Source organism: Leucopleurus acutus (assembly GCF_964270905.1).
Source record: "Leucopleurus acutus genome assembly, chromosome: 1".
In the NCBI taxonomy this organism is placed as follows: Eukaryota; Metazoa; Chordata; class Mammalia; order Artiodactyla; family Delphinidae; genus Leucopleurus; species Leucopleurus acutus.
In genome coordinates this window covers 122,429,009-122,501,097 of record NC_139142.1, presented here as the reverse complement: position 1 = coordinate 122,501,097, position 72,089 = coordinate 122,429,009, and the positions used below count along the sequence as shown (strand labels likewise).

At 46.6% G+C, this 72,089-nt stretch overlaps 1 protein-coding gene across 1 annotated transcript; it reads left to right on the top strand.

Annotated features, from left to right (window-relative positions):
- The first annotated feature begins 16,494 nt into the window (after positions 1–16,494).
- Positions 16,495–56,208, top strand: ONECUT1 (one cut homeobox 1). The gene is made up of 2 exons (XM_082847152.1): positions 16,495–17,782; positions 48,947–56,208. Exons 1-2 carry the CDS (start codon positions 16,675–16,677, stop codon positions 49,237–49,239), a joined length of 1,401 nt encoding a protein of 466 aa, XP_082703278.1. The 5' UTR covers positions 16,495–16,674; the 3' UTR covers positions 49,240–56,208.
- The last annotated feature ends 15,881 nt before the right edge of the window (positions 56,209–72,089 follow it).

Below are 72,089 nucleotides of genomic sequence, written 5' to 3'. Positions count from 1 at the left end.
TGGAAGGCGGCCGAAAAGGGTCAAAACTTCTCGCCGTCTGTGCCGGAAGGCCCATATTCCAGCAACCGGGGGCCCAGAGCGTCGAGGTCTGGGATCCGTGCGGCCTGAGACCGATAGGGCAGCGTCCAAGCCCAAGATGCCCACCCACAGGCTTGCCCATCCGCCTGGGCCGGCGATCGGGCCCGGAAAAGGCCGGATTCCACGCCGTATGCCCTGCCGTACGCGTCCTGCCCTGAGCCACCACGAGCGCCTTCGGGCGAGCGCCATTCCCTGCCTGAGGCCACGCGAGCCACGCTGATGTTCGCACGCTGGGGTCCCGGAACTACCCCATTGCGAGGAGCTTTCAGGGCTCTAGGGTAAAAGATGGGCGCCCCAAAAGGCGACCGGAGGCACCAAGATCCAGCATTGCTATCTCAGCCGCCCGCCCGCGCTCTAGTGTCCTATTTCTTTAAAATAAAAGCTGCGAGCCCTACAATTACTGGGATTACAGTGAGCGGGTATTGATCCGCAGCCGGCATTGTAGGATCAAGCAGGCGGGCGGAGGCAGACGTCGCCGCCCCCACCCCTCGCCGCCGCCTAGTCCTGCAAAGCGCTAGAAAACCGTTTCCAAATGTTTGATTTCAAACGCACCATCAACACCTGCTGCAAAAGAACGACCACCCCCCTCCTCCTCTTTGCCCCCACCTCCTCCCCTCCGCCCGTGGGCCTCCCAGGCCCGAGCCAACTACACAGCCACCTTAAGCCCTTTTTCCCCTTCTTTCTTTCTTTCTTTTCTTCCTTCTTTCCTTCCTTCCTTCCTTCCTTCTTTCTTTCTTTCTTTCTTTTTCTTTCTTTCTGTCTTTCTTCCTCCTTCCTTCCTTCCTTCCTTCCTTCCTTTCTCTCTTTTTTCTTTCTTTCTTTCTTCTCTCTTTCTGTCTTCTTTCTCTCTTTTTTTAAATTACTGAGGGAAATATACACATAAGCAAAAAAAAAAAAAAAAGCCTCCCCGGCAGGCGCGAGCGGGCGTATTGAGGAGGCCGGCGAAGGCGGTAATGCAATCCTAATGCATAGATAGCTGACATCAACTTCCGTCAGGCAGCTCCTGGAGATCGAACCTTTCGATTGTAACTGGGACAATTTGCATAGTGATTCCCTTTCAGTGCTTTCCCGGGTCCGTAACAAGCCCAGGCAGCTATTCAAATGCAAGATGCAACCCCAAATGCAAGACTGGCCCGACCAAAAAGAGCCATACGGCGCCCGGGAGAAGCGAGACCGTTGCTCTGGATCTCATCCTTCTCTCTTCTTCTTTCTTCTCTCTTTCTCTTCTCGGGTTCCTGATTTAGCTGGGAGCTGTTTATTTATGGCTGCAAATGTGTGCGTGCGAGAGAAAGGGGGAATTGATCTTTGCCTGGACTTAAAGATGGAGCCGAAGACGCTGGAGGGAATTTGGGTTTGTGCGCCTAGCTCAGACCCCGGGCGCCGAAGGGGGCCGTTTGGCACGAAGCCCGAGGTCTCTCTTTTCCGCACCCCTCACCTCGCGACCTTGCAGCAATCTGTGGGCCCTGGAGCTGCCTGGCTGACCCACCTGCCCGGGGCCGAGCTGCCGAGAAAGGCTTCATGGAGGGAGCCATCCCGTCCCTGTCTTTAAAATGAGAGCAATAAAAGGTATCACCGGCGACGTGTGCGGATCACTTTTTCTTACTGTGCGTTGGCTGAGGGCGGGGGGAGGGGGGTGGCTGATAGGATACGTGGGAGGGGGAAATTAGGGGACTAGAAATTGGGCTCCCCCGCTTCGTTTCCCGGTTTCTTTCTCATTTGAAATTACGCAGATTGACTCTCGCTTCCCTTCCTCCTAGGGGTCAAATCCTTAAACGCGAACCTGATCACTTGTCACAGAAGCAACTTGCCATGAAATCCGCTAATGCGCAGCGACTCGCCCACCAGGGTAAGCCAGTCTCACAGGCGCGTGCGGGGGTGGGGGTGGGGGGTAGGACGGGGCAGGGGCTCCAGGGTCCCGGTGTCGCTCGTCCTGCTGAGCCTGTAGCCACGCAAACAGGGTGGGAGCCGAGGGAGGAGGGCAGAAGCCGCGTCACGGCCAGCGAGCCGAACGAGGGCGCCCCCCTCCCAGCCTGCCCTCACGGCCTCGGCCGCTAACAAGTCCTCCTGGCAAATTTAAAGCAGTAAATGAGGGCGGGGAGGAGGCCTCCCAAACAGGGTGTAAATAATCCGGGCGTGCCCAGCGTGGTGGCGGGTATGCGAGCGCGCGTCTGCGGTTTGTGCGCGGTTCTCCCGCGAAGCCGCGTGAAGCGGCAGAACCGCACCTGCTGTCGTGCGCGTCGTAGAAGTGCAGCTAGCCAGATTCACTGACCCGAGGAAATCCCCAAATTAGAACTTGTCTACACTTCCCTAGGCCGGTTGCCGCTTTCTAAATCTCCCAGGTTGCTTGGCTGTCTCTCCAAATCCAGCCCAAACCTGCTAAGGATGATCACAGGCCACTGTCCTTGCAGCACTGACCGTTATCTCGATGGCAGAAACAGCTCCTCTGGTCAGACAGCTTAAAGCAGCAGCTAAATTCGTGTCTTTTTTTTTTTTTTTCCTTTAATGACGAAAAGAAGCACAGATTTCCTAATGTTTTTTGTTTATATCGGCTCGGGTGCTGCAAGCTGTCTGACCATGAGCTTTTTTGTTGTGCCTGTTTCATGCAGAGCACTCGGGATGTTTTTTAGTCTTGTATCTTAAAATATATATATAGAGAGAGAATGCTTTCCCGATCGTCTTGCAATAGGTTTCTTAAGAACCAGACATGTAGGGAAGCTTTGGGGACTGGATGGTGAGAAAAGCAGACTGGAATGTACAAATAAACCCAATGCAAATTGAAAACAAATTGAACAGAGGAAATGATTACGAGAGAAGATGAGGGAATTAACTGGTCTGGCAAGAGCAATTTTAAGGTCTGAATTTTTCAGATTTAATGGCCACACATAACAAATTGAAAGGAATTAAATCTATTCTTTTACCTGTGTATTTTTTATTCACAACCAAAGAACACAGGCACTCCTGGGTTTCTTGGTCAAGTGCACATTCTGAGGCATTTCAAAGGACAAGTCAGCTTTGGGGTGCTTTCCTACTTTTTCCATAAACTACAACCAGTTTAATTCTGACGGAAAACAATTTAAGATTTACTTCCGGTTGTAGAAAGGAAGAAAAATTTTTAAATCCTGACAGTTAAACTATTACCAGATTCTAAGGGGTTAATTTGATGTAAATAACCTACTTGCCTGTGAGCGCAGAATCTGGAAGTTAGAGGCCCTGGTGGCAAAAAGACTCTGTCTGGTGGTGACAGAGCTTTGTGCGTCTGAGGGGGTCTGGAGAGGCTCTGAGCCTAGCTTTGGGTTTGTTGCATCCCTCTCACTCTCTTAAAACAGTAACTCAAGATGTAAGTAAAAGTGTTTTCATTTTTTATTGATCCCACTAACATCTTTCATTATCCAGCATGTAGCCACAGCAAATTATTGCTCATTTGATACCGAGAATTCTATTGACCATCGCTTTCGTTGGAGAGAGAATTCTAACTACTCTGGCTTCTCTGTAGTCAGAGCTGAGGCTGAGGACATTCCTCGGCTAAAACCCAAGTAAATTGAGCCCTCAGCCTCCAGGAATTGATGGAGATGTGTTCATTACATTGAGCCACATGAACATGCATAGAGATCTGCTTTTTACTCTGCCTGCCTTGCCCCCACTCATGCAAAAGGTCGGCCCCTTTGGAACAGATCTGCCTTCTTAGGAGGCTGGGCATTCGTTTCCCTCTCCTGGACCCCTTCTGGCAACTTCTTTCTAGCTCTGGCCAGGCTTAAGGCAAGGGAAATGACACAATGAAAGCCTGCTCTTTTGATCAATCCGGTGCTCAAAACCACCCCAATGTGGACACCTGCGGAAATCATTACCCCCGCACCCCCACCAAAAAACTCCTAAAATATCCAGATGAGTGACTTTATAGTCTCGATATAATTTTCTAAATTAAGCTGCCCTCCCCTTCAAGACCCCATGTCATCAAAGAGGGCTAAGTACGGGAGGAGGGAGCTCTGAGTTCAGCGTCTGTTCTCTCTTTAGTTGGCAATGGGCGTCCAGCCCCGAATGATAGCCCGGGCAACTCACGTACTTGGCCAGTGCCTGAACGAGGATGTGCCCTCTCCCACCCCGGCCTGGTGAAGGCCTGACCTTTGACCCTAGGGCTAGCAGCTCCAGGGCACTCAAGGCTGAAGAGGGACGAAGGTAGGAAAAAGAGGCTGGAGACATGGTCCGGGAGAGGAAACGAGAGGCCAGGTTTGTTCCCCAAGAAGTTAGTGGCTGAATCTGCCTTCACGCCGAAAGGAACCCGAAGCTGCCCTACAGCAGGGGCCACCCGACGTCTCAACCCTCGGGCTGCCTTCCGCCTCCCCAGGGTGGCTTCCTCGGACCTGCGTGTCTGGACCCATGCGCCTTCGCGGCCTCCCTTTGGGCGTCTCCATGAAAAAAGACTTGAGGGTGCGCTGACCTGACACTACCGCGGGGAAGAGGGAGACGTCGAGCCCGGCAGCAGGTGGGGCTCAACCACCGCTAGCCCGCCGTCGGCGCCCAGCCAGGCCTGTCACATTTCCCAGTAATACATAATCCACGGCTGCTACCCCATAAGCCCTCGACCCCAAGAGAAGGCAAGGACGACCTTGGAGAAGCCATGCCCGTGTGGACTCGGTGGAGGAGATGATTCGGTTGGGTTTCATTTCCACAACCACCAGGAGATAAGTCCCCTCGGTTCCAGAACAAAAGGAGAACCAATTACCGACTTTAACAAATGAGTCGGCGTGTGCAGCCCACCAAACAGCTCCAACTCCAAAGGTGAAGGCACAATTGGGGCTCTAAGGGATCCGTCTTGGCAGTTATTTTCCTAACGGTGCTAAGTGTGCGTGAAACTGTTCGCACTCTCTCGAGGGCCGCGCTCCATGAACCCTCACGCTTTTGGGAGCTACTTTGTTCTAGAACAAGGTAGTAACGGGGTGGCAGCATGCTCTGCGCACGCTGGACTCTCACCCAAGAGCAGCGGCCTGGAGATGAGAGTAGATTCTAACTCGGCTTGTGGGGATGGGGGGATAGGGGAGGGGTATTTACGCTGAGATTCACACAGTGGAGTTTTAGTTGCTGTTGTTTTTTTCTTTTTGTTTTTAACGTAGATAGATAACCCTGGCGTTGGTGTAACCAGCGCGCGCGCGCACGCGCGCGCGCGCGCAATGCAGTCGTGTTCCTCGAATGCGCGCCCCGCCGGCCACACTTGGAGAATCCAGCCCACAGTGGTTTCGGAAACCCCATTTTCCTGATTGCATCCCAGGCTCTGGAACCCCGCGAGCCTTCCGGGGGAGGGAGCCCCATCCGGGCCAAGTAGTGGGTCAGACACACACACATACACACACACACACACACACACACACACACACACACACACACACACGGAGGCAGTGCTTCGTAGGATCGAAGATCCAGGGTGGCTAGATGGGGGTCTGGGAGGCTACGACTGAGGGAGGCCCTGGCGCTGCCGGAGTTGTGAACCACTAAAGCAGCGCAATCCTGATAATTATTTTGGGAAGAAAGACCTGGGACCTAGGTTTGAGCTAAAGAGGGTTAGGGGCAAGTGACAAATGACCGAGCATTTCTTTGGAATGAGGGGGAACTGAGAACTACCCAGCTGGCCCGGAGTTGCCGCAATCTGGACATTAGGAAATATATTCTCCTCGCACACACAGCAGCACACATCTCTGATGGCAAGCTCACCCCTGCCCAGGGAGCCTCTGGCTCGGCCACTGCACCTCCCAACTGCTTTTTCAGCCTCCTTCAGGTTTTACCAGGCAGATGAAACAAGAAGAACTCGATAGTAAATTATTTTATTCAGACTTCTGTCTTTTTATGAAAATAAAAGGCAACACTTTGTCATTTTTAATCATATAAGCAGACAATAAACCTAATTTCGATATTGATTTTTTCCAGAATCAAGTGATTTTGTGCAGTGTCTGTTGTATTTCCTTTTCGAGGAAGGGCCATTTGCTGGTAGATTGTGCGGCTCTAAGACTTCACTACATATAGTTGATTGTGGACTTTGAAGCCAGGTAGCTGAGAGGGGGCTCGTCCTGGGTGGCAGGAAGTTTGGTTTTTGTCTAATTATCTAGATAATGGTTTCAACTTGGCCTTGCCTGGTGCCCTAGGACAGATTTAAGGCTCAACTGGTGCTTTTCGGAGTTATGGCCTCAGAAATTCACTTTAATTTTTTTCAAAATCAAAATCAAATAAACAAAAATAAAAACAACAACCCCAAAAATCTTGATAATGTCAAGGGCCCAGACAACACCATGAGGAGCATTAGCAAGGGGAGTGCACTCTCCCAGCAGCCCCAAGTTCAGGAAATGGGCATGACCCCGAGCTGGCCAATCTTGGACTGCTGCAAAGGCCCAGCGGAGAAGTGTCAGGGGATGCCAGTTACTGCCAAAGGGCTCAGAGGCATGGATGATTCCTCCAAATTCTGGTGCTCTTTCTTTTTTCAAAAACAATATTATATTTGATGTTGATGCCAAATGGAGTTGGCACCTCTCTTGTGAAAGTCTCGAGGTGCAGAGAGATCAGCCAGGCCTCCACCTAGCTCTAGAAGGAAGAGAGGGAGGGAGGGAATGAGGGGAGAAAGCTGCAGAGAAGAAAAGAGTGAGGTGGAGAGAGGAAGGAAAGAAGAAATCAAGAAAAGAGGTGGAGAGGAAAGAAAAACGGAAGGAAGAGGGGGAAGATAGAAATAAAAGGGAAAAGGAGAAGTGAAAAGGACGATGAAGGAGAGGAAGAAAGGAAAAGAAAAAGGAAAAATAGATTTTAAAAGACCTAATAAAAAATAAAAGTACTCCATCCTTAAGAGGGAAACTGTTTGCTCTGTGGACTACCTGGGACTTTTCCCACAGCTCTGGGTGGTTTCTCCTCCCCACTGGAACACAGAACAAATGACAGTCCCGAGCATAAATTCAAAGACCCTCAACTCCTACTCCAATCCAAAAGGCTGGACTCAGGGCACACGGACCGCTGGGACCCACCTACTAACCCAGCGTCCGCCGATGCCCCCCACACCCCCCGCGGTGAATGGCAAAGGTCACCCTCTCCCCCCTACCCCCCCGACCCCTGCCGCTGCTTCCAAGGGCCTAGGACCCTGGCTCGGGGGAGGGGACCTGGCGGTTCTATGCCTGGCAGAGGGGGATGGAACCTAGGGCCTTCGAGTGACCCTAGGGCTCTGACCTTTTCCGCCGTCCTCCAGGGTCAGTAGTTAACCTTTCGCTCCCCGCCCCCGCCACTCAGTGGCCCTCGGCTAGGGAGAGTGGGTCAATATTTGGGACCAGCATAGGAGCGGGCGGCGCCCAGGCCGAATTGCAAGAGGATGGGGCCCAAACCAGCGTGCTCATTCTGCTCCCCACGCCCAGAAAACCCAGCTTCATGGATCCCTCGCTTGCCCGGCGCTGGATGCCAAGGCCCAGTTAAACCCCGTACCTGGTAAAGAACCCGCTGAGGCACGTAGGAAGAGAGTGGACTTCTTTCCCATTTTTCCTGCCCTGTTTAGAGCAGTTTCTCTTCTTTCAAAGCGTCACGCACCCCTCAGACACCAGCCACCCGTTTGCATTTTGGGGATACGAAGAGCTTTGGTCAGGTGGGAGGCAGTGCAGAGTCAGACTTGTGCCCCCCTCAAGCCCGAAGCATTTAACTCCTCTGTGGGAATAGGTGCCAAGAGAACCAGTGAAGAAATCGAGCCAAAGTCCGTGCTGCCGGGCCCAGCTGATTGCCTCACCATCCCTGCCGGGACAGCAGGAACCAGCCTAGCGCCTGCCCCGTTCCACTAACTTCCGAAAGCGCCTGCGACCGGCGCCCCAGAGGGCTCTCCCGGCGGGGACCGGGGGAAGGTGGGCGGCAAACCGGAGGCTGCAGAGGCTGGCGGAGCACCCCCCGCCCCCAGCTCCCCGCGGCTTGGGGTTTTCGCGGTCTCCCCAGCTGGAGCCGGGGCCGCCAGGAGCCGAGAGCGTTAGGTTCAAATGCATCAAGGCTCTGAAGTCATTCATCCGGTTTCATAAATAATTTTCTTATTACACTTAAGCCCGATTCCTGCCCCCTTCCCGTTTTTATTGCGGGGTTTCAGCGGCTAAAAAGTTTCTAAGTCGGGTGGGCCATTGTTTTCCTTTTTCCATCATTAACATCTTTAATATAAGCTATCAATAACCCTGTCGTTCGGAGCCGAGTTTCACGGTATTGATCCACGCGGCTATTCATCTCTGCCATGCAAGACACGGAATAATTTTCGCATTACAGTAGCTTGGATTTGCTTTTAATTCATATTTAAAGCTGCAGCCGGCTCGGCGGAGCGCTCTGCGAAAGACTAGAGGCGCCTAATTAATAATAAGTTAGAAACGAAGGAAGGCACCGGCGAATAAATAATTAATACAGACATCTATGTCTCTTTGAATATTGCTCCTTTAAAAATTTAGACTTACCAGGACCATACTGTAAGTCTGCAATTTATATTGCAGGGATGATTTAAGAAAGCTTTTTTTTTTCCTTGAAATACAATACTAAATTATTTACAGTGTTTTTGCAAACCTAAGTTCCTTCATTAGCCAGCCCCGCCGGTTTGTTCCTTCCAGGTGGAAAACACTAATTTTAAAAAATAATCATAATAAGAATCATAATAAACTCCCAGGAACCACTGTCTGCAATTAGCGAAGGGTGGCAAGGGTGGGGGCTGATTGGCTGGAAGAGAGGAGTATGGGGTCTTCAGCCCTCCGAGGGGCTGAGAGCTGCCCCGTAGTGGTGGGTGGGGGTGGGGGGTTGTTAGGAAGAGAAAACAACAAAATCCAAAATCATTGGGCAGTGACTTTGGGCATTCGATGGTTGCAGAAGAAACAAAGTTTTAGGTAAACTCAGAGTCCTCAAGGGGACTCCAAGCGGGAGGAGGCTATGATTGGGAGGGTCCCAAGTCCTTCCCCCTACACCCCATGGAGGAAAAAAATAGAATTTTTAGAGAAAAGCTATTCAAAGCCAGGTCTGGATTCCAGGCTATCCAGGAGCTGCCAGTGGGCTAGAAGAGATAACAAAATTCAAGTGGGTCAGAGTGACTGAAGATCTGACGATCGGACGAGGTTTTGTGTGAGAGAGACTAGGATTTGTTTGCCATATTGTTAGCAATATTGATTTTTTTTGTTACTTGGATTAATGTATGTTAAACAGGGAAATGCAGGCATTAGTCAAGTACATTGTAATCATCTATTGTTGAGACCGACCTTTCTCAGGTGAGTGCTGGAGGCTCAGGACTATGAGGCACTTCCAGGGGCTGAAGACCATCCAGGCCCAGGTAAGGGCATCCGAGATCCCCCAGGGTCTGGCAGTGTAGGGAGAAGACAACCTCAACTCCAGCTCGCTCTCCCTCCCCCCTCCTTTTAGAATTACAGGTTTATTTAACCAACCCACTACCCCGGTATGTCGGGCTCAATCTGTTGCTGGGTTAAATGATGATTAGAGAAATTGAGAGGTGGAGGCATTCTTGACACCCAAAGTTCCTCACGTCTCCCCCACGCATCTTCCCCCACAGCCTCCTAGCCCCGCCTCCAGGTCTATTGGCCCTGGTGACCATCCCATCAACCCCCTTGGGTCTCGACCAAGAGTCCCCAGGGCTGGGGACTCGCACATGCCAGTCAGTGGCCTGAGGCTTGCAGGGGAGCACAGCCCCTGCGCCTACACAAGTACATCAAGTACACGCATAACATGCATCTACACCCTTAGGCCTGAAAAAAAGATAAGAGGTGGGGAGGGAGACGCCTGGAGACCCTCCCGGCCTGACTCAGGACTTTGGGTGCTGGCCCGGCCCTGAGAAGCGTGCTCAGAGACAACGCCCCTCCCCCCATATCGGTCCCCAGGGTCGTCTTCCCTCACCCAATCCCAGCCCCCGCCCTCCACCCCCGCAGGCTTTGCCGCCTCACCCTGCCATTGGGGGAGAGGGGTTCTAAGGTCACACACTCTGCTTTTCTTCCCAACCCCCCTCCCGCGCCCTGGGTCACCGCATTTATGGGGCAAGATACCTTCACGCACGAAGGTCCTGCCGCATCAAGGTGAAGGTCTTTTCCGAGCTCCACCGACCCTGAAGGGCTTGCACAGAATCCCTTGGGCCTTGGACGGTTCAGAAGGGGGCAAGAGGGTGAGCTTCAGGGTTAAAGGGCGGGGATGGGGGTGGGGGAGAGACTTCTGGGCGCCTGACGACTCCATAATCCTTCGCCGGAATGGCGCTCGGGCAGGCGCTCGCCCAGAGCCGGAGGGTCCCACAGCCACAGGCTGCATCTCGTGCCAGCCACGAGGGTGAAGGGATGAGGAGACCGAGACATGCAAGGCGGACAGGGCCGGATGGGCAAGAAAAGAAGGAAACGTGTGGAAAGTGTGAAGGGGAAAGGAGAGACGAAGGTTGGGAGGGAAAAAGGAGGCTCGGTCTGGAGAAAACACAAGGCCCGGCGCAGCCCGGGAGGGAGGCACAAACAAGGGATGGGGAGCCCAGAACACCGGCGTTTCATTTTTAAATCTTCTAGGTGTCTGCGGGTCAAATAAAGACAAGGGCCGTAACGATTATTCTGTTAAATCTATGGTACTTGACTTCGCAAACACTAATTGATTAGACACCAAAATGATTTGTTTAAAGAGTTTTCCTTCCCAAGGGCAGCTGCTCTCGGGCCCGGGTCGGCGTTATCCTGCGAGGCTGCGGAAGAGACCGGCCAACGCGCCGCGCGCCAGGCCGCGGAGGCCGCAGTCGGCCCGGGGCTGTCGGCGCGGGTCCACGCCCCTTCAGCCTCAGGCTCCCGGCTGGCCCGCACCCCGCTACCTCCGCCCTTCCTGTCCTCCGGGTCCGGAGCTTGCTCCACCTGGGGACCTTCTTGAGCCCACTGTGCCTTCTGCCCGCCCCCTTTGCTCTGAGTTGTCCACACTTTGAGACGCTTTGATCTGCTCCAGAGAAAGGGCCCCCCTCTCCCTTGCCTCTGGCCTCCCCAGCCTCCAGCCCTGGCATTCTCTACCTCGGCGGCGCGCGGCTAACCCAGAGTAGAGCCCCAGAAGGGAGGCACTGGAAGAGCATTAACCACCTCCCCAAATCTGGTAAATTCTTTGCCCCTACCCTACCCCGCAGCCCGGATAGGTCTCCTTTGTAATATACTTCAACAGTACAAAGATAAGACCAAGAAAGAAAATCCACTGAAGGGTTGGCCAGAGAAGGTCACCTGCCCGGCATCTAGCTGGCTGCGTCCGCAGCGGGGTCCTGAAGCCAGCGTGTCCCACCTGGGAGCCTTGAACCCCACCCGAAGCCCCACGGCATCAGGACACCCCTTTATCCCTTCAGCGCTCTCAGCTGGAGACCTTGAAAAGCCCTCGCCGAAGTGGGCAACCGTTGGAACGAATCTAAGTCCAAGAGAAGCCGCCTCTAGCTTATCGGATGCCCCAAGAATGGAAGTAACCGGAGATGCTCCCAGAGGGGTCTGAGGTCCTAGAAGCGCTGCCCCGACCGCCCTGTGCACCTCCTATAACCTGGAGTCCTCTGGGGTTGGCACCAGCTGTCAAAGAGCTCTTCACCAGAGCGTCTTCTCTGGGATGTGGAGGGTGTGGTTAGGAGATGGAACAAAGGAGAGTGCAAAACACAGAATAAAAAAAATATTGTTATGAGCAAAAACCGTAATTTACATTAAAAAGGAACAAAGGAAACCGAACAGATGAATAAAAAGTATATGAAGGTCAAAGGTTGATGAAGAGGGTTAGAATAATTGATTACCGCTTCCTTCGGCCCCCATAAAGTGGAGAGAAGCCATTGACTAATTTTTTTTAACTGTTGTCAATAATGAATCATCAGGCCACCCTCTTCTGAATTTTTTGGCGTTCCATTGTAAGCCAATAGCAATTTTCTGGGGGAAAAACAAAAATCTGCTGAGGTGGGAAGAAGACAGGAGAACCTGGCCAGAAGCACCCAGGACCAAATCCTTCACCCACAGTTATCAAGTGCCCTCCTGTGCCAGACACCAAAAAAATGGTTCCTCACCGAGAGTTTAATTCTAGACTTGCTACAGGCATCAGAAATTCTGGTGAGCGGACTTCCCTGGTGGCGCAGTGGTTAAGAATCCGCCTACCAATGCAGGGGACACGGGTTTGAGCCCTGGCCCAGGAAGATCCCACATGCCGTGGAGCAACTAAGCCCGTGCGCCACAGCTACTGAGCCTGTACTCTGAAGCCTGCGAGCCACAACTACTGAGCCCACGTGCCACAACTACTGAAGCCCGTGCGCCTAGAGCCCCTGCTCCGCAAGAAGAGAAGCTACTGCAATGAGAAGCCTGCGCACAGCAACAAAGAGTAGCCCCCGCTCGCTGCAACTAGAGAATGTCCGTGCGCAGCAACAAAGACCCAATGCAGCCAAAAATTAATTAATTATTTTAAAAAGAGAGAGCTTTAAAAGAAAAAAGAAAGAAATACTGGTGAGTTACATTCTGAGGCCCTGGCCAAGGTGTCAGACTCTCCATGGAGCCCTGGGTGAGGGAATCTTCCCTGACACCCAGGTTTGCTGTTTGTGCGGTCAACAAATGGGAAGTTAGCATTTGATGGCTCAGAGGGGCTAGAAACAGTTTTTTGGAATGGTCCTGAAAACTGGGACTGGGCCATATGTTACATCTCTGTTACTCACAAAAAGCACTAAAGCATTAACTCTGAAACTCACGGAGGGTTCTCAAAGAACCTTGTGTGGCCAGCATTTGGAGGAAAGACCTTATTCTCATTCTCTTTTCTAAGCCTAGTGGGGTCACCTGGCAAGCTCTAGCCCACCCAGCATAGGAAGGATTGCACCTGTCTCACCACCACCAGCAGCACCCCAACGTCTACAAAATAAGTAGTCTAAAATATTTGTTTCCACACTGAAAACATTGCCAGCTACAAGCATCCAGCCCATAGTCTTATTTCCCTTTTTCTTAAATATATACATGTATGAAATGGGGTGATGACTGACATTATTTTTTTCTTTAAGTTCCCTGCAGCTACTCAAAATCTAACCAGCTGACAATGAGCCCTCCCCTCAGGCTTCTCGGCTGTGATAAAGAACTGTACAGTATCCTGTAATCACATACACTAGACCCACTAAGTAATTTCAAGAGACCCCTCCCTGGCCTCTTTAATCCTCCATAGTGCACCTGATGTTATGCTGGGCAGTGGAAGAGGGAAGGGAAGAGAGGGACAAAATGACAAAAAGCTATCCTAGCCCTATCCTGTCCTTCCCCCCCACCCCGCCACACACACACACACACACACACACATGCACACACACACACACACACGCATACATGTGCATTCACCCTAACTAGGCCTAAGAGCATCCATCCCGCCCATCATACATTCTTAGTATAGGAAAGTTTTCCAAGACATTGAATAAGAATAAAATGTGGGCTTCCCTGGTGGCGCAGTTGTTGAGAGTCCGCCTGTCGGTGCAGGGGACCCGGGTTCGTGCCCCGGTCCGGGAAGGTCCCACATGCCGCGGAGCGGCTGGGCCCGTGGGCCATGGCCGCTGGGCCTGCGCGTCCGGAGCCTGTGCTCCGCAACGGGAGGGGCCACAGCGGTGAGAGGCCCGCGTACCGCAAAAAAAAAAAAAAAAAAAAAGAATAAAATGTTTCTGAGAAATTACTGCAATTCAGTCAACTACAAGAAAACAAAGGTTAAATGAAAGGAATGAACAGCCAAGAAAGATTAGGGAGATTTGCAAACTCCCCAAGCAAGTCCTGCACTCACGTTAGTCCACCATATACAATACTTATCCAGATTTTTACTTTGTCTACTCCTTTAGGGACCAGCACTGAACCAGGCCCCCTTTTCATGGGGGGGTGGGGCTGGGGGGACAGAGGGAGTTAAGCTCACCTGATCCCAGCCCTCTTCAGGTAGACTCCAGGGGCTCAGTCGAGAGCCTCACATGAAGGAGCATTTCCAGGATCAAGTCCCTAATTACTTACACAAATAGAAAACCATGAACAATTTGTGCATTTGGTGGTATTTACTTCTTTCTTTTAACAAACTGCCTTTGGGAAAGAGAGTTGTCATAAGGGCAAATCGATCACTTCAGGGGGATTAAAATATTGGGGGGGCAAACGGTTTAGCTCAAAGTCTGCCTTCTACGTTAACCCATTGTTTGGTCTCATATAAGAGCTACATGCTCTATGTTGTAAGAAATGAGAACAGAAACAATAAGGAGCCAAGAATTCAGCTTCCCACCAACATATTGTGATCCACTAGGCAGAAAATATGTTTTAAGTTTGCGTATATGTACGTATGACTAGAGAGATGTAGATACAAGAGTAACTTTAAATAGAGTAATTTTGTTTTCTGAGTTCCTTTTTGTCACTGTATTTTTCCCAAAGACCTTCTACTCTCTGGAGGTTTTAAATTCCTAAATATTCATTGTGCAAGCAGATGCTAAGTCCACTGAGATGGACCCCCATCTCCAGGACCTCCATAGGCATTGTTTGGACAAAACAGGAATGTCCGTGGTGATGAAACCAACCAGGTTAACCGATCTCAGGACATGACCACTTTCAAGGAAGGCAGGTAGAGTAACCCACTGGCCTTGACCTACCTTTATCTTGATGTTGCCCAGGCGGTGGTAGGGACCTGGGCAGAGATTGGCCTGCTCATGCCTTAGCTGGTGAGAAGTTTCCCCCAAGGATAGACTGGCCCAAGCTTTTGCCTAAGGGACTCAGCCACCACTACTACTACCATTCCACCACCCTGACCTCTCCTAGAGTCTGGGAACATTCCCAGCAGAGACACCGGTGGTGGGCTCCGACCCGGTGCCCCAGGAAAGGAACATACAATCTGACTTTGGCCACACTCATTTTGTTCCATATCCGAACCCATATACCCAGGTTCTGAGAAGCTGTCCCCCATTGTCACCACCACTCGCCCGGGGCTGAGGCTCGGCGCTGACCGGGTCATAACTGCCAAGGGCTGGACAATGGGCACATCTGTCCTTTCTCTGAGGGATGAAAGCACCTAAGCAGACACGCTCTGCCTTTTGTTATGGTTTGTTTTCCCCTTTCTTTTGTAAATGAAAGAAAGCCGCGGCATGTGGCGGCCGGGTATACGTCCCACACTGGGGGCCTCCCCACGCGTCCCCACCAGGCCCAAGGACCAGGTTCGATTCCGGATTGGACCGTGATTGTGGGAAGCGAACAACTACGCCCGAAGCTGAATTGATTTTCAAATCTGGAGGCTTCTCGCAGGGACGCCGGGAAGAGGGCGTCCCTACGGGCCAAGAAGAGACCGGAGCGCCTGGTCCACCCTGCCGGCGTCAGTCCTTCCCGCAAGCAGCGGCCTCTTGGTGTTTTACCAGGAGGGCCATGAAGAAACCGCAGGAACAGCCCGAGCCTCGGCGGCCCCACCAGAACCCACGAGTTAACATAGGAACCCACCAGGGCGCGCGCGCGCACACACACACACACACACACACACACACACGCCGAGTCATTCACGAAGCGGCGCGCCGCCTTAATTATCAGCTGAGCCGGAGAAGGACCCAGGCGGAGGAGGACAGCGAGGTATGGCCGGGGCTGGGACTCTTGGCACTAAGCTCACCTCTTCGCAGAGCATGGAAGAGTCAGGGTGGGCAGAGAATTATCAGGGAGGACAGAGGTTGTCGGGTCAACAGCCACCAGGTTGACCAAGGCCTTTAAAATATTTGCTCCCCTCCCCCTCAAAAGGCCAAGCACCTGAAGATGGGGACAGCGTGGACTCCCAGAGGCCCTCCCGGGAAACAAGCCAGGGTGGAAGGAGTGATGACACCAGCTGAGGCTCCCCGGGAAACCTGCACAGGGAGGCAGCAACTGGAGAGAGGGGCGATGGCTCTCCAGGCATACTGCGCCACCCGGGAGGCGAGCCCAGCAAGTGTGGCCGAAGGCTGGGAAGGGAGCCCACCCGAGCCAGGGAGCCGAGAGGGGCCCAAGTTTCCCAGGGTTGCGGTAGCAGCCCCAGATCGCGCTCTACGTTAGACACTCGCACGTGCGCACCGCTCCCCCGCAGCCCAGCGCCTTACGAGCGGCGCTGGGACCCCCACCTTCATTTGTACGGGGACGTCACCGGCCGCGCGCGCGGGGACTGAGGGGGCGGGGCTGATCCGCGCGCCTGCGCGCTGCGCCCGGCGGGCGTGAGGGCGGGCCGCGGCGGCGGCGGCGGAACAGCGGCCACAGAGTCTGCAACAGTAACCGAGCCATGGCTGGAGCTGGCCAGCGGCGCGGGCAGGCAGCAGCCGCGGAAGGCGCAAGGGGTGCGTCAGAGGAGCCGGGGGCCTCACAATTCTAGGAAGGAGAGGGACGTGAGGGGGCCGGGGGCGGGCGGGCTGGGGGCACCGCGCTCGCCCAACGGCGCGGATCCTTTCTGGAAATTAATATTTAAAAAAAAAAAAAGCCGAGGACGCAGAGGGGAAGGTGGGGGCAAGAGGGAAGGCGAGACACACTGAGAGGGAGACAGAGCCCCACAGTGAGAGGAAGGAAGGAAGGAAGGCAGCAGTCGCCAGCAGCCGATGTGAAGACCGGACTGCGTGCGCCCTTCGCCGCCTCTGCCCGGCCTCATCGATGTTGTGTCCGCCGTCCGCTCGCCCAGATCACGATGAACGCGCAGCTGACCATGGAGGCGATCGGGGAGCTGCACGGCGTGAGCCATGAGCCGGTGCCTGCCCCTGCTGACTTGCTGGGCGGTAGCCCCCACGCGCGAAGCTCCGTGGCGCACCGCGGCAGCCACCTGCCCCCTGCGCACCCGCGCTCGATGGGCATGGCGTCCTTGCTGGACGGCGGCAGCGGCAGCGGCGATTACCACCACCACCACCGGGCCCCCGAGCACAGCCTGGCCGGCCCCCTGCACCCCACCATGACCATGGCCTGCGAGACTCCCCCAGGTATGAGCATGCCCACCACCTACACCACCTTAACCCCTCTGCAGCCGCTGCCGCCCATCTCCACCGTCTCGGACAAGTTCCCCCACCATCACCACCACCACCACCACCACCACCACCACCCGCACCACCACCAGCGCCTGGCAGGCAACGTGAGCGGTAGCTTCACGCTCATGCGGGACGAGCGCGGGCTGGCCTCCATGAATAACCTCTACACCCCCTATCACAAGGACGTGGCCGGCATGGGCCAGAGCCTCTCTCCCCTCTCCGGCTCCGGTCTGGGCGGCATCCACAACTCCCAGCAAGGGCTCCCCCACTATGCCCACCCGGGCGCCGCCATGCCCACCGACAAGATGCTCACCCCCAATGGCTTCGAAGCCCACCACCCGGCCATGCTCGGCCGTCACGGGGAGCAGCACCTCACGCCCACCTCGGCCGGCATGGTTCCCATCAACGGCCTTCCTCCACACCACCCACACGCCCACCTGAACGCCCAGGGCCACGGGCAACTCCTGGGCACGGCCCGGGAGCCCAACCCTTCGGTAACCGGTGCGCAGGTCAGCAATGGAAGTAATTCAGGGCAGATGGAAGAGATCAATACCAAAGAGGTGGCGCAGCGTATCACCACCGAGCTTAAGCGCTACAGCATACCACAGGCCATCTTCGCGCAGAGGGTGCTCTGTCGCTCCCAAGGGACCCTCTCGGACCTGCTGCGCAACCCCAAACCCTGGAGCAAACTCAAATCCGGCCGGGAGACCTTCCGGAGGATGTGGAAGTGGCTGCAGGAGCCGGAGTTCCAGCGCATGTCTGCGCTCCGCTTAGCAGGTGAGCGGGCCAAGGAGCTGGGCGCGCGGGGAGATAAGGTATTGGGGAAGCTGAAGGGACCCAAGGAGGCAGGGAAGGAGAGAGCTCTGTGCACGCTTCATCCCGTCCTCCTTTCACCGAGAGGGGGGTCCCTAGGCCTGGAAGAGCCAGAGCGTGGCTCCCGGGAGCAGACAGCCTCTTCCAGGACTCAGTGCATTGGGCTGTGGAAGGCTCCGGGAACTGAGCAGCGCGGCCTGGGTGATTGCAGAGGAGCATTTGTGCTGGGAGACAGCGCAGGAAGCTCGCACGACCGTAGGAGGAAAGAAATCCCAGCACCTGGCTGGATACGGTCTGTGTATCGCTTCTGGGTTTGGCACTCCAGGTTTGTGGGGCGAGAGAGGCGACGCGTGCGTGGAACTGCGCGCAGGTGCTGCCAGCCAGTATCCCTGGCACATACCCGGGCGCTGTGCTGGAGCGTGCGGGAGCTGCCCGCCAATGTTTAGCTGAACTCGCTGCGGTGACCCCGCTCCCGCGCTCACTTTAGTGGCGCGGGGCGGGGTGGGGGGCTGGAGGGTGGGGAGCGCACTCTGGGAGTTCCAGCAAAGGTTCCGAAGCCGCGCGGCGGTGGGTGTGTGGCGCAGACGCTCCGTTAAGGTTTAGGACGCACTCTGCGCTTGTGACCGGCTGTAGAGAGGGAGGCAGATCGTGCCAAGGTCCAGGTGAGGGCGGCCGAGCAACAAGGGAGCTTCTAGCTTAGCCCAGAGACCGATTTCGCTGCCGACTCGCTTAGAGCTTCGCATTTTGTTTTATTCCTCTGCATGAATTTTCGTCTGAATCCCATGCAGGGGGTGGGAGTGTGAGGGAAAAAAACAAGTCTTCGAGCAGAGGTCTCCGGGCCCAAACACCCCGAGGGCCTGGTGTTTCCGAGTTGAGCGGGAAGGTCTTGGCGACGCTGCGTAGACACTGCGCCCAGTTCCCCCTGCCTCTCTAAGCCAAGGTAAGGGGAAGGCTCTGGCCGGCCCACCGGCGGAGGGGACAGCTGACCCCAGCCTGAATCACACGGGGGATTTCAAGCAGATTCAGCGACCCCCTAGGGCGGAGGACAAGCGGAGAGGTATAGCCAAGGGCAGCTGAGGGTGGACTCGGTTTGATGAGACCCGGGCTGAGTTGATTGACTCCTGGGGTACATGCTGCCACACCCCCACCCAATCTCAGCCCGGCGACCTAGCCTGAGTCCTGGCGAAGAAAAAGGTAAAAGCCGGAATGAGGGTTTGTTAATTAACTGATCGTTCTCCATTAATTCGTCCCTGGAGAACGAGAGACCGTCAATCCGCGCAGAGCCGTGGGCACTGAGCCGTTTCACAGTCTAAAATCAAAGCAAGAGGCCAGGGCCCCCTCCCCCACATCGTGCGGGCCAATGAGAAGCTAGAGGGAAGCGGGTGCCGGCGTCCCCGCGAGCCTGCGACTCCAGCCGGATGCGACCCAAAGCAGTCCTGGGGTCTGGGTTCTTGTGGCCTCCCTGCTGGAGCTCCGCACCGTCTGAGCCTCTGCCCCGCCAGGTTTTCCAGTCCAACCCCGCGCTCGTTGGCTCCAAAGTCCCCACGAGGACTCTTGCAGCCTGAACCCAGAAGCCAGGAGAGGCTGGGGTAAGGGGACGGGAGGGGGAAGAAAGAGGTTGACAGGGTACCCTCTGGGGCTCCCGCAATTCCACTCTCTAGCTTTGTGTGCAGCCACCAGATCGCCCCCATCCCATGGGTAGACCGAGACCCGAGGGCAGCTGAAGTTCTGGAAGGGACGGCCGAAAACGCTATTCCTCTCCCAGACTGATATGCCTATGCCGGCGTCCAAGGTAGTGCCTTTTCACACGCACACGCCAGCCTCAAGCCCGGCTTCAGGACTTTTTACCGAGGCAGTGCACACACAGGCAGGTTAGTGGGGCTGGGGGAATGGAGGGAGGGGATGCAAATGGAGAGCCGTTCCCCCCCACCCCCAGGGAAGCTCGTTCCAAACACCCCACCTCCTGAAGGCGCTTGCTCAGGACTTAAATGACTCTCCTTCCCCACTGCCTCCTATTGTCCCCTGGAAAGACAGACTGATAAATTAGGTTCAGGGACGACCCCGGAGCCCTGGATACCCGCCTTAGCGCCCTGCCCTGTACGAGCGCCCTCTCACCTCCTCGCATGGGCAGCCCTAGTACTGCTACCTGCACACGGGAAGTGCGGTGGACGTACCCGCCCGGCCTCACGGGACCCAGGAAGTTATCGAAGGGGCCGCTGCCTGGCACCCAGCAGCGCGTAGAAAGTCCTGCCCAGCCTTTGGACGGAGGCGCGTGGCCTTTTCCTCGAGAAAAAAAAAAAAGAAAAGGAAAATCGGAGACCCTGGTGGGACGTGAGTTTGGCGCCAAACCCCCAGCGAACTCGTTATCCTAAGACCCGGATGCGGGGTTGTCTCTCCCATTTTCCTTTCTTTAACTTCATTAAAGGGGTGGGGCGGGCTGGGATGAGCGCGCGTGCGGAGCCAGCCGGGATCAATCCCATTACGCAGCAAGAGCCAAGACTTGTTTTTAAGTCACCGAAGAACGACAAGACCTCCCGTTAACATTTTAATTTGGTGGTGGGGGCGGGGGCGGGCGGAACGAGGCCGTTTCCTGAACCGTTCAAATGATCTCTGGTAGGCCCTGACTGCAGGTGACTAAAAACGGATTGCAGGGCATGTTGGACGCAGCTGTGAGACATTGCCCCCTCCTCCCCACTGCCAGCTCCCGTGCACGGAGGGAGGTGCCACTTGCAGCTCTTGCTCGCCGTTGCACTCAAAGACCCCTTAAACTCGTTTCTACCCCATGCGAGGCAAGGCCCATCGAGGTCGGCTCCTTCGCTGGGTAGCGGGAGAGTGGCTTCTTCATGCCCTCCTGGTACCCCGGGTTCCGTACAGCCTGGTGTGGAGGGTCAAAACCCTCCGCCCGCCCGCGGCAGCGTGTTTGGAGAGGCGCTTTCTCTTCACGAAATTACATCGGCTGGCGGACGACGGGAGACAGGAGGAAATTCTCACCAAATTAACTACCTTTAAAAAATCAATATATGTTCCCTCAATGTAACACTTGCTGCTTCCCCATTAAAGTGCAGCGCAACCAGGCTCACGCTGCGTCTCATCCCGGGTGGGGGGGGGGCTGGGCTGTGCCGGTGGGTGGGTGCCCCGCCTCTGACGTGGGCGCCTATTAAGACGCGGGGAGATTAGCTTCCAATTAAAGATTCCAGAAGGCTCCGGCCTCAGTAGGGGAGCTGCCGGCGCAGGAAGAGGCTGCCACTGCACACCCACCAACGGGTGCTGCAGAGACCCAGCAGGCGAGGCCCGGGGTCGGGCAGGGGTGGGTGGTGCGCCGCTTCGACCCTGCGGTACCTGGAGGCGAAGAAACCTCCCAACAGCGGCGCCAGGGAGCCAGACGGGTCTCCAGCACCCGGGACTGCTCCTGTTTCCTGGACGGGATTTGCCCCAGGACCACCCGGGGACCGGGGGGCGTGGGGGGGGGCAGTCTGACCAGGAGGTGGCCATGAGAAAGTCTCGCCCGGACCAACATGGGCCATGTTTGCCATAAGTGGCCTTGCTGCCTGGTTGATTGATAACTAACTGGCTCCCGCACAAGTCCATTTGCTTTTTGTTAATATTTATACCAACGGGCGACGTTTCAACTGTCCCCTCCCTTCTCTGGGCCATGGGAGCCAAGCAGAAGGAGTTCGATGCTGGGCCCTGGGAACTCCACTTCTCCAGTCCTCGAAGACTCTGGGCCGGGAGAAAAGCCACAACTGGGCGTGTGGAATGCAGGAACTGGAAGGGTTCCTGGGCCCAAGAGTCGGAGGAGAAGGTGCCAAGTGGACTGGTTCCCCGCCACGCCCGGCGTCTCTGCGGGGCGGTTCTCGGGCAGTGCAGCTGCTCTCAGCCGGCTGCGGCCCGAACAAAGGGCCCGCGGGGCGCTGCCGACTGCGTCCGCCTAGCAGCCTGGGGGCCATGGGGGCTGGCTGCCCCGGACGAGAGCCACCTCCGAAGCTTTATGCTAGACTCCTCCCAGCGTGGCCTGGGGGCCAGCCAGTCGTCAGGCGGAGGCCGAGGAGTTCCAGAGTCCCCTCACCAACTCAGGCCTAAGGGTCGCCCATGCTCCCGGAGAGTTGGCTAGGGACCCCCGCCCACACATACATACATACACACACACACACACACACACACACACACACACACACACACACACGCCAGCCGAACAGGTCTGGCTGTTGGGGACAATCCCCAGAAGGCTCTGCGTGGGCCTTTCTCACAGCCCATGTCTGACCCCTGGAGGGTGTGGAACAATAGTTCTCTCTTGCGGCCCCCACTGGGGAGCACAAACCCCAGGGAGGAGAGGAGGGGGCGCATGGAGTTAAGAAGTGTGCATGTGGTGAAGGTTGGAGCGGAGAGTTTGACTAGAGTGGAGGAGACCTGCTGCTGTGGCTTGAGGAGGCCTGATGGTTATTTTGTGGTGACCTGGTGTCAGAGCATCGAGCATGGCTGCCTGAGACAATAAACCCTGCGGCCTGTTCCGAGGGTGGTTGGCTCTCCCGCCAGCGGGTGCAGCCCCAGGCCCTTTGGAAGCACCCAGTGGGCAATCGGGGTCAGTAGAGACCCAGTCCTGCCGTCGCTGTTTTGCAGCTGGCACTTGGGACAGTCTGTGCCAACAATAGCACCGTTGTGTTGTAGCAGCAAAGCAACTCAAAGCCCAGGCTGCATCTTTCTTTATCTTCAAGCGCTCAGTGCACCACAGGAAGCTAAGCTCGTGCCCTCACTGATGCCCTCCTTGTGGACTCATCTTCCCCAGTAGCTGCGCATGCCCCCTGCGGGCCGCGAGGCCAGGCACCCAGAGAGCCTCTGTGGTTCAACCCGCTGCGGAGAGGAGAGGCTTTGTTTTTAGAACATTGATGTCTTAGTGATTTTCAAAATGAGAACTATTTTGACAGGTAGAGAGTGTAGTGGAGGGAGAAAAGGATACCTAGCGGATCTGTCTTGCTCCTAAACAATTCCTGGGTATTACCCCACTGATGAGACAAAATTGCCATCCCCCCAAATTATACCCCAACTCTAACCTCTCAAGATGCATGTTTGGAAATTATATCCAAATTATACTTTTGCTGGCATGTTTTAGTTTGAGACTATCAGGGTCACAGTAGAGAAAGTGACCCTGGCAGTCTGAAATGGGAGGTTGGGGCTCGGGGTGTAGTGAAGGGAGGGTGGATTAGCGATCCCTTTGTTGTTTCCCCTTCCAGCTAACTGGTGGGAGTTAGAAGCCTGCCCTGAGGCTTTGAGCTTGAAGGTCTTTGTTTGCTGTCTGGTGGGCTGGGTGAAGTGCTCTGGGAGGCCTAGCGGCCTGGAGCCCTGGTGCGGAGTCAGGACCCTGGACAGGGCCTAGCCAGGCCTGTTGCCAGGGTTTCTCTTGCCCCTGGTGGGTGGCTAGGATGGCTTTGAACAGTTGTGATGAGGAAACAAAAACTAACAGCTAATATTTCGAAGTTTATGAGAAATCGTGAGGCCCCACCAGTAGTACACACGGGCACGGTCAAGTAATGGAAAAGATCAGACCTATCCTCGTCGATCAGGTGGTTGATCTTTTTCCTCCCTCTCCAGCAGCTTTCTGTGTGCGTCTGAGTCCATGGGCACACCTGCTTATACAATCGGAATTCGAGTCCCTATGGGTGTGACAGGGGTTGGATCATTAAGCTAAAACGTTCAATTCAGTCCCTTTGATCCGTGCTGGGGAAAATCTATAGTCATCTCTAATCTACAAGGTCTTTGAGGAGGTTGTTACATGAGCTGTTTTGATGTCATCATTTCCACATTCATGGCAAATTCAGCTAATCAAACAGACGCTGCTACCCAAAGTTCTCAGAAGAAATAGTTCTTACGGTGTATATCGGTAACATTTATTCTTGATTTCCTTGTAAGAAAGAAAATCCTCAAGTCTAATGAAGGTGGGTAATTAAAAAGGAGGTTCTCAGGTGTCTTGCTCCTCAAAATCCATAGTTAGAAGCCTCGCCCTTCAAGTAAGAGTGCTCAGTGTTCTTTGTAAATTCCATATATTGGAAAAGTTAAACACCAATTTACTATTTTAAGCCAACCAAGGAGCCTTGACGGATTGGATGAGAAGTGACTAGTCTCATTTCAGTCCCCTTGAAAACAGCAGTTTCCACACTCTTGGCAAAATTGAATGGTCCCCAACCTAAAGTAGCAACAGAAGGAGGGTCCTATTGAAGTCATAGTAGTTAGAGGATAGATTTCCTATAATCTTAGATAAAGGATTCAACAAGTATTCATTAAATACTATTTTCATTTTGTGTGTATTTAAATAAGATGGGTAAGCACCTTTGGGAGAAGAAAGCCACATTATTTTTACATGAAAAGTGTCAGCCTCACAGAGTTTAGCAAAAAGGAAAAAACTGATTTCTAATGAAATTTTCTAGTGAATGAATTTAGTGCATAATCGTAAATTACTGTCTTCTGTCAACAGATTTGCACAGACTATTATTTTAATACAAGTATGTTAATACTAATGAAGCTTAATTTTCTTCTGAAATTGTAGGATTGGGTTAGATGACCAGACCAATCACAGGGCAATCTTATTATTTTGATACAAACATATAAATTTATGTCTTATCACAGGGTCTTGCTATAGAATCATCCCCATTATGTTCCTCCCAAAAGATGTTACATGATCATAAAGTTGGAACAAATTAGCTTCTAGAAATTTTCTTCTCCTTTAGGTGAGACAATTTGATAAGATAACAGCTGAACAGAACCAGACCTTGAAGTACAACCCTCACATTTGTCTTGGCAAGTGATAAGGAAGGAGTTTGTGTCCATTGTGTACATTTTATTAGTCAGGTACTGTGCTAGGCACATAGATGTTCTCATTTAATACTCACTGTCTGTGCCAGTGGCTCCCAAATCTTGCTATGCATTGGAATCATTTAGGGATCTTTTAAAAAAAAACATTCCTGGCTAAAACCTCAAATATCCTGGCATTAGTAGTATAGGGCATGACCTGGGCACTAGGATATTTAAGAGCTCTGAGGTGATTTTAATGTGCAGCAAAGTGTGGGAGCTGCTAGCTTGCAGGGCAATTACCATTATTTTTCCTGTTTCTCTGTTCAATGAGGTTGAATAACTTACCTATGGTAACAGAGCTGGAAACCACTGAGACCCTGAACTCAGCTTTCCCAGCTCAAAGCTCAGAACACCCTTACCCTCCACCCTGTGCCTCAATTATGGGTGCAAGTCCACTAGGTCAGTGGACCCAGAATGTGGAAATGTCTGATCCACTGTCATAAACACCAATCTGGAAAGTCTCTGCATAATAAGATCTCGAAATTAGAAAATGTGTGTCTTCCCTCTGGGACTCTCAAAGAGAGTTACTTGTGGAAACTTATTTCTTTTTTACTCAAGACTTATAAGAGAGACTTTTTATTGCTCTCTTTTGAGGAAGCAGCCAGAGGGAATGTGAGGCAGTCACAGAGCTAGACGTGGAACCCAAGTCTCTCCATCCATTTGTTCACTTAAACAATTATTCACAGGCAAGACCCATCTCATTAGATGTTTTCTGTGGGTAGGACTGGTCCATTGGGAGCCAGCCTGGAGGAGGGCCCAAAGGCCCAAACCTCCCATTCTTTCAGGCGTTGGTGTTCTGATCTGCACTTGCACAGCAGTTATATTTCTTGGCTTCACATCAGTGCCTGTCTTGCTATTCCAAGCTTGCCTGTTACTCATGTTTTAGGACTCTGCACTAAAAAATAATAAATTGACTTAAACTCTGTATATATGTTGGCAATCATCCAGAGGGCAACTTACAATTTCCCTCAAGCACCGCAAGTTTCCAGTTACCCATGCGTTTCTCATCTCCCTTTGCATATGCCATAGGGTACGCAGAATCGACAGTTTCTGAAATCGCTGCTTTCATTTTGCATCTGGTGATGACCTCGTAGTCCCAAAGAGAGGTTATCAAAGGAACATAATAAACTCTATGCCTTTTGCTTTCTTTCCTGATGTCTTCTAAAACAGATCAATGGGGGAAATTAAATAAATAAACGAGCGAAGCGCGCCACCTAGTGACCCGTCTGCTCACTGCAGGTGAAGTGCGTGAGAGGAGTGGCTAACGCGATTCAAGTATTGATGGAGTCACAAAAATCGTTCATTAAGGCAATTTAATCTTTACTATTAAATGTCCTTTCAATTCATTTAGGGTAATTAAGATGCAGTTAAAGTGATTAAATTCTAATTACTTATGCTAGACAAAGACATATTTGTCACACTAATGCGGTTAACTAAGGACTCAGAAAGAAAGTTAACATTTACTTCAAATGATGCAACTGGAAAAATCAGTTCCTCTTTTCGTCATTAATCCAGTGAGCTGGGTGATTATGTAATGGCACTACAAGCTCATTAAATAGGGGAAGTGCTGATTAAAATGACTGCTGGGAGGAAAACCTGAACCAGGAGTACCTCGGTACAGTTTGGTCAGCATTCCTAGCAAAATTACTTGGTGTCCTTTCCCTCCAAGCCCGCCCCCCGCCCCAAAGCAATAAGCAGCTCCTGAGTCTTATCTTGACATTAAAAGAGGGATGCCGGGTTTCCCTGGTGGCGCAGTGGTTGAGAGCTTGCCTGCCGATGCGGGGAACACGGGTTCGTGCCCTGGTCCGGGAAGATCCCACATGCCGTGGAGCGGCTGGGCCCGTGAGCCATGGCCGCTGAGCCTGCGCGTCTGGAGCCTGTGCTCTGCAACGGGAAAGGCCGCAACAGTGAGAGGCCCGCGTACCGCAAAAAAAAAAAAAAAAAAAAAAAAAAAAAGAGGGATGCCTCTTGGAAAGCTTTTATTGCCACCCTGCCGACATTGTTAAACCAAAGATATTTTCAAATGGTAAATGGATTCTTGGGGTAGAGAGGAGCAAGGCATTTGGACAGGGGAGGTGGAGGGAGGGTTTCCTGTATGAAACAGCTCCAGGATGAAGATTTCCACTGCAGGCTTTCGAAGCCACTCTCCTCCACACAGACACCCTTCCTATTAGGCAGTCTTCCTCCCCTCCCCAGTTGCATTTTTACTGCTTCGTATGTGGGGACAGATTCCTTTGTACACATCATGCTTCTTATGCACACTCTGAAGAGCACTAAGTACCTCAGCTGCAAACTGGTCTCTTTTCAGAGTTTTCCGACATTCACAAGTAAAGGCATCTAAGATTATATACCATCGGATTACTGAGGCTCTTTTGCCATGATATCCACAAACAGTTCCCAGCCTCCTATGATAGGTTAATTTTGAGTACTCAGAAGAGGAGGATGAATTGAAATTTCACTGCATTTGAAGTTGGCCTTCCTCATAAAATGGCTTCTTAAACCCACGCCTATCATTTGCCTGGGGGGATGATCCAAGGATGAGGATGATCCGTCAAAAAATTGGGAATTAATTTCCCCAGGGGATCAGTGTCTTTTAATACTGTTAAATTTGCCCATTGAAAACCATTACTGTGGAGATTGCATCTTTCCCCTATTTATCCCATTGAAATTCAGTATTACTGTTTACTTCACAAGAAGCTAAAGTTATCAAATTCATCAGTCACGGAAGTCAAATAACTACCTTTTAAAGATAAGTTGGCAGTTATTTGAATATTTACGGAGTCATTTTTAATTTACTAGCTTGTGTTATCTTAAATTACTAAACCAAATAAACACATTTAAAAAAAAAAAAACAACCCTAGACTAAGCAATGAGAGCCCCAGAGACAGGTTCTTGTACTAATTAGCTCTGAGACCTTGTCATTTAACCTTTCTGGGTCTCAGTCTCCTTAAATGTAGAATGAAGGATTTGGCAGATCCCACATTCTATGAATGATTGCCTTCTATGATGACTGTGTATCCATGACAGTCTCTCTTCTCAATTTAATGCTCTGTCCCAAAGTCAGGATTCAACAAGGTGTAAGTCCCTGGCACGCCCATCTCTTGGGCAGAGTCTCAGATCAGGCTCTCCTATCAGATGGCCAGTAGGAAAGAGCCTTTCCAGTCAGGAGCACTGCCTTCTGGCACAAAAATATTTCAGCTTGAGGTTACAATACCTGCGTTGGTAAGGATATGGATCATCAGGAATTCATGCACTGCTGGTGGGGATGTAAATTGCCACCGTTGCTTCAAAAGATAATTTGGCTTATAAACCTGAACCCACAGCTGAACGAAGTCTACCCCTTGGTATATACCCTAGATACCCCTTGGTATATACCCTAGATAAGCTCACAGGTGCTCCTGAAGATGAGTACACGGATGGTCTGTAACAGCGTTGCTTCTAAGAACAAATAACCAGAAACATCCCAAATGCCCACTGACGAGGAATGCAGGAATAAACTGTGCTGTATTCATATAATGCAGGAGTATATTGGAGTGATGAAAATGAATGAGCCACAGCTATACACAACAGCATAGTTGAGTCTTAGGAACAGTGTTGAATTTCTTTTTTTTTTTTTTTTAAAAAAAAGAACAAGCTATAGAAAATCACACCAGAACACTACCATTTTTACAAGGCTTAAAAGCAAGAAATGCTAAACAACTTATTGTTTAGAGATACGTAAGTATGTGGAAAAAACAAGTTAATAATAAACTCAAGTTCCTAAGAGTGGTACCTCCAGTAGGGAAAGGCTAGAGATAAAAGGAGAGAACACCCTTGTAGCTTCACAGACAGCAGATGTTCTAGTTCTTTTGTCAGGTGCTGCCTTCACCAGTGTTCATTTAGTTCCTGTGCTTCCTATCTTAAATATACATGTTTTGTAACAGGTAAATATTATTTAATTTTAACTTTGGGGAGGAAAAAGATTGTTTCTGTCTGATTCCCCAACCCGAACAACTTGGACCAAATAAACCCCAGGACATTTCAGTTGTCATTTACACAGTTCTTAGCCCTGTACTAAATGTCAGCTCTCTTAGGAATTATATCTGGCCAACTGTGGACAGGGCATAAGATGTGAAAGAGGAAATTTCATTAGATATGGAAAGAGTGGTTTTTTCTTTATTCATTTGAGTACAGCCATGACAGTGCTGTGCTCAGTACTGCGGATGTACTGAGCACAAACAAATCTTTTGGAGCTCATAGTCTAGGGGGGAAGAGAGACAAATAGCTTGGTTGCTTTTTTGTGCCAAGAAGGAACGGTTTAGGGTGTGATGAAGGAATAGTTTTGAAGCTCTGGAAAAAAAAAAAAAAACAGGACTTGGTCAGAAATGGGGAAAGAGGTTTTCAGGCAGAGGGAACAATAGCATGTGTGGATGCCGTGGGTAAAACCCCTTTGCAGAAGATTTCTTGGATCAGAATTATTGTATAGCTGGAAGCTTGTTTCTTCCCCAGCACGGCTGAGTGAAACGATGCCTTCCCATCAGTAACAAAAGCTTTCTCCAAGGCTGTAGTTTTTTGTAGTGGGAGGGGTGGGCGGAGAGTTTCATATTCCTCAAATCAGGTTGGTGGCAGAGAGGTGGCAAGAAAATATATGCTGATTAAAAAGCCTCCCAGGTGATTCTACTATAACTCCAAGTTGATAATTAGAATATTGATATTGAGCACTACTATGTAAAAATAAACAACAAGGACCTACTGTATAGCACAGAGAACTGTATTCAATATATTGTAATAACCTATAATGGAAAAGAATCTGAAAAACTATATATATATATATATATATATATATATAACTGAATCACTTTGCTGTACACCGGGAACTAACACAACATTGTAAATCAACTATACTTCTATTAAAAAAAGAATATTGATATTGAGAATTTAAGAGCAAATGACTTATATTTTTGCCCCTTTGTTATTTATTTTACCCTTTTTCTGGAATAACCTATAGTTCCATAGTTTTATGTATATTTTTTAATGATATATAATATATATAAATATTATATCATTATATAATATTTTACTTCTTTTATCTCTTTTGAGGTTAAAAGTTCACTCAAAAATTCAATATTCCTAATTACTTAGCCATAAAAAGAAACAAAATTGAGTTATTTGTAGTGAGGTGGATGGACCTAGAGACTGTCATACAGAGTGAAGTAAGTCAGAAAGAGAAAAACAAATACCGTATGCTAACACATATATATGGAATCTAAAAAACAAAAATGGTTCTGAAGAACCTAGGGCCAGGACAGGAATAAAGATGCAGATGTAGAGAATGGACTTGAGGACACGGGGAGGGGGAAGGGTAAGCTGGGGTGAGGAGAGTGGCATGGACATATATACACTACCAAATGTAAGATAGATAGCTAGTGGGAAGCAGCCACATAGCACAGGGAGATCAGCTCAGTGCTTTGTGACCACCTAGAGGGGTGGGATAGGGAGGGTGGGAGGGAGACGCAAGAGGGAGGAGATATGGGGATATATGTATATGTGTAGCTGATTCACTTTGTTATACAGCAGAAACTAACACACCATTGTAAAGCAATTATACTCCAATGAAGATGTTAAAAAAATTCAATATTCCTATAAGAATGATTGTATCCATACTCTCCTCCATCTGAAAAACTCTTACTGTTCTCTGGGTCCTTACTACTCAGTGTGGTCCCCAGACCAGCAGCAGAACATTAGGAAATGCAGTCTCTCAGGTTCCACCCCAGACCTACTGAATCTGAACCTGCACCTTGACAAGATCCCTAGGAGATTCATGTGCACATTCAAGTCACTGAGGGTCATATTACATCATTCAAAAGGTCCATTTTCCTTCATTTGCCCTCAGGCTGATGGAGTACCTCCTATGTGAAGGGTGCTGGGCCAAGTACTGGGGCTCAAAAGAGGCACAACGTGCCGTATCCTGGAGGAGCTCACGGGAGGACGTGTGCGGGGAAACAAATACTTACAATGTCCTTGATAAGTGCTGGGATAGGCAGGAAAACAGTTATGTGGGAGCAGGGAGGAAACTGGAAAGAAGACTGAAAAGAGAGTACATAGGATCTTGTATGCCTGTGCCATCCAAGGGACTTGGGTCTGTAACAGCAGGAGCTGAAGGAAGTTGTGACCTCTAGTAGAGTGAAGTTGTCAGGCTTGTGCTTTTGAAAGGCAGCATAGTGCGAGCCGATAGGAGAAGTAGCAGCAGCAGGGGACTAGCTAGGAGGGTGGCAATAGATGATGAGGGTCGGATTGCCTGCCATTGTCAGCAGAGATGGAGAAAATATATATTCTTTTTCAGATTCTTTTCCATTATAGGTTACTACAAGACACTGAATATAGATCCCCATGCCATACAACAGTTCCTTGCTGTTCATCTATTTTATACTTTGTAGTGTGTATCTGTTAATCCCAAACTCCTAATTTATCTCCCCCTCCCACCCACTATCCCCTTTGGTAGTCACAAATTTGTTTGCCATGTCTGTGAGTTTCTGTTTTGTAAATAAGTTTATTTGTATCATTTTTTAGATTCCACATATAAGCGATATCACATGATATTGTCTTTCTCTGTCTAACTTACTTCACTTAATATGATAATCTCTAGGTCCATCCATGTCACTGCAAATAGCATTATTTCATTCTTCTTTATGGCTGAGTAATATTCCATTGTATATCTATACCACATTTTCGTGTTTTTTGTGGGGTTTTTTTTGTGGTACGCGGGCCTCTCTCTGTTGCGGCCTCTCCCGTTGCGGAGCACAGGCTCTGGACATGCAGGCTCGGCGGCCATGGCTCACGGGCCCTGCCGCTCCGCTGCATGTGGGATTCTCCTGGACCGGGGCACAAACCCGCGTCTCCTGCATTGGCAGGCGGACTCCCAACCACTGCGCCACCAGGGGAGCCCCTGCACCACATTTTCTTTATCCATTCATCTGTCAATGGACATTTAGGTTGCTTCCATGTCTTGGCTATTGTAAATAGTGCTGCAATTAACATAGGGGTGCATATATCTTTTCAAATTAGAGTTTTCCCCAGATATATGCCTAGGAGTGGATTGCAGGATTATATGATAACTTTTTTTTTAGTTTTTTAAGGAACCTCCATCTGTTCTCCATAGTGGCTGCACCAATTTACATTCCCACCAACAGTGCAAGAAGTTTCCTTTTCTCCACACCCTCTCCAGCATTTATTATTTGTAGACTTTTTAATGATGGTCCAGTGCCTTTTAAAAATAACTTCTTTGTAAAATTATTACTACTGATCAAGAAAAAAGGTGACAAGGATCACCCATAACACCCCCAAACAGAGATAACCCCCTTTTTGTGAATATCTTTCCAATCTCTTCTCAATGAGATGATCCATACATACTATATTATAACTTTTTAAATTAAAAATCCCATGTTATTAAATTTATGATAGAATATTTGAAAATACATAAAAGAAAACTGGAGACAATAAAAACCCCTGGTAATGCCACCATTCCTGACCGCCCCCCCAAATACCTCACCAGTAGCACTTATTCATTTAGCAGATATGTATAGATAGGGTATTTACAGTTTGCAAGACAGCAAAGAGGTCAAAGCCCTCCCTCTGCTCCTGGAGCGCTCTGGATCAAAAAGCTTTCTGCACATTTTATGTTTTACGGCTATGCTATAATTTAATGAATCCCCTATTTTTGGATGCTTAGGTTGGTCCATAAATTGATTGGGCAAACATAAATTTTATGACTATGTAATATTTCAGAAGCATCATAATTTACATAACCTCTCCAACAACCTTTCATTGGACATTTCAATGATTTCAAGTTTTTGGTTTGGTTTTGTTTTTGCTATTACCAGTCAATGGCACAGCAGTCAGCAACATATGCAGAACTTTTCTGAATATTTGTTTTCCTCTTTCCAAAATAATTTTTCTCTCATAACTTTGGAAAATATGAAACACTATAAACATAGGACAGGATCAAATCATCCATAATCCCATCACCCAGAGATGGTACCTGTTTGTGTGTTGGTTTGTTTCCTTCTAGCTTTTTTAAATTACGTAAATAAGATACATTTTTAATTTTAATTTTTCACAAAATTGAGCTCATAAAGAATTTACAGTCAAACTTATCTCAGGGTCATTAAATATTATTCAAAAGCATGATTTAAGAAAATTTTATTTGGAAGTTTTTTTCAAATTTTTCAAAAGGTGCAAAAATAAAATAAGAACATAAACCATTTACCCACCAGTTGACCAGTTGTTAACATTTTGACCCATTTGCTTTATCATCTGTGCACACATGCATGCTCTCTCTCTCTCTCTCTCTCTCAATCTCTCTTTCTCACTCTCAAATGCACAGAATTTTTTTTCATGAACCGTTTCAGAGTACGTTACATACATCATGGCCCCTCACCCATACATACTTTAGAATGTATTTCCACGAGTATGAACCTTCCCTTCTGTAGCCACAGTTCACTTTTGTCCGTTGACCCAGTAATGTCCTTCACAGCATTGTTCTCCAGGAGAGGATCCAGTCTGGGATTAAGTTTTATATCTCTTCTTTTCTTTAATCTTAAACATTTCCACAGCCTTTTTTAACCTTTTATAACATCGAAATGTTTGAAGAATATAGTCCCCACTTTAAAAAATATATTTCTCATTTTATGTTTATCTGATGTTTCCTCGTGATTAGATTGAGGTGGTGCTTTCTTGCCCAGAAAGCTGCATGGGTGAGGTGTGTCCTTCTCTGGGGGTCACATCTGGAGGCCCATGAAGTCTGTCTGTCTCCCACTTAACTGGAGAGTTAATTTTGATCACTTGGTCGAGGTGTTGCCTGATTTCTCCACTGTATAATCACATATTTTTTTCTCTTTCTCTCTTACAGCTAATAAGCAGTCTGTGGGGAGATACTTTAAGATTATGCAGATATCCTACTCTTCATCAGAATTCCCCACAGATTTAGCATCTATTGATTCTTGCCTGACCTGTTTATCACGACGGCTTCAAAATGATTTTCCATCTCCGGCATTCCTGCCTTGTTTGACAGTCAGCTCTCAGCTTTCTTCTGTGAGCAAGAGCCCCTTCTCTCTCGTTTACTTATCCATTTGTTATTGGATAAGATTCACACATTCCTTTTTTCCCAATGGTTTCTAATTCAGTTCTGTACTTACCTATTTTGGTGCTCAAGCTGTCTCACATTTGACAGTGGGAGCCCCTTTAATCTGGCTCCTCTGTTCTTGTGACATGTTTCCATCATTCTTTTCCTCCTCCTTCTCCTCCATTTTTTTTCTTTTACTTTCTGGCATCATAATAAGATGTTCCAAGCTCATCTGTTACCTACCCTGTCCCAGCCCTAGAATCTGCCCTTTCCTTGATGAGCCCTGGTTTTTTCTGGTGGGGAATGGTATGAGAGACCAAGAAGGCCTTGTCACTAGGTGTGCTCATGGCTAGTAGCATGACTTTGTTTTTTGGCCTCCTCAGAAAAATCCAGGAAAAATATGCGTGTATATTTACACACACACACACCCCCCACAAATATACATATGCACTCATACATATATAATATACACGTGCACATAAACATGCATACATACATATTTTTAAAATCATGAGTTCGCACAAGTACCTCCACATCTAACTGCAATATATCCCCATAGGATTTCTTCTTGCCTACCCTCATTCCATAATTGTGTGTCCCTTCCTCTACAGTGAGAACCCTGGCACTCAATAACATATCCACCCCCCAGCACACACACACACTTACTCATTTGCTCAATCCTAAAATACATCTAAAATAATTTCAAAATTGCTTCAGCCATACCTGTAAAATAAACAAACCTGCTAAAAAATTTTTCTGTAACATTCATTTTCAATTCTTCCCCCATTCATATGCCCCAACATCACTTGGGAACTTGCTAGAAATCCTGCTGATTCAGAAACTCAGGGGAAGAGCCCAGTAATCTGTCTTCTTACAGGCTCTCTAAATGATTCTAAAGCATACTAAAGTTTGAGAAGCACAGCCTGAAATATGCAGAACAGGTTTGTGATATGTGTGTGTGTGTGTGTGTGTGTGTGTGTGTGTGTGCCTTTGTGCCAACATGTTATTATGTAAAATAATACTTTAAAAGATCCTAAATGTAGCAACCATAAAACAGGTGCAGTGCAGACTAATAACAGTCCTTTTGTCAGCATGCGTGTGGAGGTGTGATGTAAAAGAAGATAAGCCCCCAGTTATTTGTTTCTCTTCCGTTGCCAGCCTGGTGGATAATCAGGAGGAAGAGGGAGGCATGGGTGTGAAGTACCCTCATTTGCCAGAGGGGGTGCTCTCCAGCTCCACAGCAGCCGCCCCTCTGCCCCTTGGCATTAGGAAGTTCTATCAGTTAATGACAGAATCTCCTCCAACTTTATTCTAAATTACCTGGGAAACTTGTTTAAAATGTGTGTTTCTGAATCCCATTCTCTCAGAGAATCTAATTCAGTAGGGATAAGATAGGGTTCCGGAATATACATTTTGAGCAAGCCTCCCCGTCATGCTCCCAGGTGATGTTGATGTATTTGACCCACGCCTCACAATTTCTGCTCTGGACTCTAGACCCTGTTTACTCAGAGTGCCATCCTGGACCAGCAACTGAGCAGTGAGCAACTGGGAGCTTGTTAAATGTGCAGAATCTCAGGCTCTGCCCAAAGCTGCTGGATCAGAATCTTCATCTTAACAAAATGTCCAAATGACTCAAGTTTGTACACTCAAGTTTGAGAAGCACTAATTTAGAATAGTGGTTCTCGGCCTAGCCTATGTGTTAGAATCACCTGGGGACTCTAAAAGGACTGTGTCTCGAATGTCTCCCCATGTTCTCTGGGGCCACATCTGACTTATTTATCCAACAAGGATGCTGAGTATGCAAAAGAAATAATCCATGGTCTACTCTTACAGAATCCATGGATTCCTAGTGAGAGAGATGGGTAGGTAATAACTAATTATCGGGGGAGCTCTGTGGGCACAGGAGACCACAATTCACCCCAGATGAGAGAGGGGATGGAGAAGCCTTAATAGAAAATGAAATGTTTGAGCTGGGCCTTGATTACATAGGGACAAGAAAGAGCAGGAAGGACATTCTGGGTGAGGGAACAGCTTGAGCAAAGGAATAGAGGTGTGAACATTCATAATGTATTTAGGACTGACTTCTGAACAGTGTGGCTCAGTGTGGATGGTGGGTGAGCAGTTGCGGGAAGTGAAGTGGAAAAGGTGATTGGGGTCAGAGGGTCAAGGTCCTTGAATATCTTAATGGAGCGGCCAAGAAGGGCTTTCCTCTCAAGCTTACTAGAGACCCTTGTGAAGCCAATTGTATACTACATGTGTCATTGGGAGAACAGCATTTACAATTGACTCTACAGATGACTTTCCAGAAATGCAAACAAGGAAAACCACTAATTTGAAAGTAACTGTGAAAAACGTCTGATGACTTGGCGAAAAGTCAAAATTGTAGGTTATTTTTTAAGGAGTTCCATTTTATAACTTCCAATTGCTGTGAATATTATAAAGTGTTATATATGGCTATTAATTAAAGAAATGGGATCAATAAGCTAAGACTTACAATTCACAATAGGCCTGCATGAGATAATAATGCATAATAAGCATGTAATTCATCAGGTCTGCCATTTGTTTTGACTGTTTTGCAGAATCAACATCATAACTAGGGCATCGATATCACATATTTCCAATTATTATTATTATAGCCCAAACTATTGAGGGGCTCTTTAAGATGAGGGAGACTGATGTGATAAAACCCCAATGGATCAGGCATTAACAGAAGTTTAGGAATTTAAAAATCAGAATTCCTGAGCCAACCTTTCATTAAAGAGCCACATCACCTTTTGCTACTGACTGAAGGAGCAGGTGCGAGGCAGCAGCTTTTCTTCCCACCGCTTCTTCTGAAGCTGCAATGCAGGGAAAGAGCTTCGAGGAGGGAAGGGTCTGGTGGTCATGTCTCTTCTGGTGAGTCTCAAAAAGCTTGGGCCTGTGCCCAGGAAAATGTGTGCATGTGACAGTGAATGGCCAGCAAGAGGATGGATGCAAGTATCACAGGGGTATGAAAATGCATTCATTTAACAGGATTCTCAGTTCACCTTTCTGTTTCATGTTCAGCCTGTACCACAGGGAACACTGAAAAAATGAGAGAAGATAAAGCAGAACTAAGATAGTCTAGAATCACACAAAAAGGGCTGTTTCAGGAGCCGTGGAAAGTGAAAGCTGGTGTGATTCTCTGATGTCCTCCCAGTCTGTGCCTGAGGAATACCTGAGCCCCAGCTCCTCCACACCATCACCACCTCCACACCATCACCACCACCACACCATCACCTCCTCCACACCATCACCACCACCACACCATCGCCTCCTCCACACCATCACCTCCACACCATCACCACCACCACACCATCGCCTCCTCCACACCATCGCCTCCTCCACACCATCACCACCACCACACCATCGCCTCCTCCACACCATCGCCTCCTCCACACCATCACCTCCACACCATCACCACCACCACACCATCACCTCTACACCATCACCACCTCCACACCATCGCCTCCTCCACACCATCACCACCACCACACCATCACCTCCTCCACACCATCACCTCCACACCATCACCACCACCACACCATCGCCTCCTCCACACCATCACCTCCACACCATCACCACCACCACACCATCGCCTCCTCCACACCATCGCCTCCTCCACACCATCGCCTCCTCCACACCATCACCTCCACACCATCGCCTTCTCCACACCATCACCTCCACACTGTCACTGGACCCTGCCCTGGCACTTTTCTCAGATCCACCATTTACTATTAGGGTGACCTTGGGCCAATCCCTTAACCTCTGAGCCTCAGGCTGTGCATTTGTAAACAAACGTAAACTTTTTTTTTAACCACCACCACGATTTTATTCTTAAATAAATGCTCAGTCTAAAGTCAGGTTAGGCAGACAGGTGGGTGGAGATCAGAAGAAGTGCAGATCGTGGGCACCTGTGAGCAGTGGGGCTGCCCAGGGAAGCAGCCTACAGCTGTAATAGCACCTGCTTCCCACAGTTGTTGAGTGACATCATAAGGTGATACATGTGTGTGGCTTAGCACAGGGGAAGCAGCTGTACATTTCAGCTGATCCTCTTCCATCCCCCCCAGGCCCAGGCAGCCTCTGCCCTCCTTTGATCATAAAGTCCAGTAGCCCTGCCTCTTGGGCTACAGCTGTGGAGCTGTCCCTAGAGAAGAGAGATTGATGGAAATATGTTATATGCTGTCTCCAGAAGGACTCCAGGCAGCAGATGGGAGGGAAGGCAGGTCTCTGTCCTGGACAGCTCAGTTATAGAAGCAAACAGGGTGGGGTTGTGAGAGGTTCGGGCGACTCTGCCAGCCTGTGTGTGATGCAGCAGACCTCTCTTGGCTTTAGCTGCTCCCCATCTTTCCTTCTCCTTTGGGTCAGCTCAGTTTTCTTTTGCTTCCTCTCAGAGCCGATATCCACACGGAGACAGCGTCTAGTGCTCCTCTGTCCCCCTACTGAAACTAGACTCACTCTGGTCCCCCTCCCAGGCCAGCGTGGGTCTTCCGTGCCCTTCCCGGCCTGAGCTCCCTTCATGCAGCCCGATTTCCTGGATGGGCCAACTGCCATCCTTTCAGCTAGAGCCTTCTGGCTGACAACAGGCCTGCCGCCTGGCCGGCTACCTGCTCCTACCCCACGCACTGTGGCTCTGGGTTCCCGGGCTCCCCTCACCAGCTACTCCTGCCCGTGTAACCATCCTACGGAAAGTTTTCACGATGTGTCCACCATGCTGGCATCTGCCTCCAGGGCACAGTGGAGTTGGAGGTCACCCAATGAGCCAGCTGCGTGCCCATAGGCGAGTCTCCTGACCTCTTTGACATTGTTTCTTCACCTACAGAAAAAGACATAATACCCATTTCTACCTCACCTGAGTTTTGTGGGGATCACGTGGGAAGGTTTAATGGAGGTGATTTAAGTACCATAAAGCAAGGTACAGGGGTGAGTTCTAGTGATCATTCTTGACTAAGAACGTCTGCTCTTTGCATGTTTTTATTAGGTCTTTCACACTCATGCCCAGATGAGTTTCTATAGGTACTTGAGCTACCCACAAAGTCACAGATACCAGAAAAGCTAGCTTGTGTCCAGCAGGTTGTATCGGCCCCACCTCCCTCTCCTGGGCATCACTGTTTCCAGATAGTCTGTGCAGGAGTTCCCTTCCCATGTAAAGGCTGCCTGTGGCCATATCAGTTAGAACTCACTGGATTAGCTTTTCAAATTGTACTTTATACTGTGTTCTCCAAATTTGCTGCTTAAGAGCTGACAAAACAACTGGGGGCCTGGCTTATAAAAATATGCACAGGACAGCACAGTAAGTCAAGGCAAAGCAGATAACACTATGACCCAGCACTCCTGAGTCTGAGCTCTAATCCTGAAGCTGTGGCAGCCCACCCACTGGCTCTGTGATCTCCACAGGATGGGTGCTGGCCTGTAAAATGGGCTTGGGAACCTGCCACGTTCACTTCCATGGTTCCTCCATTCTTGTTTTACTGAAATCTGTTTTATTTGTATGCTTGTTCCTCCACGAACATGTATTGTCTTGTAGAGTTTACTTTGAAAAGCAGTTTCAGCTGTCAAGAGACAGTGTTTGGGGGCTCAGTAGACGTGAACAGCAACCCCCCTTGTCCCTGCCCCAGTCCAGAAGAGGTTTCCTCTCGGTGGCAAGTGGGAAGTGAGAGCAGAGGGCTCACCCTGTATGCACGCCCAGCTACTTCTTTCTTAAATAGTTTTACTAAGAAGTAATTTACATACCATACAATTTAAAGAGTATAAGTCAGTGGGTTTTAATATACTCACAGAGCTGTGCAACCGTCACCACAATCAATTTTAGAACCTTTTTATCACCTCCCCCAAAAGAAACCCCATACCCGTTAGCAGTCCCACCCATTTCCCCCCACTACGTACTCAGCCACAGGCAACCACCAACTTCTTCCTGTCCCTACGGATTTGCCTATTCTGGCCCCGCTGCTTTTTTATCCTTTTTCTCTGTCCCCGAAGCCCCAAGCTCCCCAGAGCAGGGTGTGCAGGAATGTTACTACCAAGTCGGTCAGGAATCTGGGTAGAATTTCAGAGTGTGCTTTTTGCCTTCCCAGTGCACCCTACCTTCCCTGGAGGCACTGGAGCAGCAAAGGAGCTGAGGGCCCTAGCAGCTGCCTGGACCCGCCTCCTCCAAATCCAGGCCGGACCTCCCCTGAGTGACTTGGGACATCACAGGCTTACCTGTTCAAGAGCCCTTGGCCCTGCAGGTTGCAGTTTTCAGCACTGGCACCGGCCTTCAGGGGGAAGACACTGAAGACGCTAGCAGGCCCATGAGATGACAGGGCAGTTTCACCATGCCCTGGAATCCCAGCCCTTTCCCTTACTGCTCCCTGGCCCACCTCGCCTCAATCACATTAGGACAGCAGACCCTGGAGCAGTTGTATGGAGGAAGTACATGGCCATAGTGCAAGGACTCTCAGGGTAGAAGCCACATGTGATTGGGGAAGCTGCAGGCATACAGTCTCCTTCCTCAGTCCCTTAGAGTCAGACCACCAAATAAATGTGATTTGAATCACCCAGGCCTGGCTCTGTCTCAGCCCCGCCCACGCAGGCCTTTCATCCTGCCTCTCTAGGATTCACCATCCAGACCCTGAGGCCCAAACTGTCCTCTCCTCAGGTTAAATTCCCAAATTTCCTATTAGATTCGATGCCTCACAGAGCTGTTGCTAAAATTAAATAATGTCTCTACAGTGAGAGACCCATGGCTTACCATTCATCTGGCTGCATCCCCATCTTATTCTAGCAGATACTGTGGCTCCCCGGTCACTTGTCTGTGCATCCACCACACACACACATTTCTCCATATTCCTCTTCAGTAGAACTAAGATCAGTGAAATTGTGATTACAGTTTATGAAGTTCAATTTTCGGGTCTTACCTGGTAGTATTGTTTACTAAGCACACAGGTCTTGTTCCCTTTCCTACCTCACCTGCAAGTGTTCTGCCCCAAAAGTCTTCTCTCCCCACTGCCTGCCAGGAGGGAGAAGGAGGTGGTGGCACAGGGATGGCCTTACAAAACGGGGGAGGGGGCCCGGGAGGGGCCAGCTAGAGTGAACCGTTCAACGCTCACGCTTCTCCGAGTGCCCATTTATGACATAGAAATCTGAACTGTACATCTTCCCTCTGGAGTCATGTTGACTTTACATACGTCAAGTCATAGAGCTGCACCTAGAAGGGGTTGTAAGTTATTTAGTCAAGTCCCTTCATTATACAGTTAAGGAAGCTTGACCCAGCCTGGTTAAGGGGTTTAACCCAGCCATTCAACTAATTAATGACAGAGCCAGAACCCTAAACTTTTGACAGCTAGAGCAGTGTTTTTACAGAAACTTCCTCCCTCATAGACTGGGAATATAATGTACACCCTCATTCTACCTGGACCCTTGGCGTTCCTTCCATAAGGGCACGTTGAAACATACATTACTGCCCCCAAGAAGACAGCCTCTTCTAATCCACAATTCCATCCTATGTGAAGCAGCCAACTCTGGGACAAATATGCCAAGAACCTCAGGAAGCAAGTTAAGCAAATTTTCCTACATTTTTAATGAAAAAGTAGAAACTAGTAAAAATACAGAGTACCTATTGTTTAATGGCTCAGAGTCCTAGGAGGGCAAATGCATAACTGTTCGCAGGGTCTGTGGTAGTTGCTGTTGTTATTGTTTTAATCTCTAAAGCTTATGAGGTCGAAGCAACTGTGAGGAATGTGAGTTTGTGTTTGATCGCCTTCATTCAGGTGAACGTGGATCTGGATTATTTGCAGGACTGGCTGGTGTCCCTGCAGAGCCATTACCTGCTCTTTTTGAGAAGCCATAAGGATGGAGAAGGCGAAATGGAATAGTCAACATAGTGGCTATATATTCTAAAAGACAGAGTAAGGTTACCTTGCAAATTTTTTAACTGAGATAATATTAGACTTTGGAAACCAGGAAAGACACTACAGGGGTGTATTCATTGACTCACAGGGCTTTCAAGCCTGCCGGGGCCTTAGAATACTGCCTGCTCATTGAAAGGATGCAGAAAAACAGATCAAGTCATGTGTCCAAGTTTATACCACAGGCTAGAGACAGAGCAAAGACCTGAGCCTGCTGTGTAAATTCAATGTTTATACTTGCATCTTGACCAAAGAAAAAAGGAAGGATCTGAAAATTAATTTGCAAACATCTAAAACACTTCTTAAGCGTTTATAATTTTAACAATCACTTCAGCATAGCTTATCTTATTTAACGCTTATTATAATCCTGTGAGGAAGGAAGGCCATTGTCCTCTGTTTTGCAGCTGGGTAAACTAAGGCTCGAGAAGGCGATGGACTTGCCCAAGATCACACATCTATCAGTGGCCACAGAGCTGGGCCTTGAGCTTGTGTCCTGTGAGCCCAGGTTCATCTAAGAAGTTGTATTGTAAGTCCGTCTGGCTTTATAAATGTCTCCCAGGCCCACATGTCTGTGCCTACTTATTTTTTTTAATTTGGTACAACAGATGTTTTTTTGGTAATTGTTATTGAAGTATAGTTGATGTACAACGTTGTATTGTTTTCAGGTGTAGAGCAATGTGCCTGCTTGTTCCCAGACAAATTCTTGGCAGACTTTTGCATAGTTCAATCAGCAGTTTAGATGTTGTAATGTCCTTTGTGACGTTAAATCAGGAAAATGAATATAAGTTGATATACAAATGCTTGGCTGACAGCCGATTCTAGGATGTTACTGTATATCATGTTTTATAAAGTGTATTCTAAGACAGGGCTTCTTAAACAGTGAAGGAGTAGTTGTTTGTTTCCAATTTCCATCTGTTCTGGACCAATAGTTTTGATAATACAATAAAAAATGTATTACTAAAACAATAATCACAGAATGTTGGAGCAATGTCAAACTGCCACAAAACTTTCTAATTGCTTATTCTCAATTTTCTGATCTTGCTGCAGGTCAGTAACAGTTTACAGACCAACATAGGTCTGGCAACCACATTTTGAGAGACACTGTTCTAAGCAACACCATTCCTGAGAGAAATTCCCTGAATAAAGAGTTGCTTAATCAAATAAGTTTAGGAGACCCCATACGCTAGAAAGTATCAGTGCACATTAGCATATTAAAGGCTCTGAGAAGTCCTGCATTAAAGAAGCTTGCTTAATCATTAATTAACTCAGCATTTCCCAAACTGCCTGACCTCGAAACTCAATATTCATGGAATGCCTTTCAACATCCTGCAGAATTCATATTTCTTGAAATACCCTTGGCTCTGTCCTGCCAATTATGGGCAAAGCATAGGCCCCAGTCATGCCTGAGATGAAAGCTTGTCCTTTGCCCACAGCCTCATGCATTGCTTTTTAAAAAAAAAAAAAAAAATTCTTTATAATCTTTTATTCTTGTGGTGCACAAAATCATTCTCTGCCTTTTACCGTCTTCCACGTCTGCTTCTGTCTCCCATATAGTACTGATTGTAGGTGACCTCATTCCCAGAGAAGATCAAAGTCACCTGAGACAGCCCCACTACCCTTTGCCACTGCATCCTGCAAACATATCTGCTTGCCCACCTTCATGGAGGTGACTCATGACGGGTCTTCTTCCTCTTCAGTACTACCTTACACGTGCAACAGGAATCTTCTTCCCTTTAATCCAGTTCTATAATAACTATTCTATCTTTAATGAAAACTGTACACCCACACAAAAAAGTATAACTTACCCATAAAACACATGCAATGCTGTTCCCTAAGCAGCAGTTCCTGTTGTCAGACTTGCTCCCACTCTCTCTCTCTCTCTCCACTGCACACTTGTGTGGACCGGTTGCTGATTTCCTACCTTATAATGGGTAATCTCTACCTTGAAATGAATTCCATGGGAATGCCAAAGCATTGCTCTCATTTATATTCTCTTAACAGGTCTCACAACTATAATTCTGTAGAAGCTTCTAGAAGCATGATTTTATTTCTGTGGGTTGCTTCTCCTGGGCACCTTGTTGAGGTTACCCACTGACTGTCAACAAGCCTTAGTCCACTCTCCATTCTACAGATATCTCTGCTTCCTTATTCAGCCACTCCAACTTCTGCACAAAGTTCTTTCCAGGTAAAACCACACACATTTAGTCACAGACACCCCATCCAGCACCCATATGGGTACTGACCTCTCCTTATAGCCAGGCACTATGCCAGCCTGCCCTGGAGAGACAGGCTCCTTGCTCCAGGAGAATCCCACTTTCCAGGTTCTAACATTGAGAGCTCGGGTCAGGAACTTCCAAACTGCATTTCCACAACATTAGTATTATATGAGACACTGATAGACAGTCTCTACCAAACAAGGTTCTGGAATTAAATAAATTTGGGAAACAAAATTATATTTGTTAAACACATATTACACTTTCCTTCTTTTTTTTTTTTTTTTGCGGTACGCGGGCCTCTCACTGCTGTGGCCTCTCCCGTTGCGGAGCACAGGCTCCGGACGCGCAGGCTCAGCGGCCATGGCTCACTGGCCCAGCCGCTCCGCGGTATGTGGGATCTTCCCGGATCAGGGCACGAACCCGCGTACCCTGCGTCGGCAGGCGGACTATCAACCACTGCGCCACCAGGGAAGCCCACGTATTATGCATTTTGAGGAAGAGGCTATATAGTAGGTTTTTCTAAATGTACTTGGCCTGCAAACCATCTTTTCAAGTAACTCCTATTTGAGGCAATATCATGCCTCTGATGCCATTTGGGAAAGGGTGGCTCTGGAGTAGCTTCAGCCCACTCAGTCCTGCCAAATGCTGAGGACCACATTGAAGTCATTCCGATACCCTAGTTATGTAGAAAATAGATATCTCTTTGTGATTTCCCTTAGTTCTGCCTTTTTTTTAAAGATTTATTTTGATGTGGACCATTTTTAAAGTCTTTGTTGAATTTGTTACAATATTGCTTCCGTTTTATGTTTTGGCTTTTTGGCTGTGAGGCATATGGGATTTTAGCCCCCCGATCAGGGATCGAACCCTCACCCCTTGCATTGGAAAGCGAAGTCTTAACCACTGGACCACCGGGGAAGTCCCTGTTCTGCCTTTTGAATGATAAATAAGTTGAGTCTGCACCCGATGCTCAGTTATTTATTTTTCCATAGGTATGTGTTCTGTGCAATTTTCCATCTAGGTCCCTAATGACGTCCCAGTCTGTATTCCTAACCCAGATCTCTTCCCTGAGCTCCAGGCCCCATATATCCTGCCGTCTGCTGGACAACCACCTACTGGAGATCTTTAATAGGATGTCCAACACGCATTTCAAATGGATTTGTCCCACATAGAAGTGATTACTGCTCTCATAAAACTCATTTCTCCACCTGCATTCCCTAATGGCCTTATTACTACCATCCAATCAGAAACCTGGGAGATGTTCCGAACTCCAGCCTCCCAGCCAGGTTGTTATTACTGATTCCTCTTGATTCTACCTTCCAAGAAGCTCTTACATTTGCTTCCTATTTTCCATCTTCAACTGCCATTGTCTATCTTGGGGTCCTCGTTACACTGATTTTCTAATTGGCTTCTGTCTTAGGTCAGGTTTTCTGAGAAACAGACTCTGAGGCTTGCATTCAGGAAGGTTATCGAAGAGGGCTATGGAGATTAACCCCTGTAGGGGGAGTGGAGGAAGTAAGACCAGGCAGATGGATTTGAACTTTGATGTAGCTGCAAAAATAGCCTCAACCAATCCTACAGGGTGCTCTGGAACTAGATAACCCTTCAGAGTTGTCCCCACTTGATGCAAGGGTTTGGGGTGGGGGAGCCTTAAACCAACACATCCCTACTTTCTTCAGCCTCCACCATCCATACTCCCATCCCCTACTCCCCCCACCCCCCACTGGGTGTGGCTAGTCCCCCAACTGCACCCCAGGGTGGCATAACCTTTGGCCAAGGGCAATTCCCAGTATGGACCTCAGCTGAGAGCCACCAGCCTCTTCCAGCAGGTACAAGAATGAGTGAGTGCCTTAGTCCTGAAGGGGGTCAGAATGGCATACACAGCGTACTGGTCCTGAATCTTGATGCTTTCCAATTCATCCCCCACACCACCACCAGAGGGGTTTTTCTAAACCCAAATTTAATCACACGACACTCTTACTCAAAACCTTACCTACAAGGTAGTTCAAATTTGATCTCTGTCTACCTGTGAAGTATGTATGTGCTTCCATATACTCTTGCCCCACTACCAATCTACTACTACTTATCAGTCCTTCACGAATGCTGTTCCCCCTGCTGGGAATGAGTTTTTCCCACTTTTCTCACTAGCAAACTCCTATTCATCCTTTAGGGCCTAGTGTAAGCACCCCTCTTGTGTGATGCCTTCCTTAATATCCTCAAGCAGAGATAATATCCCGTATACTCTTTTCATGCTTTTGCAGTTATTTGCTTACATAACCACTAGACTGACCTCCTTAACAGAAAGGCTTGTGTTATATTCATCTTTGAATGTAAGTGAATGAATCCACCAGCCATGTGTATCAGTATTATATAAAGCTGTGTCTACATGGGCTGACTCAAACTAACTAGGCTTGACTTCAGCCTAGTCAGCTTTTATTTTCAGGGACTTAATCTAGTTGCCCAGTGAAGGCTATGGGTTCCTGGTGGGGAGGGACTGTATTTGGGGACTCTCACCTAGTTTAATATATATAGCTCAATGCTCTGAGGGAGCTGGGTGTTTAATAAATCTTTCCCATTATGTTGATGCTTTCCATCATGGTGGGCAAAGGGCATAGCCAATGATCTATGGAATGTGTTATAAAAGAAGACCTGACTAGCCTAAAAATCTCTCTTTTATGACTGAGGTCTCCCCTCATGTCCATTCTGAAATTCTTATTCTTATATTTCCTGATATATTGGACCTGTGGTCCCTGGAGTTAGGCAAATGCACTCTGGGGCCTGGGCAAGCTGATGCACCTGTAGAAGAGAATTTCTATATCTATTTATGTTATTTTATCCCTTTAAAATTTTCTATATTTTGTGTATGCTTTTTAATTATACTACTGTATAATAATACAGTAGTATAGTGACACATGCATATCATTTATAAAGAAATAATGTAAGGGAATGTAATACTCAAAACATTTTTTACTAAATAGCACATGATTAAAAAAACCTGGAGGGCTTCCCTCGTGGCGCAGTGGTTGAGGGTCCGCCTACCGATTCAGGGGACGGGGGTTCATGCCCCGGTCCGGGAGGATCCCACATGCCGCGGAGCGGCTGGGCCCGTGAGCCATGGCCGCTGAGCCTGCACGTCCGGAGCCTATGCTCCGCAACGGGAGAGGCCACGGCAGTGAGAGGCCCACGTACCGCAAAAAAAAAAAAAAAAAAAAAAAAAACCAAAAACCCAAAAACCTGGGGCTTCCCTGGTGGCGCAGTGGTTGAGAGTCCACCTGCTGGTGCAGGGGGCGCGGGTTCGTGCCCCGGTCCGGGAGGGTCCCGCATGCCGCGGAGCGGCTGGGCCCGTGGGCCATGGCTGCTGGGCCTGCGCGTCTGGAGCCTGTGCTCCGCGGCGGGAGAGGCCGCAGCGGTGAGAGACACGCGTACCGCAAAAAAAAAAAAAAAAAAAAAAAACCTGGAGACTCCTAGATTGAACTCCAAAGACTGGAGGCTTCTTCAACCTTTACCCCTTAGCTTTTTAGCTGCTCCGATTGCCTAGCTAATTTGTGCTAACGGGCACCTAAGGCCTTAGGGGAATCCACGATGTGGAGCAACTGGGAATGAAAGGTAGGGGCAGGCTGAAGAGCAGGGCTACCTGGGGAGAGTACGGAGGCTGAATCTAGCCAGAGCTGGTGAACCATCTAAGGAGGAGTTGAGAACCTGGGATACAAAAGGACGGGGTGGGGGGTGGGGGTGGAGCAGGAGAGAGCAGTAGGCAGGGCAGCCAGCTGGAGGCGACGTGAAAGAGCGGCAGTCCCTACCTCCGCCAGGAAGACGCCCTGCCCTGTTTGCCTTTCGCTGTGGTTGGAGCGCACATCAGAGTGTAGCCAGCCAGGTGTGACGGTAGCCACGGCTGCTCCAGAACCCCTACACAGGGGAGCTGCGCGACAGGAAGCTGATTGGAGTTAGGGCATAAGAGCTAACCAGAGCACTGTTCTTACTTGAGTTGCATGGTTATTTGGGGATGGCTTGCAGGGATCCATTGATGGTGGAGATTGGGGACGGGGAGTGGGAGGGAGTCATTAGCAGTTCAGTGCCCCTTTGGCAGGTGGAAGCTAGTGATCTACATTAGGCGAGAAAAAGGAGTACAGCATCTGAGGTGAGGAGACCCTGATCCAGCACCAAACCCTGCGGACGTGAGGACCACATTGAGATGATGCAACAGAATAGCTCTAGGAGCCTAGAGGCAGCTTCATGATACAGGACCAAAAGGCGTGCGTAGGGAATGGGCCTTCTCAGTGGAGATGAGGTGAGGGAAGAGGGGGACTCCAAGAGTAAGACTCTCGTGAAGAACAAAAGAGAGGCACACGGAGACCCCAAAGGTGAACGAGGCTAATGTCACAGGTTTTGCCCCAGTGTCGAGGAAGTGGGTTTCACCACAGCTCCCCAAGTCCTGGTTCCACTGAAGAATCAGTGGAAAACTGTTTGATGGGCATGGTAGGACACTCTGTACAGAGTTTTCTTACATACAGTTTCTTAGGAAACACAAAAAATCAGAAAGGGAGCAAATGCAATTCGTTTTTATTTGGTTTTTACACCCTCACGTAAGCTCTTAGTATTCCACTAGCAGCAGACCGTAAATCGTTTGAGGGCTACAACCACGTCTAGGTGATAAAACTTTGCATTTGTAAAGCACTTTAGTTAACATTATCTTTTACATATTATTTCATACATGCTTAGCATACCCAGCAAGGTAGATATTCTTATATCCACTTTACAGATAGTGATATAAAAATTCAAACAATAAGTTCATTTGTCTAAAACCCAACATTCTGCAGATGAGAAATCGAGGCCCAGGTGTCGGTTAATTGATTTACCACCAACAAAATACAGATACTCATCAAAGCCAGGACCCATGCCCAGGACTCACAGAACTCCACCTTCTTCTCACTCTCCATGCTTTTGGTACACTTCCCTCGCAGACCACGATGGTGCTAAAGTCAGAGGTCAGCAGATTTTATGGGCTGTGCCTTTCTACTCTCGATTCTCCCAGGCAGTCTCTTCTAACACCCTCTGTGCTTCTTTGCAGCATGCAAAAGGAAAGAGCAAGAACACGGGAAAGATAGAGGCAACACACCCAAAAAGCCCAGGTTGGTCTTCACAGATGTCCAGCGTCGAACTCTACACGCAATATTCAAGGAAAATAAGCGTCCATCCAAAGAATTGCAAATCACCATTTCCCAGCAGCTGGGGTTGGAGCTGAGCACCGTCAGCAACTTCTTCATGAACGCAAGGAGGAGGAGTCTGGACAAGTGGCAGGACGAGGGCAGCTCCAATTCGGGCAACTCATCTTCTTCATCAAGCACTTGTACCAAAGCATGAAGGAATAACCACGAACTGAAACCTCGGTGGAAAAGCTTTAAATGAAAAAAAAAAATTTTTAAAGACCAGGACCTCAAGATAGCAGGTTTATACTTAGAAATATTTGAAGAAAAAAAAAAGTGTTATTTATAGTCCAAAGAAACCAAAGACTTAGCTCACCTGCATTCGGACATTGTTTGGAGACACACACTTCAGCCAGGTGATGACTTGGCAAGAAAAATTACTAGCGGGAAGACACCACTGGATCTTACAGCTTTAGTCCATGATCATCCTCGCTGTGCTTGGCTGTTTCGTGGTTTGGAGCATAGTGATTTTGAGCCATTGAGTGGACATCTTTAAGATCAGACTTTCTCATCCACTCCACTGCGCCACGAAGGTGTATGGTGTCTCAGTACTGTGTGTGGGTATGTGCATGAATATACACACATACACACACACACCACCACCACCTCCACCACCACCACCATCACCACCACCACCTCCACCACCACCAGTGGTTAGGGACTTAGGCAGGGCTGGTCTTCAGGAAGGGTTGTGCTGTAGGAGTGCAACCAACATAGTGTGGGGTTGTCTGAGTTCATTGGCTTAGGAGTGTGATTTTGCTCGTCTAGCCTAGCGTTTGAACCTGCAGGCCCGCGACCTAAATGCAGATTCAAACTCAGCAAAGAAATTTGAATGACACCTAAACCAGTGCATTCTCTTTGTTTGTTAAGGACTGTTCAGATATTTTTTAAGAAATGAAACAAGAGTCCATCCATTAAAAAACAAAATCACCTAGGTACCAAAGAACACAATATTATAGTGCAGGTATTTTATTGCAATGATTTTAATAACCAAAGCTATTTTTACACAAGATACTATGTAAAGTTATACGTATGAACTGATCTAGCTGTAATACACATACCACGTAGAATCATGACTATTATTTATGACTCCTGAAGCATTTGAAATATTACTTTGCAGAACTGGCAAGAAGGAATGTAGCTTCAGGGAAGCAATATCATAACAGAGAGGTCAATGCAGTATACATATACATCCAGATGGCTCCCTCCCTTTCGGGATCCATAAATGTCACTTAAGTAAACATATAGACATGATTCCATGGTCTGTTCATAGCTGAGAAAACCTAGGGATTCTTCTGAAGTAGGACTGATTTGTAAACTCAGAAAACTAAGTTTAACAGGACAGGTAACTAAATTAGAAAATTCGTTCAAAGTAATGCTCTTCAGTAAAAGGCCACTGAATAAAGTACCCCATACTTAGGTTAATTCGACTTCAGTTTGCTTTATGCATTTGACACCAAATACCTATTTGAAATACTTTACAAACACACAAAGTAAGCAGACCAACATTATTATTAAAATGAACTATGCAGTTCATTGTATCCTGAAAATATAATCAACTGATTTTATTGCCAACCCCAGACATTTTGTGACTTGGACACCGATAAAAATAGCAAGTGCAACAGAGAAATGGTGGAACTGCATAGAAAAAGCAAGAGTTCTAGTGGAAGACAAGACCTTGGGTTCCATAGGTATTAAGCTATTTATTTCACTAAGCATAGCCTCTAAAGAATACTACATTCTTTCTTGCTACCACATTAAGCTGGAAATTTTATAACATAGATTCCACTCTCTAACAGGGACAGATTAAAAACTAGACCTGAACTTACAAATAGAAAATTTTAAATTTCTATTTTTCCAAATCACTTAACCAGGGCTATAGAAATCAAGGCAAAAATAATAATAATAATAATAATAGTAGTACAGTTGTTCTGGTAGTACCCAAGTGAATTGCTTGATTCCCAGGAAAATTCTCTCTGGATTCAGTTGAACTGTAACTCACGTAAGTAGATGCCTTTTGTACTAATAGGTAAAGAATTGGGTACTCTTAATCACCACACCTAACTAGAAATATAAAATTAAATATTCTCTCAACAGTAAGCTGTTTATTGAGTTTGTTAAAATGCTAAAGAAAAAATTAAACTATTTTGACACAAAACCTAACTCCTTAGGATCAAATCTCAGCATCTTGTCCAGGTCTAGAAGGAGCAGGCACCTGGAGAGATGAGGCTAAGCCCACAGGCCATCTGTGTCTCCTTCATGTCTGCTGTGGGATGAGAAAAGGAAACCAAGACATACTTCTCCTTTGATGAAATAGTGCATTTGCCTTGACACATTTTGTCTTAGTATTATTTTTAATCTCGCCCCAAATTCCATCTTTAAATTTTCCCTTCTAAATATGGCACAATTATAGTTCAGCTATTAAAAGAGATCATTTAAATGGCCACCCTTCGAGATTTGCTAAAAATGTAATCTTGTCAATGACATAAATGAAAAAGAAAAAAACTGATGAACTTTTTCTCTCTCTCCAGGAAAGGAAGGGGCCAGGGTACAGCTGTATAATGTATTTATCTTGTAGGAGGGAGGAAAGCCTTATTTATTTAAAACATGAGCATTTTAAATGCAGGGAAATTCAAGTTGTGTCTACACACAATCTTACCAAATTCAATACCCAGGAAAAACAAAAGTTGAATTCAGACAACCATGTCTTTTGCTTTGTTTTTCCTATATAACCCCCTCAGATTAATCTGTGATTTACATTTTCAACCAATTATTTTGGTACTGTGTAGACACAGTCTCAAAGAATATTGCTACATTTTTAATATTCCCACCATAATTTTTTTTTTTTTGGCTGCGCCTCCCAGAATTCAGGATCTTAGTTCCCCAACCAGGGATCAAACCCGTGCCCCCTGCAGTGGAAGCATGGAGTCCTAACCACTGGACCACCAGGGAAGTCCCCATAATGTTTTTTTTTTCTTTTTGAAAAATAACCAGTGATCCTACTTGCTAACACCAAAGATAATTTTCATACCAGCATTGAATTTGCACCCATTATGCAACTTCAGGGCCTAGAGATATATTTTCTCATAAACAGATGCACAAATCAGAGCCTGAAAAGCAGTTTTTTTTACTTGACTGTTTAAGCATACCCACAACCTTTGCTTTTTAGAAATCCTAGTGGACAAACTCAGCTTCTCACAAGCAATACATGTATTACATCATGTATGAGTGACTCTTTATTGCTTCTGACTTGGCACATAGAAAATGCTTCTATTCTTGTTTAGTCTAGCGTTAATTTATGACTCAGGTTTCTTCACCTACCACACTCTACAGAGCAGATCCCGTGCCATTTGTTCATGCATCGTTTCTCAATCCTTTAGCAAAATTCACCTAAAAAGATATCTCACTCTTTTCTTTGTATGCCTGTTTATTCCAAAACTGCACTCCAAATAACACATTTTGGGTTTTTTTGGTAGAATGGAAGTTAGACTGGTTTGGGCCATAAATCATTCAGGTCCTCTCATGACCGGAAGCTTCCCTGAAAGGGGGCCAAGAGAAAGAGTGGGAGGTGTGATGTCTGGACATTGCAAAAGCCCAGACATCAGTAAATGTTCAGGTAAAATGATTCTGCATGTCAGACAGTGAGTATTCCAGTTCCTGGGTGCAGCTGGAACAGACCCCCAAACCCAAAGAAAATGTGTGGGGAAATTTAGAAGTTCTAACTGAACATGTCACTCACTCTGCCCCTCAAAAGCATAATTTTCCAGGAAAAAAAGTAAAATCTCTGTGCTGTTTTTGGATTCATGCCACTCCCATTGCTACCCCAGGTGAATGACCGGTCTTTGCAGGTTAAATGCAAACTTTGCTATACCAAAGAGTCCTAGGACATTTTCACATGAGCTATAAAGGCATTTTCCCTAAGAAAGGTTCTCCCTTCTTTGTACATAAAGGATGAAAACTATGCATTTAGCAAACAAAGAGAAAGCACTTCTCCCTTTCCTATCTAGTTGTTTAGGGTGCGTTCAAACACCAGAGGCCGTTTTGAGATGCGACTGGCCTTCTGGATTATTCTTGTGGTGTGGTTAGCTTTACAGTACATTTGGTAACTATTTCCTGAATAGTAAGGACAAAGAAGCAGAAGGTAAGAAATAGCTACTTCCATGTGTATTAAAAAAAAAAAAAAAAAAGTGTAAAGATCTACTATTTATAGTGTGAACCAAAGACGCTACCTCACTCGATTTCCATTGGTGATTTTAATCACATTGATGATACCAAAGAATACCAAAGATATTTTCATGCACGGCCTTGGTCTGCAGAGGGAACTCCGCCCCTTCTCCTCCCCCCGCCTCTTCTCCCCGCCTCACTCTTCACTCAGTGTGTAATCTTGTCTTCATTCTTAATAATAATAATACGATAATGATAACAACAACGTTAGGAGATACTACTCTTATTACTGGTAGCTCTACTTGTAAATCTCTAGGCAAACATGTTGCAACCTTTGTAAACTCCTAGGACGAGTGCCTTGCTTGAACCAAAGTGTTAAACCGCTGTTGACCTCTCTCACCTTATACTCTTTGAATACCTCAGCCTCTTAGAAAGGCCACTAATGAAAAAAAAAAAAAAAAAAAAGGAATAATTATTCACCGTGGTGCTTTTTCCGTGCAACCATGCAATGAAACTTTCTTTGATACCAAAGGATGACTTTTTTTTCCCCCCAATTTCTTGCTGATAGACCAAAGCTCCTCCTCCTTGCTCCCTCTCAGAGTTCCCCCCACTTCACCGAGTCCCTTCGCCAGGCAGGCCGTGCATCACTTTTACCAATTCCTCCAAATACCTCATAGTAAGAAAGTTTTAGGGTTATGTTGTATAGAGAGTCTATGTGATAAGGCAGAACTCACTAGTTTGATAACTGTTAAGGTTACTTTTAAAAAAACTTTATAATTCTTATTTATTTTGTAGTTTGTATGTTGGGGATGTCCCCCGCCCCCCACTTCGGTTTGGGGTTTATTTTCTCAGAAGAACTGCTCTGTTGCTCAAGGAAGACTTAATTTCTGGAAATGTTCCCCAGGTGGGTTAAGGGTTGTGTAAAAATGCAAGAATGGAATAAGAAATGATTTTCATTTTGATGGTTACTTATGAAGTTTTGTGTTTCGTAGTAAATTTGTTTCCACAGGGTAAAAAAAGTATGTATAATCTCTTTTTTGTGAAACTGGTTCCTATTTTTCTCTGTAATGTGCTGTGATTTTTTTAAATTTAAATTACACTTTATATGAGCTTATTTAATCACTGCATTAATTTATGACTGTGTTGTTTTTAAAATGTATATAGTAGAATGGAAATGGCCAAAGCTTTACGTTACAATCTTTTTGTTCTCGATGCTAAGATAAGCTGAAGGCAAGAGCTTCTCTTAACTGCAGGGTGTATCTTTAGCTCTTCTTAGCAGGCACTTCAATGTGTGTTGTGAACACTGCCAGGCCCCCCCCTCAAAAAATTTGTACATGCCAAAATGGGTGTTTCGAGGTAGTCTTTTTTTTTTTTTTGTCACTTAGAGAGAAGAAAGGCATTATTCTTGTTCTTCCTTTAATTTATTAAGTTTTTTTTTTTTTTAAGAAAAGATTCCTTTGCAGGTTAGACCTGAAATTCCAAAGAATTTAAGACTTGTTTAATGTTTCAAAGCACCGGCATTTGTGAGAAGCTTTGCTACTTTTTTTTTTTTTTAACCATTCCCCCGGGTGTGAGAAGTAAAAAGTGTAAAAACCCAAAGAGACAAGCTAACTTGAATTTGGAAATCCTCTTAAGTTTCACCAAGTTTCTGAAATGCTTCAAGGCAGGGGACAGGGCATGGAGACACAGTTCCTTTCACAGAGCTAAGAGAGTATCACGGTTCCGTACCATACAGAGAAAGTCAAGCGTAAGGGGCAGCTGACCTGGCCCCTGCCTGTCTAGCCAACCCACGGAAGAAGCAAAACACGATCGCTGAGCCCCAATGAGCAATCAAGTTTAAGAAAGATGTTTCAAAGCTATGTATTCCTCCCCACGTTTTTTTCTTGGAATCTACTACCCACAATTACTCCCTTCTCACCCCAAACCACCTCCCCACAACCAGAATTAGAAGAATTCTCAAATGTCAGAGTCCCAGGGGTGAATGAACTTCAGACTTATTTCAGTTCTCACTCTTCATCTTCCCACTAGTTTTCTTGTCCACACTAAAGAGGGTCCCTGCCCCAGGCCCCCTTAATTGAGGCTGTTCAGATACTTGGCCCTGCTTCAGATCAGCACACATGAAGAATTCTCAGCTGACTAGGGCATCCTCAGAACACCCGGTGCCCACTATTTCGTTTTGTTTTGCTAAAATAAGTTGCTTCAACTACATGGCATAAATCCATAGATGTAAATACTTTTTCTCCCAATACAAGAATTTTACCTTATTTTCTTTTGCAGGGGTGTTTGGGGTGGGGAAGGAAAGGGAGGGTTTAGACTTTGGGTCAAATGTTACATTTTCTTAGAAACATTTTTATACTCGTTATGTATTTTAATAGGGCAATAAATCTGCTCTGAGTTGCAGGATCATTCAGTGCTCTGTTGGTAAGCATTGATTAATTACTTGTTTTTAATACAAATGCTGTGCAGTGAATTATAGAAAGCCCAGGAAAATGGTTGAGGGAGTAGACTTTTACCATCAGCAATGAAACGCTGAACAGTTATATTCATAAGGTCGTATTTTCTGTTTCTGTGTGAGTCTCGATTTTTTCGTGGTATGTTCTGCATTTATTACATAATCGTTGTGGGTTCATTTTACATTTGCCATCTAAACCAAATGACAAGTATTTTTTAACAAAATAAACTTTAAAACATTGTCTTCCACTTGCTTCGGTAGTTGTCTTCATATCTCCCTGTGTTTCCTGTCCCTTCTGAAGTCAGCCCATCTGTCACTCACTTAGACCTGTCCTTTCCCCCTCTTCTATTTTCAGTACCTTTGACCTTTGCTATTGTTTGAGTGTGACTCAGTTTCCCTGTTCAAGTTAGCTTGATGGTTTATTATGTAAGGAGGGTGCCTAAGACAATCATCAGGTAAAAAAAAAAAAAAAAAAAATTAAATTAAAAAAAAGATCAGTAGAGTAGAAAATCTTCCAAGAGCAGAGGGAGTTCTTCCTTAGCAATGAAAAAAAGAAAAAAAAAGGTAAATACATAATTAAATAATAATTTTAAAACCTAACCATGAGGGGCTTAGAAGATTTTTGATAAAAGACAAATGTTGCTGTCATTTTCTTTGTCAATTAGAAAGCAGTGGTAGTTTCTACGTTGCATCTACATTTCAGACTAAATGATTATTGTACCCAGTTATGGTTGTTTGCTGATATTTTGTCTCTCTTTCTCTCTGTCCAATGCTCCTTCTGTATTTTTGTGTGTAGCAACAAAAAGTGTAATGAATTAGGCGTTATTCTGGTTTATGAGTATCTCCTGTACCGCATTAAGGTTTCCTTCATTTGTTTTAAGCTTCGCTACTGTTCTCACTTTATGCCGTGCAATATCATCAGCTGTGTTTGCTAAGCAAAAAAGAAAAAAAGAAAAAAAAGCAAGTGATGATGCCATCATGCTTTTCAGTGTTAAAATGTTTCAGCATTTATGTAGTCACCAAAATGTAGTAAATAAAATGTTGGATTTTCCAGCACTTTAAATTTAGACAATTCTTGCCTTCTTTTGTTTTTATTCTCTCTGCAATCCTCAGTGAGTGGCTTGTGGGTTTTCTTTGGAGGAAGGGTGAAGTTAAGAGGACAACAGGCTTGAGAACTCAAGCCAGTGCCGTGATTTAAAGAAAGATTAATTAAGGGGGAAAAACAGAAAGAGGTGTTCTCTAGTGGAGCTGGAGGACGTTTTTAAATGGAAGCGGGACGTTCTATTTATAGATGTTAGCCATGTATATTAACCTGATTGACCCTCGGAAGAAATGAAAATTATTATTAGAGAGGATGGCCTTTAAAATCCTGTCCAATAAAATAACTTGTGCATGTGTGTGTTGTATGTGTGTGGAGCTAGGAGAGGGCTGAGAAATTAGGACCCTCTTGTATTTTAATAGAGTATATACTGACTGAGTAAGAGGCCTGCCTCAGGGAAAAGAGAAACTGGGTTTGGAATTCCTGCTATACTGATTACTAGCTATGTGACTTTGGGCAAATAATTTAATTATTTAACATCCCTAAATCTCGGTTTCCTCATCTGTAAAATGGGGATAAATATCTATATTACAGGGCTGCTGTGAGAATTAGAAATTTGAAGTGAGTTAAGGTTAGCACAGTGTCTGGCATATGACAAATCTTCAATAAATCTTACCTATTTGTATTATTTTTGGTAAATATCTTAAAATGCAGATTTTTTTCCAATTTAAGAAAAACACTACTTTCTAAGTGAGGTTTTTTCATTTTTTAAATATAAGAGCAGGGCTACTTGATTGACATAATCCCAGTAATTCCATCATATTCTCCAAAGGTAGGTGGGGAAAGCTGTAGAATGAAATTGTGAATGTGGCCCCTCTCAAGTGGTCCAGTGGGTTGACCCTGAAGAGGTCTCCATCTTAATGTCTATGTACCAGGACACTAGAAAGGAAAAAAGAATTATCTGTTGGGTGGACGTTTTTGAAGGGCAGGTGACTTTGAGCCTTACAAAGGAGGGGGAGACTTCTGTAGGCATCCCAAACACCATCCCCTAAAGGCTTCAGCTGTAGAGTCCATAAGAGAGTGGAGTTAATTTGGGTAGATTTAGGAAGCTCCACAGGGAGGACCTAGGGGGATTAAAAGTCCCTGAAGAAAGGTTATAAATAAAGCCCAGGGGAGGGAAGCCAGAAGAAACATGGAAGTCTCCAGATGGGGTCAGTATTTCTCTTCTGTTTCACTGAAGCGCTGAAAATAGTGTGTGTAACTACTGCTTGCAGATGGCAAACAACTCTTTATAAATTTTAATTTATTTCATTTATTTCAATTCCTTCCAAAGCAGTTTTTCCTATTTCTCCCCTCCTGGGCAGGGTCCTCACTTCCAGTGATTACACTGGTGAAGAGTATGATGCACTCAGTAAATGGGTTCACAGGCGTGAAGGAGGTGATGGGAGAGAATGTGCCTTGTTCTTTTCTCAGGTGTTTAAACTTTACCCACCCTCCAACCCTCTGACATGTTACTGAAACCGTGGGTAATCTTTAGTCAAATCGTTTCACCTGCCTTCACTGATCAAGGTCATTTCAATTGTTGCTACAAAAGACTTTCGTGTCCTCTAGGGGCCGGTAGCCTAAACAGTAAGATGTTTGCCTGAGTTGTTTTCCGGCTGTGTCTAGTTCAAGCCGAGCTGGTGAAGACTGGATAGGACCACTGACCCTCCAACTGGGTATGCAAGGGCGTCCACTCAGTGACCTTTTGACATCAGAGAGCCGAAAACTCCACCTTCAGATCATGCCAAGCACCTCCATTCATGAAGGTGCCGAGCCTTGTAGTTTAGTTAACGCCTATGCAGAACCACAATTCCCACACCTTTTTCCAATCACCTCTTCCCATGCTACCCAAGCCTCAGACCGCCCTGCTTCTTTATTCTTTATCCCATAAATACCACAAGCCCCCTGCTTTCAGGGAAGTGGGTCTGAAATTTGCTTTCCGGTCTCCTAGCTTGGCTGTCTTGTGAGTAAAACCCTCTCTTTGCTGCAAACTTTGGCATCTCAGCCCATCAGGCAAACCAAACTTGGTTCAGCAACAGAGCCACAAGAAGTTTCCACTACCAGGTCATTCACTTTGCTCCACTTGAATTTTAGTCAAGTTGCTGTGGTCAGGACCACGGTGTTTATTACATCAGCCAGTTCCTTAGAAAATGTTAAGCGGGAGTATTTTTGCCTTTGGTGTCTTCTTTAAGGTGTTTTGATTTGGAGTCGGGGGGAAGGGATTAGGTCTCAAAAGCCACCTCTCAAAAAAAAAAAAAGAAGAGGGGATTCCCAGGTGGCGCAGTAGTTGAGAGTCCGCCTGCCGAGGTAGGGAACACGGGTTCGTGCCCCGGTCCGGGAAGATCCCACATGCCACGGAGCGGCTGGGCCTGTGAGCCATGGCTGCTGAGCCTGCGCGTTCGGAGCCAGTAAAAAGAAAAAAAGCTATCTTTCCAAGACAGCAAGAATTTTGGTCATAGGATATGGCATCTTTTTTTAACCAGCAGCCTAAGAAAACAGCTTTTGAAACCAACACCTGGGGAGTGACATCAGCAAGATGCCCAAATAAGAAGTTCCTCACTCATATCCCCTCTTCAACAATAACAATTTGGCATCCATCCATGGAAAAAAGTGCCTTTGTGGGAGCTGTGGGATCCAGCACCATACACCAAGGAACCTGGGTGGAGTCTCGCCCACCTGCACATTGGGTAATAGACATACAGACTTCAGTTGCAGCCGCGGACCCTCAATGGACTGTGAGCTGGCTGCACCCCTCTTGGCTGTGGTCTAGGAGCCCCTGGAGAACACTGTCTTAGGCAGTTACCCATGGACAAGAGAGCTTTTGCTGAAGTCCAGGAGTCCAGCAGAGAAGTTCCAGCACAACATTAGAGCAAAAATAAATGAGATTGGATGCATTGGGGAAGGTAAGAGGAACAGTTTGACTTTAGTGCATCACCCAAAGCAGCAAAGCTCAGGGCCAAGAGATACCTTCCTGGCCTGTGATTTCTTCCACAGGGGAAAATGAGAGTATGTGAGTGAGCACCCATTTTCCCCAGCTGTGCAGGATGCTGCCAAAGAGGTCCATTTCTCTCTCACTCCATCCAGAGTACAGAATTGTGAGCTCACAACTGGGGTAGGAAGTGGCAGGAAGAGTGGCAGACAGGACTCTCAGTGGGCATTAAAATGATGCAGACCCTACTAACTACATCACAGACTCCATCAAGAAGCTCACCCATGATCTACTGGGGATGTCTTGCAGACAGATAGATCCCCTCCAACTGACCATGGGCACCCCCAGCTTATTAAGGAAAAAATGGCTAAAAACTTACCAAACCTGGGGAGAGATTTAGACATCCCAAGTTCATGGAGCTCATAAGTCCCCAAACAAACTCAAAGAGCTCTTCTCTAGGACACATTATAATAAAACTGTCAAAAATCAAAGACAAATAGAGCATCTTAAAATAGCAAGAGAAAAGCTTATAACTTACAAGGGAACTACCAGAAGGCTATCAGCGGATTTCTCCACAGAAACCTTACAGGTCAGGAGAGAATAGAATGATATATTCAAAGTGCTGAAAGAAAAAAATATATCAATCAAGAATACACTATCCAGCCAAGTCATCCTTCATAAATGAAGCAGTGATAAAGACTTTTCTGGACAAACAAAAACTAAGGGAGTTCATTACCACTAGACCTGCCTTATAAGAAATGCTGAAAGGCATTCTTCAAGCTGAAATGAAAGGATGCTATTTAGTAACGCGAAAACATATGAAAATATACAACACACCAATAAAGGTAAGTATATATTCAAGTTCAGAATACTATAATATATAATATGGTGGTGGGTTAACCAAGTACCTCTAGTATAAAGGTTAAAGGATGAAAGTATTAGAAATAACTTACCTATAATAATTTATTAATGAATACACAATATAAAAAGAGGTAAATTGTGACATCAGAAACATAAAAGAGGGGAAGTAAAAAGAGTTTTTGTATGCACTCAAAGTTAAGTTGTTATCAGCTTAAAATAGACCATTGTGTTGCTAAAATGTTTTATGTAAGCCTCATGGTAGCCACAAAGCAAAAACCAACAGTAGATACACAAAAGATAAAGAGAAGGGAATCAAAGCATACCACTATAGAAAATCATCAATTCACAAAGGAAGGAAGGGACTTCCCTAGTGGCACAGTGGTTAAGAATCCGCCTGCCAATGCAGGGGACACGGGTTCGAGCCCTGGTCCAGGAAGATCCCACATGCCGCGGAGCAACTAAGCCCATGCGCCACAACTACTAAACCTGTGCTCTAGCCCGCATGCCACAACTACTGAAGCCCACATGCCTAGAGCCCGTGCTCCACAACAAGAGAAGCCACTTCAATGAGAAGCCCACACACTGGAATGAAGAGTAACCCCTGCTCGCCACAACTAGAGAAAGTCCGTGCGCAGCAATGAAGACCCAACACAACCAAAAATTAAAAGTTAAATAAGTAAATTTAAAAAAAACAAAGGAAGGGAGAAAAAGAGGAGGAAAGGAACAGGGAACTACAAAATAGCCAGAAAAAATTAGATGGCATTTGTAAGTCCTTACTTTCAATAATTACTCTAATGAAAATGGATTAAATTCTCAAATCATAAGGCACAGAGTGGCTGAACGGATTTAAAAAAAAAAAAAAGACCTAACTATATGCTGCCTACAAAAGATTCATTCCAGCTTTAAGGAAACACATAGGCTCAAATTGAAGAAATGGAAAAAGATATCTCCACACAAGTTGGAACCAAAAGAGAGCAGGGCTACACTTATATCAGAGAAAATAGACTTTAACTCAAAAGCTGTAACAAGAGACAAAGAAAGTCATTGTATGATAAAGGGTCAGCTCATTAAGAGGATATAATCATAAATATACATGCACTCAACATCAGAGCACCTAAATATATTAATCCAATACTAACACATCTGAAGGGAGAATTAGAACTCAATATAATAATTGCTGGGAACTTTAATACCTCACCGTCAAGAATTTGATAAACTCTGTGAAACAGTCCGGCTGGTTATGTAAAACCTTCTGTTATTTTGTGGCCCAATCAATTGTCCTAATCAAGGTTTATCTTCTCCCCAAAACACATGGCTCTCCATTGTAGTTAGGATAAAATTCATATTCTTAACATTCATGTTGTTCACCATAGCCTATAAGTAAGGTAACCATAAAATTTATCATCTAAACCCTATGCCAGGCAAACCAGGACACACAGTCACTTAAGATCTTGTGTGAGTGGGCCCCTTACTGACCTACTAAACATCATGCCATCTTCCCCAGGCTTTCCCTCCCAGCCCCAGCCTGCTTAGACTTTGAAGGTAATTCCTTTTGTCCGCAATGCTGTCCCTCCCTTTATCATGCAGAATTGCTCACTGATCTTCACAGCCCGGATCCTCATCCTTTAAGTCTCTTAAACATTTTTTCCTCGTGACCAGCTAGCTGAAATAGTTGGTTCCCTCCCTCTCATTCTCTAGCACAGCCTCTTGCCCCTTATCTCCATGACTCTTTTCTTAATTTTTATTCATGTATCTATTTGCCTGCTTTTGTCTGCTCCCTCTTCCAGCACACACACACACACACACACACTCGCTCTCCAGGTGGGTGGACACCACATCTGGCTTGCTCACTTGGGCATATACCATCATTCCTCCCAAAATATCTGACCATCACCATTCTTTCCTGTTGCTTCGATTTTACATTTGCAATCATTTATTTCATGGCCCCCTCTACAGTGAACTGACCAAAAGACAATTTCAGCGTTGAAATGTCTCTTAACTGTCTCAGGAACCTCACATGACACATCATGATGTTCTCAACGTACGAACTAAGAACAGGGCATGTGACATTCTGATCCTGATCACAATCCACGGTGCCCAATCCAGGCCCTCAGGACCTTAGCATTTTACCTTGAGGAGAAACAGACTTGATAAGACAAAAGTAACAACCATGGAGAAGTTACATGGGTATCGGAAACGCTATGAGTTCTGAATGTTATCACTGGCCTGCATTGGCTGGCTTCTTTGCTAAGAGGGCACCTGGACACACCTCTGTGCTTGTGTCCCTAGGACAGGGGGATGTTAGAGTGAGGATCTCCAAAAAGCCACTCCTTCATAAAAGCAATGACAACACTGGCAAAAACTGTCAAAATTAGCTTTCTCAGAACCCTAGAAATTAACTCACAGATTGCAACAATCTGAAGAACGTTTACTTAAGAAAGACAGCTGAATCTCCATAAGAACAGTGAAAACCAACAGCCTAGCAGCCACTGGAGAGGGCAGAAGGGGTTGGAGCTCTCCTCAAACACCCTTCTTGGAGAATTATCATTATCTGACCTGTTGGGAATTTTCTAAGAAACCTCCTACTTTAGTTCAATAGTATGTAAAACTTTGCTTCCCTATAGCTCTATTCTCTCCTATAATGGTCAGTTTTATGTTTCTGGTCTCCAGTTATCAATCAAACACTAATCTAGGTATTGCTATGAAGGTATTTTGTGGATGCGATTACAGTTCATAATTTGACTCTAAGTAAAAGAGATTATCCCACACCGATGTGCATAGATGTCCAGATTCCCAGGAATCCTTCAGAGCTTTTCAGAACCCTTTATGGATATCTCATTCCCCAGCTTTTCCTTTTAAGTTTTTTAGTCAGCTTTTTGTTTGCCCCACCTGCTGTCACTACCTCAAGCAGCTGCAAAGTTAAACAATTGTACTTGACTCTTTTTGACAAGTGCCCCAGGGAAAAGGTTATTGAAATTGAGTGAGCTCTGAGTCAGGTGAAATTAAAAAAAAAAAAAAAAAAAGCCCTGTAAATGGAGTTTTAATCAGCACCAGCACACTAACTGGTACATGGGAGGCTTTTAATACACTTTTGTGGATGTAATTAAATCCACAATGGCTACTCACAAACAACACACACACACAAATACACACACGTAAATACACAATAGGCAGGAGTCAGGAGATATGGATCCCACTTGTGGCTTTTTTGTGCCTACAATCTTTAACAAGTTTCTCAGCTTGGTGCTTCTCAGACTAACGTGCACACACATCACCTGAGGTTCTTGATAAAATGCATATTCTGATTGAACCTCTGAAGTGGGATCTGAGATTTAACATTTCCAGCTCCCGGGTGATACACACGTTTGATTGTCTCCTCGACCTATGCCTGACTCAAGGATTGCCCCATCTGTCCTCAGTTCCATAGCATCTATGGCTGCCATATACAGCTGTGCCCACGGGAAGGAGGGGCTGGGAAGTCTTTTTCTTCATATAAAGTCTACTTCTATCAGGCCAAGGCATTGGCTACATACTCTTAGATTTCCTCCTTACATAAATGTTCACTATAAAAAGAATAGAAAGATAATTTAGTCCTTCCTCCAGCAGTGATTTTCAACCAGGCATGATTTTGCTCTCCACGGCAACACCAGCAAGCCAAATTCAGCAACCTATAAAAAGGATGATACACCATGATTGAGGGGGATTTCTCCTGAAAATGCAAGATTAATTTAACATCTGAGTATCAATTCTTAATACAGTAAGGAACAAAATCCACATGATCACCTTAATGGAATGCAGAAAAAGCATTTGACAAAATTCAACACCTTCTCATGATGAAAACTCTCAACAAAGTAGTAGAAGGGAACTTCCTCAACCTGGTAAAACACATCTATGAAAAACTCACGGCTAACATCGTACTTAATGGCAAAAGACTGAATGCTTTCCTCCTAAGATCAAGAACAAAACAAGAATGTATAGGATCATCACTTCTATTCAAAATTGTACTGGAGTTTCTAGCTAGGGCAATTAGGCAAGAAAAAGAAAAAGGCATCTAGACTGGAAAGGAAGAGGTAAAACTATCTCTGTTCACAGATGACATGGTCTTGTATTTAGAAAATCCTAAGGGATCTACAAAAAATTAATAGAACTAATAAGTAAATTCAGCAAGCTTGCAGGATACAAGATCATTATACAAAAATCAACTGTATTTGTATACACTGGCAATGAACAATCTAAAGATGAAGTGAAGAAAAGAGTTCTATTTACATGAACAACAAAAAGAATAAAATACTTAGCAATAAATTTGATGAAAGTACAAGACTTGTACACTGAAAACTGCAACACATCATTGAAAGAAAAATATGATCTAAGTAAATTAAAATATGATAAATGGCAGGGAAGATGAGCACAGGAAAAGATGCTCAGCATCATTAGTCATAAGGAAAATGCAAATCCAACCCACAAGGAAATATTACTTCATGCCTACTAGACTGGCTATATTAAAAAAGATAATAAGTGTTGGCAAAAGATGAGAGAAATTGGAACCCTCCTGCGTTACCAGTGGGGATGTAAGGTACAGCCACTTCAGAAAACGAATTGTCAGTTCCTCGAACTGTAAGTCTTAGAGTTACCATTTGATCCAGCAATTCTACTAGTAGGTATATAACCAGAACAACGGAAAACATATGTTCACACAAAAACCTGTACACAAATGCTCATAGCAGCATTCATCGTAACAGCTAAAAAGTGGGAACAACCCAAATGTTCATTAACTGGATAGATGGATAAACAACATGTGGTATGTCCATGTATTGAACCGTTATTCAGCTATAAAAAGAATTGATACATGCTACAACATGGATGGACTTCAAAAATGTTATGCTAAGTGAAAGAAGTCAGACACAAAGGGCCAAATATTGTATCATTCCATTTATATGAAATGTCCAGAATAGGCAAGTCCATAGAAAAAGAAAGTGGATTAGTGGTTGCCAGGGCCTGAGAAAAAGGGGAAATGGGGAGTGACTGCTAATGGGTACGGGGTTTCTTGGGGGGGTGATTAGAATATTCTAGAATTAGTGGTGATGGTTGCACAATATTTTGAATATACGAAAAACCACTGAATTGTACACTATAAAAGGGTAAATTTTATGTGAATTACATCTTAATAATTCTGTTATTTCTAAAATAATGAGGCATGTCAAAGGGCACAGGAGCAGACTTCAGAAGAGCTCCCAAAGGCTTCAGTTTGAACAATCTGAACTACAAAATAAATAATGAGAGTGCTGGACTATAACCCATACAATAAAATAAATATCCATGAGTTTATACTAATATAAATACATAACTGAATAAATAAATTAATGGGAGGAAGGGACAGCCTTTCTCTACAGTAGAATTCCAATTAAAAAAATGTAGGAGAGACTGAAATAGATAATCACCACTAGCCAAACTCCACCCCACCGTAATAAGTGCTGCAGACAACAACAACTGATGAATGCTAAAATCAATAGGTAAAAGTATGATGAGAAATTGGATACATGCAAAACCTCTAAGTATCTTCCCAGAAGATGCTTACTAATTACAAAGGGGAAAATAGTAACTTTACAGCAGAGAAACCTGACAGACAGCTCCTTAACCGAGAGATCAAAGTTAGCATCACTATTTATAAATAAGGCATATCAACATCAGTACCCCACCCAAAATATATTTCTTCAATCTAATCATGAGAAAGTATCAGACAAACAGAGGAACATTATACAAAATTAACTAGCCAGTACTCTTCAAAAGTGCCAAGGTCGGGACTTCACTGGTGGCGCACTGGTTAAGAATCCGCCTGCCAGTGCAGGGAGCACGGGTTTGAGCTCTGGTCCGGGAAGATCCCACATGCCACAGAGCAGCTAAGCCCATGTGCCACAACTACTGAGCCTGCAAGCCACAACTACTGAAGCCTGCGTGCCTAGAGCCCATGCTCTGCAACAAGAGAAGCCACGGCAATGAGAAGCCCACACCCTGCAACAAAGAGTAGCCCCCGCTCTCCGCAACTAGAGAAAGCCCGCACGTAGCAATGAAGACCCAACGCAGCCATAAATAAATAAACTTTTTTTTTGTTTTTTAAAGTGTTAAGGTCAAGAAAGACTGAGGAATTGTCACTATTGGAGAAGACTCAGAAGACTTGACAATGAGAGCTCCTGGACTGGATTCTGGACAAGAAAAAGGGTATTAGTAGGAAAACAGTCAAAATTCAAATTAAGTCTTTAGAGTAGCTAAAAGTATTGTGTCGATGTTAGTTTCCTGGCTTCAGTAATTGCACTATGGTTATGTAAAATGTGACTATTAGACGTAGCTGAATAAAGGGTAGACAGAACTCCCTGTACTATTTGTGCAACGTTTCTGTAAGTCTCAAATTATTTCAACATAAAAGGTTTAAAACTTTAAACAACTTTGCCCAAATTCATTTTTCTCTGAAAGTGCAGTTGTGGACCCCTTCTTTGCTTTATAGGTTGCTAACAGAGTAACGTGAATTGCAGCAGTAACGTGCAGCAGCCCTGTCACTTACAACAAAGCACCTTGTCTTGGAAACCCTAGGTCTTAACGTTTTCCGGGACACAGCTCCTTAGTTATATACATTTTGGCCAGTAGGTGGCAGCACTTGACCAGTTTCTCATCGGCCAAACCCAGGAAGAACGAGCGATGAGATTGAAGAGAGGGAGGTGAAACAATGAGACGTCCTGGACACAGGAGGTAAAGGTGACATTGTCATTATTTGATGTACAGTCACTCTAGGGTGATCCATTTTTATGGTCACTGAAATGATGAGGCATGGAGGAAAGAACTTGTAAACAGTGATGTAAGGCTTGGAGGCAAAATCATCCACTCCACCCTATCCCTACTGGCTCCCACCCCAGCCTGGAGCATCAGGAAGAAGCCCTCCACACCGCCTCCACCAGGTGCTAATGCCACACTATTGAAAGGACAACAACGGGTGACTTTGAGAGACTTTTAAAGAATGAATTACAAAGAAACTATAAATCATTAATAGTATAAAAGTTTAATAATTTTAAAATAAGACTGTTTACCAAATTTCTTTTTGGTTTTTCTGAGAATGGTGGGCCTGGAAGGAACTCCACTCATTCTCTTTCTTCTCTCTGCCGACTTCTCTCGCAAACCCCAGAACTGCTCCCATCAGAGTCTAACACCTGACTTCAGTGTCTCAGCCATCTTTCGGTCGTCGCCGAACTCCAGGCGGTCAGGAGAGACCACAGGCAGCAAGTGCCAGAACTAGGACTTCAAGCCAAGACTTTGATGAGTCCATTTCTCCTTCCATGCGGTGGAAACTCATCCTAAGGCCCTGCCTTTCATGTGTGAAGGCGTGGGCTCCCAGGTGACAGGGGTGGGATGATTTCCGGTACTGGGCACTAAGGAGTCCCCGATGAAGCTGAGCTGTGCTAAGATGAACTCTACCTGTAATTGTTAAATATATGTATATATTTTGTTGTTGTTGTTGTTTTGTCTTGGTTTTTTTGGCTGCACAGCATGCGGGATCTTAGTCTTCCGACCAGGGTTCGAACCCGCGTGCCCTGCAGGGGAAGCGCGGCATCTTAACCACTGGACCGCCAGGGAAGTCCCTAAAATATATATTTTAATAATACTTCAGATTCTGATTTTTCTAGACTGAGAGCTTTTCTTCCTTATTCCACTATCCAACCTGACTAACCTTTTCTTTCCTCCACTGAAGTGGGAGGATGGATAATGGTTGTGAAACATAAAACCCCAAAATTCTGACCAGGGCTTCCTGCTGCTTCTGAAGCTTCTCCCAGAGTGACCTCAATCACTAGGCCTGAAACCAAACAAACAAGAGAAATCTATTTAAAGATACCCTTCATACCACACCTAATCCATAGCCTACTGCTAATGGACAGATGGACATCGTGCTGCCTGCTCGGTGAGCACTCACCACCTGGCCTCCTGCAACTGCCCCCCCCCAGCCTCTTCAGCAAAGCAGCAGGTTAGAAGGATGTGTGGAAGGACATGGCCTTCAGAATCAGCCAGTACCAGCAGGGATCTCAGCCTGAGAGATATTAGGACTGACAAGGATGAGCTTCAGGAATCAGTTCCAGTAGGAGCTGTTCTTGAGTTTCTGGTCCAGTCTAGGTGGAGGCCACCGAGGGCAGCTGTCTCTACGGAAGTCTCAAGGTCTAGTCCAAACCAGCCATCACAGAGCTGGAGGGCCCAGATCACAGGTAATCCATCTCATTGGCGCTGCCTGAGAAAGGACTCCTTACTTAGAATGTCAAGCCGCAGACAATTCTGAGGTCTGTCTGCTTGGGGGACACTGAAGTCCCACACAACTCAGTCCCCGCAGTTCACTTTGACCTACAGCAGACTGAGGCCCAGCGCACAGGTTGCAGTCCCAAGCCTTTTGTGCTGCCTCGGAGCCTCTTGCCACATCTGCAGCTGAATGTGACAGGATGTGGGTAAGAGGGCTTGACGACTGTGATGCAACAATCTCTGGCTTTACATAACACATGCCTGCTCTGCTGAATGTGCAAAACTTAATACAAGAACTCAACCCCGCAAAGAGGCAGCTCAAGAAAGGCAGCCATGCTTGGCTGCAAACACAGCCCACAGTGCCCTGGTTGCCAGTGGTGATACTTGTTTTAACCAGAACAAAAGTAAAAATGTAGCCCAGCCCTATTACCCTACCCTGATCTGGTAACCCTCATTTTAAGAGCTTCAAGGTCTGGGGGAAACAAACAAACAAACAAACAAACAAACAAAAACAGTTTGTTAACTTCAGTACACATCTTTTAAATATTTTATTATTTAATTTATTTATTTATTGGCTGTGTTGGGTCTTTGTTGCTGCCTGTGGGCTTCCTCTAGTTGCAGCAAGCTAGCGCTACTTATTGCGGTGGCTTCTCGTCGCGGAACACAGACTCTAGGTGCACAGGCGTCAGTGCACAGGCTTCGCATGTGGGCTCAGTAGTTGTGGCTTGTGGGCTCTAGAGTGCCGGCTCAGTAGTTGTGACGCATAGGCTTAGTTGTTCCATGGCATGTGGTAGCTTCCTGGACCAGGGCTCGAACCCGTGTCCCCTGCATTGGCAGGCAGATTCTTAGCCACTGTGCCACCAGGGAAGTCCTGACATCTTTTTAAAATAATGTTTTTTTATAGTCAAAAGAACATTTTCACATTTAGCCAAATTAAATTATATAATTATATTCCTTAATATATAATTCCCAATTCAAATTCAAATTTCTCAAATTGTCCTTAAAAATGTCATTTAAAGCTGGTTTGTCTAAACTAGGATCCAATATAACAGGATCCTACATTGCACCTACTCTTATGTGCCTATTGTCTCTTAATCTACAACATTCCCTTTTCTCATGCTACTGACTGACCGTTTGGAGATGTGGGGTCAGTTGACCTGCAGAATGCTTGCCTCCTGGGTGTGTCTGATAAATTCTTCTAGATGTGGTTTGCTTGTTTCTCTATCCCTCGACTTTCCTGTAACCTGGAAGTTATACCTAAAAGTTAAAGATTCAGGTGAAACTTGAATCTAAATGTATTTTATAAAATGGAGAAAGTGTCCCACAGAAAAGCTGAATGGCATAAATGACAATCATATATTACGTAAAGTATCACACGTGTATGAAGTGGTACCGTTCAGTTAAGCCACCTTTATCTTAATCTCATGAAACGCAAAACCTACTTACTTATCCATTGTATGGATGGGAATCTACTTATAATTTTACCCCGAAAATCTTGTAAGTCACAAACATGTGGTCAAATATGACTTAGAAGATAACATAAAAGAAATCAGGAGGGCTTCCCTGGTGGTGCAGTGGTGGGAGTCCGCCTGCCAATGCAGGGGACACAGGTTCGTGCCCCGGTCCGGGAAGATCCCACATGCCGTGGAGCGGCTGGGCCCGTGAGCCATGGCCGCTGAGCCTGCGCGTCCGGAGCCTGTGCTCTGCAATGGGAGAGGCGACAACAGTGAGGGGCCCGCGTACCGCAAAAAAAAAAAAAAAAATCAGGAAACACCCCTGTTTTGTCTTGGGAAATGGATCTGTTTCCAGTTTTTGACTCACAGCCCTACCCTGACCCCGATCCTGGTTCTGGTCCCTCTCCAGCCCATGCACTTCACGCATGCTCTGCCCGGGCCCTGCCAGCCCTAACCCCACAGGTGACAGATCAACAGCAGCGACAACAAATCCAGGTTGAAATTCTACCTTGTTCTCACAGTGTACAAGGGCTCCTCATGTGAAAACTTTGTTTACCCCAAATTCTAAATAATTTCCCATGTTTTGTGGAATAAATCATCTGTTCTACGAGCTTGTGTCTTCCAGAAACAAGCCACCTTAAAGTGATCTCAGCCATTTCTTCTGTTCTAGGAAATGTGAGCCTCTGGACCTTCCTGAAGACGGGGCAGCTGTGCCCTCTGTGATGGTGATCATGGAACACGGGGCAGCTGCTGGGAAGGATACTCTCCATCTTCATGTGCTAAGTTACTCTCAGAGTAAATCAGTCTGTAAAACAAAGGTGGCAAGAAGCCACACCTGTGTGCTCACAAGCAGGGGAAAAACTGGTGGTGGGGTGCGGTAAGGGGACACCTATTTTATGTATGCCTGAATATATATGGGCTATTTCTGGAAGGATATATAAGAGTCTGATGAGTATAACTGCAGGGAGACCGAGGGTATGGGGCGGAAGACTAATTTTACTGTATAACCTTTTGCACTATTTGAATATTTTTTACCATGTGCACGTATGACTTTTTCACCAACCAGTTTTGTTGGTTGTTTGTTTAACGCATTGATCCATAGGGTAACCGTTCTCAGGAGGATTTGCTTTTTCCCATGTCTTCAGCTAAAGGTATCTGTCAGCAGTAGCATTTCAGGTGGCTGGTTATCAGGGAAGGGAAGGTATTTTACCCAGAAGAAAGTCTGTCCCAACTCTTCTGAAATTATGATGACAGCTCAGGACAGCCCTCACCACACTTCTGAGAGAAGTGTAGTGGGAGCTATGCTTGTATTTGGGCAGCTTTCCAGAAGGAGGATGCCCTGGTCAGCCAGGGGTGGCTGGGCCTTTACGGCCCCTCTGCAGAGTAAAGCCCTGCTCTCCCCCAGCCAGAGCAGAGAGAGGTATTTTTAACCTTGGTGTTGGCTTACACGGAGGTTCAGGTATTCTCCAGGGTGTACTGTGAGACAAGAAAGCTGAGATACGACTCTTAGACTCGTTTGCCCTACCTCAGTGTGCTGGTTTTATGCTCCTTGGAGAACTGGACTGTAAAAGCTGTAATAAGTAAAAACTATTTATTGTGCTTCCCCCCCAAACCCTTTGGATATCGTCTTTCTTTTGTTTCTGACAAAAGAAAGTGCAGAGATGGGCAGCTCACCAGACCCCCACCCCCACCCCCGTGGGAAAAGGAACGGAAAAATTACCTCCATATCATCTTAGCTACACCAGGAAGAAAACCAGATGTGGGTCTGTTACAGAAGAACTAGAATCACAGGCAGGCT

Bases quoted from the DNA above. Each gene is read 5' to 3' on its own strand.
- ONECUT1 (XM_082847152.1), top strand. From the start codon at position 16,675: ATGAACGCGCAGCTGACCATGGAGGCGATCGGGGAGCTGCACGGCGTG. The intron at 17,783-48,946 runs GTGAGCGGGCCA...GCTTCTTTGCAG, and splicing joins GTCTGCGCTCCGCTTAGCAG to CATGCAAAAGGAAAGAGCAA.